The following is a 70,789-nucleotide window of genomic DNA, read 5'->3' as shown; positions in this document are numbered from 1 at the left end:
AGAGGCAGATTCCCCAGTCTCATCGACTCAATAACCTCCTGATCACATCACTCTCAGGGTGTGGGCAATGCCTTGGCCCAGACCCCATGCTTCTACCAGCAGAATAGAGGCTGGAGCCACTCCATGTCACAGTTTCACATCTTAACCATAGGGCTGCTGGGAGAAGTCACTCCCCACAAGCAAAGGAACACAAGAATTTTCCTTTAAAAGCTTCACTTTTGACAAAGCTGCAGTTTCCAAACAGGGGTGAGGGGAACAGCAGGGGAGAAATGGGTTGTCAAAAAATTCTTGTAGTGCTTTGTTTAAGTGCTTTGTTGGATCTGGATACAGGGATATTACAGAAAGGATAAAAACTGAGGACAACACCCTACAAAACATATTAGAATAATTTCAGTCCTTGGCAAAATTATTTTGGTTCCCGTTGCTTTTGATAATATATCATAAATTGTCAGAAAAAGCATTGCACTGTAGCCTGTGGAAGTACCATCTTCCTGCATAGAAAGATTTCATTACGGCTTTCTACTGAACCACATTAGAACAACCAGCTACAAGAAAAGGTGAACTGCCAGGAAGTTAAGTACATTAATTGGAATATAAGGAGGTGTTAGATTGCTCATTGGAGAGAAAGGTACTTTTGCTGAGCAAAGATGATTATTAAAATTCAAGTCATGTGGGTTTTCTCTGAATTCAACAGGCAAGAACTTTCCATAGTTACTGTAAGAACATTTTCCTAATATGAAGATGATACACAGTTAATTCATTTTAAGCCAATTATGCAGAACAAACAACAATATTTGGGTGGATGTAGGAAAGTAAATAATTCTTTTTCCAAAAAGAACTACATGGAACATTCATTGACTATTCTGCTAGGTAGCTCTCCAGTTAATCACTTTTTAGCAGAGAGTTGGCAGGAGCTAGCAATGAAGTAAAGCAGTCTGACTTGTGGCTAGGTCTCTGTTAAGCTGAATAACGGGAGAAGAAAAGGGCAATTCCAGAATAAAACCAGTACAAGAAAAAAAGAAAGGCAGAAGCCTTAGATTTTTGTATATGCTTCCACCTCAGATGGTCTCAATTGAAAGAGCAATGTTAACTCAGCCACATCACATATCCTGTTTGTTCTACAGTAATCGTTAATGGGTGTAAGCCCAGGAGAAGAGAAGGGAGGGACAGAGAGCATCTCGCATCCTTTAGACTCTGTGCCACCAAGACAACTCTGGATGCAAGTCTGAGATGCTCTGGAGAGGCTCCGATTTATAGCTGCCTCTCACAAAGACGTTTAACTCCATCTTCCTTAGAGAAAAACCTGTAGAGGTGGAGGTTGCACAGAGGATGGAAACACACATACAGCCTTGGTGAGCAGTGCCAGGGCTGCCCTGGGAAATAGCTGGTTCAGGGGCCCAGCAGCTCTGTCAGTGGCCACTCAGGGACACTCACAAGCAGAAATGGGTCCCTCCCAGCCAGCAGCTCATGGGTTCTGTGCCATGGTCACCAGCAGGACAACAAACAGGAGAAAAAATATTCAACTTAGCAAAGTAGATTGGCAGCTGGGGAACAGCTTTGACTTTGGCACACCTGATCTACCAATTACTCTTATTTCTCCCTGTTTCTTTCCCCTAAATTCCTAATCCTGTTCATGAAGTGCCAGAAGACAAAAAAAAAACCCTGACAGTAAGTGAACTGCACATTTTACAAAGCTCTGCTGAACTTGGCAGCAGACACTGGGCTTTCTCAGACCACTCAAAATTTAGGGCTTGAACCAATTCCCATTGGAGCATTTCCATTCATTCAACAGCAGAGGGATTGGGATGGTCAGTAAGAGGATGAGCAGGGGCAGCCAGAATACTCAGGTTCCTTTCCAATCCCTGTCCCCAAACTCACAGACCAACACGCCCCTGCACCTCCCCACAACAGTTTGCCCCTTTGCTTCATCTTTGAGGACAGAGTTTGGCCATTTTAGCTGCTGCAGCCCTGCGCAAAATTCATCCTTTTCAAAAGTTTCCCTCCTCCTGATCTACCAGCTTAGAGACCAGAGATGAAGCCTGGGAAAGTCCAGCCCAGAAGGGAAAATTTTGGATAGGGATGAATATGTAAGAGCAGGGTGTGGAGACCGCACAGGCTTTGCCAAAACCAGACTGCCCGGGTGCTAATAAAGTCTCATTCGACATCTCAGACTCCTGGAAAAATCTCTTCACTTCTCTGAGATACTTGAGCAGAGCGGGAAGGTGGGAGGCAGCTAAGCGTTAACAGCTTGTGCTATGGGATCAGGGCCTCCATCGAGGTCAAAGACACTCTTTATTCCTGGAACATCTCCAGTCACTGGCTGCCCTTGAAACCTGGGAATCTAGCCACCTTTGCCCCACCTTCCCTGGCTGTGCCAAGCTTAGGCTGGCCACCACCCAGATTTGGGGCCACCAATTCTCATTTTTAAGTAAAAAGGGAGAAAGGGGAGAGGAGAGAAACCAAGACATGGAAAGGTCAAGTGACTTTACCAAGGCTAAATGGTACATCAGTGGTGGAGCTGGCACTCAGGCACAGGAGTGCCTGTTTTCTACGCCAGTGCTAAAACATCCAGACCACCCTGCTGCCTCCAAGACCACACTGCCTCTGTGAAATGTGTGGAAATTCGCAGGCATTTTCCCTGATTTTTACAGGGATTTTTTTTGTTGTTGTTCCACACTTGGCTCACAGCTGTTTGCCAAAATCAAATTGCTGAGGTGTTTCTGTCTCTGAAATTCCATAAACAGACGCTTGGAGGAAAAACATCAGTGAATCGCAGCTGCATTGGGGGGGATTCGACTTAGCCACAGCAGGCTGAAAGCAAGAAACCTAAACAAAGATACAGTCCCATCCTTCTGCCATCCCAGGCAGGAGCTCACGGCCACATACAACCCCAGCGAAATCACCTGCAACTCTTTCACTTGGCATGAGAGGTGCTGATGTCTGGAGAATCAGACTGCTCTTTGATTCCTCCCAACAAATAAGACAGCATTTTCTACAATAACTATTTTACTTCTTACTTCCAAGGGAAAATCAATCAGAAAACACTTAGGTTTCCCCTTTTTCCAGTGCTACTGAGCTCTGCTGCAGCTCACCATCCAGGTTTCAGCAGGATGATGCCGATTTACTCAGGTAAGCATCTGCACTTTGCCCCCTCAGGCGGGGCCAGCTTGTCACTGTGCTGCTGTACTGAAGATATTCACAGCCCCAGCATCTTGAAAGCCATTAGGGACCCCCTTCTGCCCTTTCTCAGCACTCATCCCTGTCTGGGTGGTACACATGCTGCAGGTGAGACTTCCTTACCATCCACCACACCTGTCCTCGAGGTCCCTGCTGGTCCCCCTCGACCACAAATCTCCCTATGGAGCAAACCTGGGGCACATCAAGTGCATCAAAGTAATGGGGAAAGATATCCAAGGCTTACCAAGACAGAGGCAATGACACAAGCAAAGCACATGGAGATGATGTGACTATTTTTTCCTCCTTTAGAAAAAGAAAAATCAAAACACCACCACATCTGCTACTAAACCACATTCTGCAAGTTGCCACTGAGGTTTTGCACAGCAAACAAAAGGTTAAATAAACAAACCCCAAGCAATGTCTCAGGCTTGCCAGATGCAAAAAAAAGCCTACAGCCGGTGACATTTCTCCTTCCTTAGCTGTAGGTTCATATTTTTAATGTCAAATTGCAAAAATAATAAAAGGGGGAGGGGAGGGAGGAAAAAAAAAAGCAAACATTTAGCTCTCAACTGGATGGGAAATGAACTGGAAGCTCACATTTGTGTATATTTCTCCCTGGCGAAGAGAGGCCAGCTGGTATGCTCAAGGTCCTGAAAACCTGTCCTGACAGCAGCAGAAGTGTGACCAGCAATACCTCTCCCGTGCTGGCTCATGCGTTTTCTCCTATCTCACTTCATCTCTCACTAAGCTCAAGTGAGCCCGCACTAGTGCAGATTTATCGCCATCTGAAAAACATTAAATATCTCAGGGTTTCAAATATTTGCAGACAGCTGAAGAAGTGGCTGTGATGGAACTGTCTCTTTCTGGCACAAAGCTATCAATTTTCCATGAAAGTTGAGGCCTGGATTTTTTTGTGCGTGTATTTTATTTTTTTACCCCCGGTAAAACACTAACAAATGACTTATTCCCCTTTTAGCGAACGCAAGGCAAGCGGACAGACATTATTACCAAATGTGTGCACGCACAAGTAACTAAGGGAAAATAAATCCCATTTGAAGGTTAATTAACTAAGGCAGGGTCACAGCTTGACAATCTACCCTCAGCAGAGGAGAAACACAACGTCAGAGGGGCTACGAAGCAGAGCCGTAATGAATTGTGACTTGAGGCTTGTCTATGCAGGGAAATAACCACGCAGTAAGTTATGGGCTGGATTTATAGTGCTCACTCCACATTTATAGCATTAGACCCTTTGTGCAGACTAATTACTAACTGGTTTACCTCATTTACCTTCTGACAAATGCTTCTTTGCACAGAAGCCCACAAGAGCAAATTGAGCCGCATCAGCTCCTTGGCTTTGCCTACATCACTGGCTTTGTTCAGCAGCTAGCGAGCAGCTGGGGAGCAAGGAAGGGCTTGGAAGAAACACGTTTAGCCCCCAGCACAGGAGCAAGAGCTTGGGCTTGAGCTCAACAGCCTTAAGTACCTCCAGAAAGCCACCAGATTTGGATAGAAAAACTTGCAACAATTGTCAAATCCAGCCTTGAGAGAAGGGTGAGGGTGAAGTGACAGAGAAGCCGGTGTGTTTGTCATCCCAGCATCTTGCCCAATCCACTGTCCACCTTGTCTCTGGCTGTGGTGCCTCTTCCAGTCTCCCGTGCCCAATGGAGCAGGAAAAGCCAAGTGATGCAGCCCAGGAGGCTGCAGGGAGTCAGAGCAATGGTGGTGAAGAGAGTCATGCTTTCAGCACAAGGCACCAAGAAGCTTTAGGGGAGGGAAGCAAGGCTGAGCCCAACATCAATTTCTTCCAAGGAAATTTCTGAAGAGGACCAGCTGGCTCGCTTTCATTCTGCCTGGCTTCATGGCCAAGCTGGAGGGCACCAAGCCAACATCAGGCCACCTCAGTGCTGAATGAATACACCCACCACAGAGGTTTTGTGCAGGTCAGCTATTCTGCTTGCACTCCTTTGCTATAGAACAACCGCAAACGGAGTATGGGGTCAGCAGGGCCCATGGGCAGGCTATGCCAGACTCTACAAGAGCCAGAGGTGGCATGGGCAACACCAGGCTGGGGTCTGGCCAGTAAAGGGGACAATATCATGCTCCTATGTACTGACTGACATCCATCTAAAGCCACGATAGGGTTGCTTCACAGATGCAGAGGTCACATGTGCAAAACTGACCAATAGACCAAATGTGCTGAGGAAGGTAAAAAATGCCATAACTGGTTAAAAATAAGCACTTTTTTTTTTTTTTGCATTTTGGCCTTTTGAGGTGCCATCCAGGCAGGGATGTTAGCAGATGTCAGTGGGAGGAGAGGAGGAGTTGGGGAAGAGCTGTCAGATTGGGATCTGCTGTCAGCCCCTACAGGGACCTCAAAAAATCATTTAACTTCCCTGTACTTCTTTTCCTGCAATAACAGAAGGCAAGTGACCTCCTCAGGGGGAAAGGTTTTTGAGTCTTAGGAGGTGGCAAAGCTCTGATAAGAAGCAACTCAAGCCATGACTTCCTCGGTGAAGTTCGGCTTCTTTCACACTTCATTTGCCTGCATCGCAGAGAGGATGGCTGAGTTTCAGGGGGTAACTGCAAGGTGCAAAACATGTGTTCTGTCCAGCAGGGTCTCCACCACAGTGAAATGGGCCAGCCAATTGGGGACAGACCATATGGTGGGGTAAAAGCTCCCCCTTTTGGGGAGATCCCTTTGGAGACAGCTCCAGCACAGGGAGGAGGTGTCTGGCTGACACATTTCTGTGCTAAAACCAGAGACTGTCAATAGTTTCTGCTCTTATCTCTCATCTGTTGTGGAGCTAATGAAAGGGGTTCACTACTAACATTCAATCACACTCCTCCCGTTGGGGTCTGGAAGTCCACCGCCTCCTGAGGCAGCAGTTTTTCATTTGCCACTTTATCTCATTTTTCTTTTCCTCCTCCCAAACTATGAGTTTCACAAAGTTTCCAAGCCAGCTGCTTTACTGAGAAGGAAATGCTTAAAGCCAGCTCAACGGCAAGGATGAGCCCTGCTGAAGGCTCAAGTCAGCTGGTAAAAAGACTGTCTTTTCCCCAGTGGTCCAAAACCCAGAGGACATGGAGATAAAACCATCAGAGAAAACTGCTGAAACGAGAAACAGGCACACAGGCCACCGAAAGACAGAGCAGGCCCCAAGAGGCACCATCTAAGCAAAACCACATGGCAATCTCAGCTGAACCATCAAGGCACGTATTCCAATCTGACGCTTGCTAACATGCTTTCTGAGCACATCGTAGCAGTCCCTTTTTGAGCACAGAAGCATCCCACATGATCTGTCCAAACTGGTAACACCAAACAAGCCATTCAGCTAAGATCTCCCAAGTCCCCTACAAGTCCCTTTTCTTTTTCCTGTTCTCTGCCTTTCTTTTTCTTCCCGCCTCCACCTTTTTCTTTACTTCCCACACAGAACTATCCTTCTGTTACGCACTCCTAACTCATCATCTAAGACTCTTTAATTTCACCTACTCTTCTCCATCCAAGTACTAGAGAATCAAGCATCTCAAGCTTCCACAACATTGGCATCAAAGTACCAGCACCAGCCTGTGAAATCATTCACAAGACGATGTTCCGCCACGACCCATCAGATGAGCCCTTTCACAAAGAAGGACAAGAAATTTAGGAGAAGGGAAAACACTAGTGGGAAGGGAAAAATTCTGTGGGTTTTGTTTTATTTCCAGTGGTCTGTTTTAAAGCACATATTCCAATTCACCACTGGATATCGAGATTGCATCCCCACAAAAATGCAGATGGCCCCTTCTCTACAAAAACCAGCCTGGGGGATAAAATGGGTGTAAAGCTACATACTCTGCAGGCTAGTCTTATGATGTCACAGCCCACTGATGTGTGCATACTGTCATATATTTACCTACTAAGATATAAATAATATTTTATGTAGGAGTCCATTTACAAGGCGGTGTTTATGCAGAAATGGGAGGGCCTGTTCTACATGAGTAAGGGGGCGTTAAAAGAACTGTGTGGCTGCACTGATTTACAGGCTGCCCGATTTAATTAGGATTTGAATATGATTTGGGGGGAGGGGGAGGGGGCTGTGGGTGGTCATTCACAAAGGAGTGCCAGTGTCATCATTTGAAAGCTTTTCATTTATTTCATGGGCACATGTGATTGTACGAAACTGAAGTACTTGAAAGTGCCAAAAGAACAAAGCATCCTTTTTAGGTATATTCGCGTAGCGCCTTCACTCAAAATACCACAAGAAACAGGCAAGAACCTTTATCCCTCAACCTGTAAGGGCAAGACTGCAACATCCATTACATAGACACATGCTCTGGGGTATGAAGAGACTTAGCAGCTTCCTCTAGTACAAGGAGGAACGTGGCTTCCACTGATGCTGTCCTGACCACGAGGCTCCCACCCCTCACACCCCCACCCACCTCATTTCTATGCTGTATGTGCTCATACAGTCTCATTCTTTAATTTTAAGAACATTAATATATACATTTGAAAACCTAAACCATTAAGAAGTAGTTGGCTCAGACTTTTACTGGAACACGTGCACAAATATGTTGTTTGGATATTTTTACGGCCATTAACTTTTCCATATATAACCCAGACCTCCCATTAGGTGTTGTGAACTGGATCGCCTCCTTACTTGCCAAGTTATATTTCAATTAAATTAAAGTCACCTTTGGTCCTAATGAACCCCTGTTGTTTGCCTAATGCCATGATTAATTCCAGCTGCAAGAAATAGTATTAGCCTGGGTGGGTACATGCTTGAAGACGCTGATTCTCCTCCAAGATTTATGGGTGCTAGAGAAGGCTCCATAATTCATATTGCCAAGTATATTACTATCCAGGCAATAAACACAGGCCTCTGCCACAACAGGCCTCCACTAGCGCTTCAGAAACTGGGATTCACCATAAATTTGCTCCTCCAGTAGGAACCTGACACTTTTCTTTGGGCACAGATACCAAACTCCTTTCTTCCGTAGGTCAGCAGAAAGAGAGACACCCCAAAAGCCTTGAACTTGTTGGCAAGCACCCTACCTGGGGAACAGCACAGCCAGGTGGGACTGTGACCTGCACTCTCCATCCATGCTCTCCAGAGATACAGGGTTCCCTCAGAACATGTTACTCCACTAACAAAGCAAGCAAGGACAAGATTTTGTCCTGTGATATGAGAAGTGCTGAACCCTAGTTCTAGGGCTAATTACATATCTTGGATCCCAGAGTGACTACTCAACATGGAAAAGTAGCATTGGAAGTAGAAGCCAGAGGCCACCAAAACCCCAGGTGTCTCACATACATGTCTAGCCATTAACACGCTCAGGAGGAAGAGGACAGCTCTTAACACCCTTGGAAGGCTGTACTCAGTGGTGAGCTCCATGCCATTACAGTGATCTTGGAGAGACTTGAAGCACATCTGCTGGACCTTCAGGACATGTAGACACGAGAATCTTACCCATGACCCAAAACCCATCTTTGCCAAAAGGGTGCTGCCTCAGTGTTTTAGCAGGACCCAGACTTTAGGCACCCCAGCACCTAAGAACAAAGACCCATCCAAGTGCAAAATCTCTTTCTGAACAATTTCCTACGAGGCAAAGGTTTCCATGATCAACAGCCACTGACGAACTTGTCCTTTATGACTTTATCTAATCCTCTTTTTGTCCCACTTGCAATTATGGTCATTGTGGAATCAAACAGCAGAATCCTGCCACTTTATTACCTGTGGTGTAGCAAAGACAGGTTCCTGCCAGGGCACAGCATGATACTGGAGGGGTTGTGTCAGCCCTGGCCACAATATTTAAACTCTGATGGTACTCTGTGAGATCCAAAGAGAAGACCAGAGTGACCTCTTTGGGTTTTTTTTTTTGTTTCACAGATCAACAGGCCAGCCCCTTCTTCACTCCTTTTCCCCTCCTCCTCCTCTCCATATTATTGAGGCCATAAAAGTTGCTTCAGTATTCAAAAACACTGTTAGATTATCAGTCCTTTTCTTTTATTAGTGCCAGTGGCAATCTGATACCATGACACAGCCTGGCCACTTGCTTCACACCTTCCTAGCTAGCTTAAGCTGTCCTTAATCATAGCTGTAGATATTTCCAGAGAAGAGAGGGAACTCCCCAAATATGACACCACAAACTCAGAAAATAAAGCACAGTTCAGACTGTCCAGAGACAGAACAGGATAAGAACAGTTGGGATCTCTCAGCTATAAGAAAATTTCTGCCTTCTCCTCCTCAAAAAAATCATCATTACAGAGGAAAATTCTGTTCTGCTGCCAGAGATTTTCTTCAGGATTGTATCTATGGGAGATGATACCTGTTACTGACATCGAACGCAGTCCATCCCTGACAATCAGCCTGCAGGATCAATTCTTGGGAAAATTCTCCCACATTTAAACCCAAATAAATCAGGAATAACTCAAGATGGATGGATTTTAAAATAGCAATGAGAATAAGGTTTGTGATTTTACAGCAGCTGGACTAGCAGAAACAAATATCCATTAGTGCAAAGTTCAGAACTGTCTTTCTTCGTACAGCAGTTCAATACAAAGCACAGCCTAAGTACATTAAAAATAGTTGCACAATTATCATATTCTGTTCCCATTACTTCCCTGGCATCCATCTCACCTAGACCAAGACTGCACTTGAGCATGAGTGAAAAGGCAGAGCCAAACCATGTTACATGCAACTTTGCAAAGAAATACAGAGGTTCAGTAGGTTTCAGACAAACCCAAGAACAACCATTACACTGTGGAAAACATTTGCCATTAAAACATTTTTCATTATAAGTGGCATTTCTGAGATTTCTGTTCTGCTGAAAAGAAATATCAGCCTCACATCAGAAAGTTTAAGAAAAATTTCCATTGTCATAATTAACTTCTCTGTTGAGGTTGTATTGTTCCCCTTTCACACAAAATCTCAGAAAAATTTCCATGGCTTAAAAGCAGCCAAAAAGGTGTCCTGTTATATTTTTCAGGAGGACCTTGTGGTCACAAGGCATCTAGGAGAACTTTGAGCTATACGTAGGCTGCACAGCAAACAGCGTAAACATCTACCTCATTGAAACCAAAGGCGAGCCAAATGAAAGGTCCAACTTCAATGCTGGAGCAGCTACACACTACTATCTGTTGGCCAGCTGCCACAGGACCACAGAAGAACCAGAAATAATGCAAGAACAAGGTTTCTACAGCATATTCCTTCTCCCGATATACCTTTTTTCTTGCAAGCTTCATTACTGACTTGCAAACTAAAAATGTGAATAGCCTACAGAATGAACACAAAATCTTACATAATCTAAAAGGAGACTGAAAAAGCTCAAGCAAACTATAGTCTCACTGCAGCCAGCTTCTGACCTAGCTTGATTCTGTGACATTACTCCAGCAGGGAGAGACATTCATACATAAATTGGTATTGTTTCCCAGCAACTGCAAATTCACTTTCTCCAGATAGGTGCAGCCTTGAATGAGGCCCTGTTATTTACCTAATCTGCTTTTTGATTGCTAATACACAGATTATTAGACCAGCTATACAGGAACATGGCCCAAATGATGTTACTGTAAAGTCTTATGGGTCATGTGCTGCATGTGAAGAGGGAAGCAAGACCCTCCAAAGTAACACCTAGAACATGAATTGACCTAGTTACTCATCCATGGAACTTAGAAGCTTCCAGCTGCCAAGGACATCAAAAAGAATGTACATGCTGATTTTAAGACCAAAGATGAAGATTCCATCCTGTCTTTTTGCTGTTTGCTCCTCAGTATTTGGGGGAAAAAAAAAAAAAACAACTTTGCAATTTTACTTTGAATGTAGGTCTGGTATCCAGCTTTTGTTTTTCTCATCCCAAGAAGATTAATACATTTTATTCTGGTGACAGTAGTCCATATACTAGCAATCATATTGATTTCATCTTTAAGACTAAAACATTTAATTTTATTCTCCTATCCTTATGGTCTAACACTAAAGACAGTGATGCAATGATTCCTTTGATTTCTCCATTCCCCCTAAGAATGTTGAACCCATTCTCCTACTTTTTCTACTCCTTGATCAGTCTTTACGGAACTTAAAAACTAAAACTGCTGTGAATTAGGTGAGGAAGGGGCACAAAGGAAAAAAAAAAAAAAAAATAAAGAAAGCCTATTTTATGTCCCATAAGAAAAATGAACAATGTGGAAATACGGCCAGCTCAACACCACAAAAAGGTCAGAACCAGATGGATCTTATACATGTTGCTGCACAGAAAATCATTTGGAGATCAGAGAAATTAGAGAATATTTTGAACAAGAACATACAAAAAGTGAAGGTTGTGATGATGATTTGACTGGATTCATTAATCAGAAAAGCTTTATTTTCTTTTAAAGCAGAATTTTCTTACATTTTAGGAAGCGGGTCGGAAAAAGCATTGCCTTCCAAACTGTATATGTCCAGGATACAAGTCTGGTGCTCACAGGTCAAAGAGCTGGTCAGGAGTTTGTGAAACAGCAGAGGACATCCTGCCTGAATACAAGGCATCATCTCAGCTCTTCTGCTCCAAAGCAAAAGGCATCAGGTGCTCAGACCCTCCACAGCCCCCGTAACCCTAGATCTAATGCTGCCTTCCACATCAAAGCAAGCCAAACTTGAGTAGAGCCCATTTTTCTGGGGTCTGGCTTCCAGCATCCAGAACTAATGTTGCCAGAGACTGAGATTCTCTTTGTAAAAGCCATGTCCTGTTTTGCTACTGAATCTTGGCCCAGCAAAACAAACTTTGGCACATCTCCCCTCTCTCTACCACTTAAATATCACCAAGATGTGCAATTAACACCAGGTCAAACATACCACTCTAACATTTCAAAGAATCTGGTTTCAGCTGCTGTACTGTACCCATCTTTGATTGTGTCAAAGATTGGTAACAGACTCCAGGGCATAAAGCAGGGTCAAGAAATATCTCCAGAAAGTTTTTCGCCCAATCAGCCAGGATTTTAATCTGTATTTTAACTGATAACTAAAGGAAATGGAATTTGTTAGCATTACTGTCCCTGTAGTGATACAAAAACTGTTCACACACAAATAATAAATGCCTATTTTATGTATAGAACAAGGTATTACACAGACCTAACTGATCCAAAAGAAGATATAAAGATTGGACCTAAAGCTTAACAGACACCTATCTTGACTACTGCAGATAGTCAAGGAGACGTCACCCAGAAAAAAAGTCAATCCTATATTCCTTCCAGACTTGCTTGGGTTGCGCTGACACATACCCATTCCTTCTTAAATAAGATGCCCAATGCCTTATCCAGAGGCCTGGACAAATGACTGGGTGAGAACATGCCAGGAAATCTCAGCAGAACACGAAGTTAGCAAGCAGAGCAGATGCATTCCCCAACATTTAGTAGCTTCAGTTTGAAACTGATTTTCTTCCTGTGCCCTTAGGCACTGCTCAGCCTCAGGACTTTGTGCAAGAAGCAAGGATCACCCAGTGAAGCCTCTGGATGGAGCTGCATGGGCAGACACATCAGATGAGCACAGCTTCTGCTCTGCTTGTGGTTAAGCCCATCCAGAATAAGGAATTCCCAGAAATCCCAAGCTGCAAACACATCCAGACCTAAAAGACGTGGTTTGTTGAATTAGCATTTGATTACATCCCCAACTATACCTGATCTTCTTCACAGCTCATTCACCACCCCTGGGAAAGACCTGTAGTAAATCATCCCACTTGTCCCAAAACAACATAGCTGAATAAGAAAATCTACTATCTCACCAGCCTGTATTACTAAAAGGGACAATTAAGCAGACAACACAAATGCATCCAGTCCCTTGCCTTCAGAAAGCTTCCAAATGCTGTTTTTAAAGGTCCACACAATGGAATAAAACAGAACAACATTTCTTTCCAGAAAAAACATCCGCATTCCAATAAGATTTGCTTTTGAATACAAAACAAACATCAAAACAATTTTTTAACCTTCCCTCTGATGATAGAAATAAAAGCAACGGTCATCCATGTCAGATCTCAGCCATCAAACCCATAAGTATTTCATCAGACAGGTACAAAATTAGCCATAAGATGCATCAAAAAGAATTTCGCCAGAATGAATTTGTGAAATGCCACAGGAGAACTAGAAGCATATACGAACAGGGTAAGTATGTGATAAGCTCCACATGGGTACACAAAAGCAATAACAACAGACATGACAACAATCAGCTCCACATTTAGACTTATCGCTCCAAGAATGGTAAATATTTCTTACCAGTGAGCCCACGACATACGGAGACACACAAGGCCAGGAGAGCAGGCTGGCTGGCTTTCTGGCATAGCTGGTGGAACTTCTTCTCTTCCTTTGGAATGTAACAAAATGTCCTTACCTTGAAATCCCGGTCCAAATTTACAGCCAGGCACTGCTGTCCTGTTTGATCACTGATCCGAGGTGTCGACACCCCAAGGAACCTGGGGAGAAGATAAAGCAGAGACCCATCACAAGCTGCCCAAGGTATCCCCCTCCCCCAGGCCCCCAGTCATCCACTTCTGACAATTACTATCATCTTTCTAAACCAAGACCTTGTGGGTGTGCAGAACATGGACTGTCTGTGTAACAATAGTTTAAATCTTGGAGCCAAATGGGCAGAAGAACCCAGGGTAGGTTCTCCCTTTCTCTAATAAAATCCCAGGTGGAGCCTCCTTCTAGAGATGAAGGTGGACACTTCAGGCAGGTTTTCATTAGCTAACGTTTTTCACCTGGGAGACTCCTAACTAAGCTCAAAATGGATCTGCTGGCAATACTCACCCCTTGCCATCATATTGCTGGCACCTGGCCATACCCCGAGCAATAAAGCAGACAAAAGAACAGAGAAAACTACAAGATGAACTCTTGGAGCAGCAACAGGCTCATGCAAGAACTGCAGAACCTTCATTTGCAAATCAGTTCTGGCTGACACTACAGCAACTGGGCCACAAGAGTCATCTTTCTCCAATGGGAGAGATAAATTAGCCCAATTCCCAAGCTCATACTTAGCACTAGAAGCTTTATCCGGGCTATAGTTATTTCATCATTGACTTACAGCACAGGCAGGTTTGGAAGATCATCAGGAAAAAAGAAAGGTATGTCTCTTCAGCAACATCCCTCTGCTGTTCTGCCTAAAAAATAAACAGATGTCAGATTTTTCTCAAGGACTTCTGAGTGCACAGGATGAATGCAATTTAAGACACCCTAGTTAAACTACAGATATTTTGCCAAAGCTGGTTTTTAAAAGTGAAAAGTTCATTCCACTACACTACACATCTGTTTCCATCCCATATACTTCAAGGAGGGACAATGTTTACCCTCCAAAAACTGTTTCATAAATACTTTTATCAAAAATACTAGAGGAGAGAGGCCAATCTTTTTATATCACTTTTTCCTCATCTACATGGTCCTTTATCTCTCCCCTGCCAACATAGTATGGAAAAAGAGAAAATACCAGTTATACGCAAAAAAGTTCAGTTTAAGTTATTTTCTAATTCCATTAAAAATAGCTTCAGAAAGTGAATAAAACCCTTTTTCCTCCCACAAAACACTCTAGTTTTTCCAAAACAAAATTAGAAAAATCCCTCCAACCAGCTTCCCTTAGTATTAACCTGGCTTTCTCTACAATTCAAGCTCCACATCGAAAACCCTTCTAGCAAAGGCACAACAAACGAACACTAAGCTCGTTTATTGTTACTTGCTAGCTCAAAAAATTTCTGCTTTCCAGCTAAAACACCATTGTCCCTTCACAGCCTCAGAAGAGCTAGATCCAAGGTCAGGATCCCTAATCCCAAAGCCTCCTTTAATTTTACAATCAACAAATCCACCACTGGTGAACATCACAGAGATTATTTTCCAAGGAGCATAGTGAGATTGCTCGCCTAATTGGAGGATAAGCAGAAGAAAAACTTGCACAGGGTTTGCCAGTAAGCTGAATTTCCTGTTTTTTCCCCTCAGAGCAGGACACACACCTCCCTCCTCTCCCGATGCTCAGCACCTTATGATGCAGAGCAGAAGCAGCTGTAAACAGAGGGCTATTTATAGGAGAGGCGGGGCTCTCAGGTACGGGTGGGGCCAATTGCTACAGGGTGGGGGCTGTTTTGATGAAATGGGGCTAACACACACGCAGATGGTGGTGATCAAGCTGGGATAGATTGCCCTGGCTGCAGAGTAGCCCTGCTTTGCAGGACTTGGGTTCTTCAAATGATCTTCTTTAAGTGTATGGTCCAAAATGATGGCACCTACTGCCTTCTGCATAAAAGGCAAAGACAGGCTGAGTGCTGGAGTGATCTTCAGTGCTTCACAGCAATGCTTGGCTCAAATTATTGCCTCCGAGTTATGGAGGGCCTAGGCTGATTCCTTTTCAGGATGTTTTTGTCAATGGTGTTCAAGAAATCATAGAATCACCAGGTTGGAAAAGACCCACCGGATCATCGAGTCCAACCATTCCTATCAAATACTAAACCATGCCCCTCAGCACCTCGTCCACCCGTCCAGAAACAGAAGACTCCAAGCCAATTCTACAACAATTAAAGGCTGCTTCAGTCTACAACACCTCAGTTTTAGTTCATGAGTGCTGCAGATTTATCAGAAGAGACGGGAAGCATCGAGCATACCTTGATTGATGCTCCCTTCCACACTGAGCTCCATCACATGCTGAGTTTAAGCTAGGCTGGCCACAAGCCTTTTGGATATAAACATGGAAACCTCTCCATGGCAGCTGTAGCCTGGCCAGGGCTTTGGTATGCTCTGTGTGATATTCTGGGGCTTTCCAGACAGAAGAGATCATTAAAAGGCTTCTGCAGTAGGAAAAGGGAAATACAGCATCTCCCTGCTGCAGTATCTCACCTAATAATTTCACATTCCAAATAATAGGGTTCTGCCTCCTCTGTCCCCAAAAGCAATGGCCAGATATGAAGGAAGAAGGACCAAGGGGTCAGTGGGATTTCCTTCCACTCCACCCCCTCGAGGCTGTCTTGTATAACCCTGGGGGAAGAGAACCTGAACATTGTCTCCTTTTGGTGTCGGAGCACATGGCAGCTTAGGCACCAACAGGGTTTCCAAATTACTGCTGAATGCACCTGAGAGTGAAACTCCTCCAGCCTGCTTTGCCCCTAGAAATAGTCCAGCAAATCCATGCATGAATGATAGAGGTGTATGTGGGATGCTCGCAAATGAAGTGACGCCAACTGGTGCTATAGCTCAAGCTAAAATCTATTTTCTTTACAATAAGTTGAAATAAAAAGCTTTATCTACTAACAAAAGCAGGTATCTACTATGTGTCGATATGTGTGTGCATATATATCTATGTTGTCCCTTCCCTGGAGCAGTGGAAAAAGCCACTTGCTCCACAACTACCTTGTAAGAACTGCATCCCTCTGAAGACCATGTACAGACTAGGTCAGGGTCAATTATTTCTTTTCTGTGCAAATCAGGCTCTAACAAAGCTAAGAACAGCTCAGTGTTGTCATAGTCAGACAAGGAGTCCTGTTGGAACTTGCTCTCTGCATAATCTCATAGCTGTGAAGATGCCACAGAAGCCACCACCCAAGTGAGGTGGGAGAGAGAGGTCCAGGCAGCAGGGAGATGGGGTTAGGGCAGGTGAAAGGTACCAGGGGGTAAGCACAAGGTGTGTCCTCCAGCTGCCATCCCAGCACCTTTGCAAGAAGCTCTCTGACTTGTGAGCCCCCGTTTTACAGGCTTGAAGTCTTCGTGTTATTTCAGGTACCACTTGCTGAGGCACAGCTGAGATCCAAATAGCTGTGTTTACAACCAGATACAAATACACCAAGCCTCACCACAAAGAGACACTGCACACAGCTTTATTGGAGGGTGGTGGAAGGAGACCCAGGTCCCTTATTCACCCCGACATTTGCGTTGCTTGCTGTGGTGCATGTGCACAGCTGCAGTGTCCATATATCTTTCCCCAACTCAGCCAGTCATGGCTGTGGACACATAATGGCTCTGCTGGCTTCTAGTGGCTTTTGCAGGAGAAGATCAGAGTTCATTCAAGGACATCCAAACTATTCAAAACATACTACCCCGTTCCTTGATGCTACAGTGGCTTAGGAAATACTGCTGCCCTTTCCTTACACAGCACAGTAGATGCAGAGTCAGCAGCTTGAACACAGCTTTAAGCCATCACTGTAGATGCATCAGCTTTACTGGTTTTCCTCAGATCTCCACCTCATCGTGTCTCTCACAGCCCCTGATCAAAGCCAAGGGAAGGATAAATAACACAGACAGCCTGGAAATGCTGTATGTTCCTCCATTTTCTGCATGACTGCCATGGGCTTGTCTTCCTGGTTTTCATAGCTCTCCCCAGGCTTGACTGTTCGTTTCATTGCTCCATGCTTGGCCTCTCCTCCATCCTCCCCATGACTCCTCACAGTTGGGGGTCACTGGAGCTTGAGCTGCCAAGCCTCCCCAAGACCCTATCCCTCATTCCCAACCCATGAGTCACTTCCTCTCCTCAAACCTCACCTTTCAACTTCCATTTTTCATTTGCTTATGATTTTCTCCCTGTCTCTGTAGGTTTTTTTGCTCTACACCATTCAGTCGCACCCCTGTTGGTCCAAGCAGGAGTGCTGCTACTGGTTTCAGCAGGAAACGGAGGGGTGTGAGGACACCACATAAACACACGAGGCTAAATCTTCCCTTTGTGCAACACAGCGGCAGCCCCTGTGGAGATGGGCTGACTTGCATTGGCTTGAAATCGAAGTCAAGTTGCCGTGGTCACTCGGGGTTCCTTTTCTCTCACAAAAATATCGTTATTAGATGATCAAAAGTTGATTGGACATGGAAAAAAATCCATCTGGAAAAAGGAAAGAAAAAAATCAATTGGTTTGGAATTAGCACCATTTCCATGATTTTTCATCAGTACTTTTTTGTTGAAATTGTTATTTTTGGAGACCATGAGAAACATGGCTTTTAGTAAGAAAATGCAGTGACTGCCCAATAAAAGAATTACTATCAAGATTTCAAAGAACATGTTGAAAAATCATCTCTATTTTCCTTTGAAAATATGAAAATAAAATTAGTGCTAGTATAGTTTCATAAAGTTTCATTCTAAAGAGCTTTAAAAAAATCCTTTTGCTTAAGAAACACCATAAACTTTTAGCTTATCATTAAAACCACATAAGCTGTTGAGGGGGGGTTGACATTCTCAAGCCCTGTCAACCAGCAGCAAAGCAACTTCTAGATGATAGGGTCCATCTGGGCCTTCTGGCTCAACGTTCTTTGAAGGACACATCCCCTGTGGCTCTGTCTCGTATAAAGCATTGACTCTTGTGTGGTGTCTTTGTTAAAGCAGTCCTTATTCTTCTTTTGCTGTGTCAGGTGTGAATGGGAAAGTCCTCTGTGGAAGCAGTGAATGTTCAACCACAGAGAAGCATGCTGAAGCATGGGACTTTAGCATATATAATAATTCCTGCACATACACATAAGCTGGAGCACAGATGCTATTGTGGGCTTTTTCTAAATATCACTCCTGCTTCCAGCATCCTCCTGAGCTGTTCTTTCTTTGCACCCTCAGGTCACTAATGCTCAATGACAGTCACCTCCATTTCCCTAAGGACTCACCACATGAGTGCTCTCCACCCTGGAGATGAGGATCTTGTACAAATAATGTTCCTCTTCCTGAGGTCTCTTCTGAAGGTCCCAGCTTCCATCCAGACTTCTCCAGCCAGGCATCCCTTCCAAATGTCAACAGGGCAGAGACACCTGTAGGAACTCACACAGCAGGGGTTGTACAGCTGCAGGCACTTCAGGAGATATGATATAAGCATCTTTCTAATTTATTCCACCTACTGACAGTAAGCTCAGATCCTGCAAATGTTGCAAAAGGTCGTGGGTACAGGCTAGGAATTAGGGCATGTGCATGACCTGTGGTACAGATTCACGTGACCTGCAGTAGAGATTCACATGGCCACCAGCCCAGGGTCTTGACCAAGAAACACCAGGCCGTGGTGGGGTCTGGGATGGCTTGTTGATGGCTCATAGACACCTCTGTTTTCTCCTCCTGCTTATTACACCAACTCTTTCCAAATGCACTCTTACAGCACCTTCCCCAATGCAAGGTCCATCCTTCTACCATGGTTTGGTCTCTGACCATGCTTGGGGTCTCCCTCATCATTGCTGGTTTGAAGGACAGAGTCTGAGGAGTGAAGAGTGAGCCCTGCCAGGGACAGGGGACTGCCCTCCCATGGATGCTTCCCTCCATCCCTGTCAACCATGAGCCTGAGACAATGAGGGACCCAGGGAACAGGGGATAAATGAGGCTTGGGAGGGTTCTCTGGTGCCTGCATTCGCCCTGGGGGAGCAGCCCAGTAGCACAAGTGCATCTTCCCCATCCCCAGCACTGCAAGCTGGAGATGAATTACTGAGGACAGCTGAGACAGGAGGCAAATGGCAACACACTGAAGCTGAACAAGGCCTGTGACTGTGCACTGTGGGATCCTAAATATTTGGAGAGCAAAGGTCAGGAGAACAGGACACTCCTCAGCGATGATTTTCTTCCCACCCCCACAGTAGGGGCGTGGGGCTGCTATGCTTGGTATGACCCCAGGCATTGGCCAGAGCCCGTGCCCTGATGGGTCCTCAGGGTTCAGAGGTACCCAGAGGCAGGTCTTTGTTCTCCTCCAGGTTTTGGCTACCATTGGAGTCCAGCATGATGCCCTCCCTGTGGCCATTCAGTAATTAAGATCCACCTGATGTGCTGCAGCCTGAAGCCAAAAGAAAAGTGCCTGCCAGCCACGCCACATCCTCAACAGGGCACGGTGGGAGCTGCCACCACGCGGATAATCCTCCTCGCCACATCCCCCGGTGCCCGCTGGCCAGACCCCTGACTGTTGCCAAAATAAACACTCAGGCATGGCAACGCTGACATTTGCTTTCTGCAAACAGGCGCCGGGAGAAGGAGGCGGCCGTGTTATTTTTTGCAAGCTTGTCACGAGGCAGGAGACAACCTGCTCAGCGCGGGGCGTTGGTGATCGCATCTGTCCCCGTGACTTTGTTGCTGTCCCCAAGATGCCCTGGCTGACCCTCTCTGCATGGACCTCTTCACCATGTCCCAGGTCCTGGCAATGCTCCGAGGTGTCTCTGCAGGGTTAAACATCCCTTCCCATGCATTGCTGTTCCCACACTAGGGCCAGGGAGATTCCCAGGCAGCATCCCCACAAGTTAAAGGGTTGAGCAGGACACGGTAGCAGCAGGTATGGCCCCATCAGGCATCCCTCCACCAAAGGGGTCAGAGCTCTGCCTGGTGCTGGTGATGGCAGCAGCCCCCACACTTGGCAAGCAGCTATCACTGAGCTGGGATTTCACCTGCTGGTTCTCCTCATGCTGGGGGAGGTTAAAAAGGCATCTGGAGGGAGGTTAGCAGGGTGAAGAAGTGGAGCAAAGGGTGCTGCTGGAGAACTGGAAGGGTCAGCCCTTCAGATCAGCGTGGAAAGACTTTTTCTGCAGGTTTGCTGCTCGGTTGTCCCGTGGATGAGCAAGACCAGCTGGGAGGAGGAGAGGCAGCTCTGACACTTGTCGTATGTGCAGACCTCACCCTTGTGAGCTTCCAGCCTGGCTCCTTCCCTCCCCCAGAGACTGTAGTAGATGTGCACACACCCCAGCATACTTGCAGGAACGGGTGTCTGTCAGACCTCCGATGGAGAGGTGGGCATCAGAACACTTCCCGGGAAACAGGGAGAGGTTTCAGTAAGGACACTCAGCTTCAGGTGCCAGCTGATAATGCAGCCATTCTCATCTGTCTCTATTCCCCCTTCCTATCCCAGCCTGGGATCTGGGAATCAGGTAAAATCCACTGACGAATCATTGGTATTTCCCCTGGAGGCATGGCTGTGCACAGAGAGGAGTCCCCAGGAACATGGTGCCAGTCGATTTTATTCTGGGAGAGATGCCAAAGCTGAGCACAGCTGCCGAAACAGGGGGTTTCCTCACGAGCAGGCTGCTGTCCCGCTGCCCCTGCCCTCAGCTGAACACTGCAGGACAAGCGTGGAAAGATTGCACATCCCTCCTCTGCACCCCAAACCTCTCCACGTGGGGGAAAGCATCGAACTCCCCCACCACAACCACGATCCCAAACAGTCAGGGCTGTGGCTGTGTGAGCTTTGCTGTCACGCTTATTAATTACCCAGATAATTCAGCTCAGTGCGAAATGAAAGGGGTTATTTTTCCAGTAATTGCCCCAGCCAGGTTGAGACATCTAGAAACAACTCCTGCATTTTCAAGCTGAACTGAGTATAAAAAGACAAGTTGCAGAAGCGAAAGGTCAGATTGTTAAATCACATGTCTTTTCATCAATGTAAGTGCATTATGGGAATCGTCAGGAATCAGAAGGTTGAACGGGGAAACTGAGGCATGGAGCAGCAAAGCAGCATCCCCTAGGAGCAGATCACATCTCTACAGCCTTATCCTCAGCACCACCCTGATGTCCCCGGTGGTGGAAAGGCTAAACAATTCTCCTGCTGAGCCAGCCCTGGGTCCTGTCCCTTGAAGAGCAGCAGGCAAAGTAGATTTTGGGAGTATTGAGGGCATGCAGTGGCGTGGGTGAATTCCTTGAAGCCACTGGATGCTTCTCACAGCTGCAGAACAAATTCAATAACAATACTATGAGCAATGCCTTTTTAATAGGCACGAGGTGAAAAGAACCCAGCGAGTCAATATTTGTGGATGAAAACAAAATAAGCCAAGTTGTTAGCACAGAGGAATGCAAGGGAGGCCAGGAGGCAGCTGGGGTAATTATTATTTCATCTGCCACATAGCCACGGTCCTGCCTGCTGCCTCCTTCCCACCCTGTGCCGGAGGGAGAGCAGGGGAGAGGTGGAGATGGAGCAGAAAAGAGCAAATGTTTTGGCTGTGGCAGCATCGGGCTCGTGGCTGGGGCTGGCTCAGCGCTCTGTCCACCGGAGGGTGAGCGCTGCCCTGGCCCAAGTATTTAATGTCAGCGGCTGGAATGTGCTTAACACAACATTTTACAAGGGAACATTAGTCAAGCATCTGCACTGACAGAGCAGGTCAGCGATAAGGAGCTGGCGCATGGGAGACAGCTCTTGTTTCAGGGGAAGGAGGACAGGGCTTGCAGAGATGGTGCTGGCGCAGGCTAGGGGAGAATAAAATAGACCAAGAAGCCCCACTTTTGGTCTAGCTGTCCTGATGATCATCAGGCAGTGGTGAGAGTGCCACGTTGACAGTGCTTCCCATGCTCCCCCAGCTATTGCGTGTGCCTCCTGAGAGCCCTCCTCCAATTCCCCTTGCAAGGTGAGATTCAGGGAGAGTTGTCCAAAAGCTGTTTAGCCTGGAGAAGAGGAGGCTGAGGGGAGACCTCATTGCTCTCTACAACTACCTGAAAGGAGATTGTGGAGAGGAGGGCACTGGCCTCTTCTCCCAAGTGACAGGGGACAGGACAAGAGGGAATGGCCTCAAGCTCTGCCAGGGGAGGTTCAGGCTGGACATTAGGAAAAACTTTTCACGGAAAGGATAATTGCGCACTGGCAGAGGCTGCCCAGGGAGGTAGTTGAGTCACCTTCCCTGGAGGTGTTTAAAAGACGGGTGGATGGTGCTGAGGGTCATGGTTTAGTGGTTGATGGGAATGGTCAGACTCAGTGATCCAGTGGGTCTTTTCCAACCTGGTGATTTTTTGATTCTATGATTCTATTCCCTGCTGCATGCCCTCTAAGACCCTTGTTTGTAGGAGTATAGGTGTTTGGCTATCCACAGGTATTTGGTACAGGTGGGAATTTTATGCTGGCACAGCTCAGGCTTTGCTGCCTTGCAGCAGCGTCTCTCAGGACAGCCACTTCCACTTGGACCAGATGATCCAACCATGGCGATGAGCATCCATCCCTAAACGGCAGGAGGGAAATGTGCTAGAGCCTGGAAATCTCCCAGAAATTGAGCTGATGAGACGCTAGTCAGCTTTGCGTGCAACCTGAAAACAGCACCACCATTCATCTATTCCTAGAGCTATCCATGTTCATTAGCCTTCTTGGCCCCATAGGCTTAAAAAAATCCCCCAGTGTCATGACTCTTTAATAAGATGTCATATTCAGCCATGACAAACACGAGTGCTTGGTAAATAATAGCCCTGCCATGTAACGCCATGCCTCTCACATCTGTTGTAGCAATGACTGTGCCCTGCTCACCTGCCACCCCCTCCCAGCTGCCCTGCACGAGCAAGAGCTGAGCCAAGCCAGCGCTTCCCCGGGATTCAGTGCAGGCAGGGCAGGGCAGCCCTTCCGCAGGGCTGGGACACAGGCAGTGTGTGCGATACGTGGAAGAGGGGAGCACAGCCCTCCAGCACTTGTCACCCCAGGAGCTGCTGAGGGGCTTACTCACCTGCCTCTTCTCCCAAGTGACAGGGGACAGGACGAGAGGGAATGGCCTCAAGCTCTGCCAGGGGAGGTTCAGGCTGAACATTAGGAAAAAATTTTTCACGGAAAGTGTCATTGGGCACTGGAACAGGCTGCCCAGGGAGGTGGCTGAGTTGCCTTCCCTGAAGGGGTTCAAAAGACGGGTGGATGAGGTGCTGAGGGACATGGTTTAGTGATTGATGGGAATGGTTGGACTCCATGATCCAGTGGGTCTTTTCCAACCTAGTGATTCTATGATTCTACCCCTAGAGAGCATTAACCCCTTTGTGCCTCAGTTTACCCAAATCTGCATTAGTGACCCAGAGCAAACCTGTTGCCGTGGGGTGGGATTTTTACACTGTCTGACTGTGGACATTTAAATCTGTTCCCCAAAAATCCATGTTCCCTCTGAGCCATAGAGAGGAGACACCACCACAGAGCAGCTGTTGCTCATCACTGCTTAAATAGCTCCTATTTCCCTTCCCCCCCCCCCCGCCCCCATTTCCATCACATCTTTGGCTTGGTGCAGCCCCTCGAAGGGACTGGAGAGGCAGAGACATTGGGTTGGGTACAGAGATGACTGTTGATAGCAATTAAAAAAAAAATAGAAAAAAACCCAAAACAAATTAACAAAATTGCATCAAAGCTGTTTCTAGGGAATAATTTCAAGTGTATTATGTCCTCAGTCTGAAGAGAATGCAAACAGGCACTGCCATTACAAGATGCCTTTTTTCCCCCTCTCACTTTCCTCACTTTTCCAGGGTAACTTGTGTTACCCTGAGTGCATAAAGGATAGCAGGACATGGCAGTGCTGTTTGCCATGAAAACTAATAGGGCCATGCCTGCTTTCATCAGGAGTGTAATCAGAGCCACGGATAATGTTTTAAAAGGCACAGCAGCTTCAAGTGCAAGCAGGGATTTATTAGTGAAAACGAAACCGTGCTCAAGGCTTTGCAAGTCTTATTTTAAGAGTCTGAAGGAGAAAGGAGCAGCCTGGCTGGCTGGGGGGGCAGAGAGACGAGGTGGCCAAAGCTCTGCCACCAAGCAGCAGTGACGAGCAGGGTGATGAGGGCTCACAACACCCTTGGCTATGATTCTTGCTCCACCACAGGCTGTCTGCACAACCTTGGTCACATCACTTAGTTTCACTGTGCTTCAGCTCTTAGCTTGCTCAGAGGGACAAAAATCACTCTCTTGCAGCTCTGTAGAGAGATTATACTTCTGTATAAATAAGGATCATGCTCTAGGGGACACTTTCTTTGTGGCCTCAGCAGGACCAGAAGGAGCAGCCAAGGGGTCCCGCAGGATCCTGCAGATTCAGAGAGTGGCTTTGGGACCTTCTCTCACTCTGGCATTGCCACCTGACAGCACAGCCAGGTACAGTGGGTGCCTGGGACAGGAGGAGAAAGGGGAACAATGTCTCAGTATGTGGTTATAATGAACAAATAGATTCCCACTCTCCCGTAGTCCCTCGTTCTTCTACAGACCCAGAGCTCATCCATTATAAGAGGTCCGTAGTTTCTGCTGTGTAGAAATAAGGCAAAGCAGTGGCCTATTGCCAGTGCTGGAAGGCTGAATTCCAAGTTTTGGCTGGCTCTCAGCGTTCCTGATGCTACTCAGTAGACTCAAGTCTCTCCTCTATGCTGATGGACAGAGGATGTCTCAAAAATCTTCAACTAGGCTGGGCGAGGCAGCAAACAGTCAGCTCTTTGGGTTCAAGAGAAACCTGAGTATGACCTAAAAGTGCATTTGAAGGCTGAATTTGGCACTAGAAGGAGATGAGACAACATTCCTGAGAGCAAGGTGCGTGTTTAGGGTCTGTTTCTCCACCTGAGGACAGTGTGGCTGGTCAGCAGGGGTGAGCTGTGCAGAAAAGGTCCTATATCTGTTTATCTCTTTGAAAGAGACTAAAACCTGCAAAGTGAGCAGTTCTGCTTGGAAAAGCCTGTCGGAGAGTCTTTCTTGGCCTCAGATGCCCTTGCCATCTGCACACATAAGAAACCCTTCATAAGGTTCTCATTTCCTCTTTACCTTTTTTTTTATGTAGCCATAATAAGATCTCTAATTTTAATGGACTGTATGGATCTCACTAGCAGGAATGGCTCCGGCAGAGAGGCTTTAGCTCTGTATTTCAACAGGATCAGCAGTGGAGGGTTTGGTCCCTTGCTGGGCTCCTTCTTCTGTCACAACCTCCGCCAAAGCCCTCCCTACCTGCTGGAGATGCTTGGGTGTAGGTGCCCCATGTAGTGTCTGTGAGCACTCACCCCTCTCCCTCAAAGGTATATGAAGCAGTACAAGAAAAATTAGCACTACTTTGCCAAATCGGAAGATGTGGGTGGAGCTGAGCTTGTTCAGCCAGAGGGGAAGGCTAACAAGTGGTCATAGATAAAACAGAACCAGACTCTTCCTAGAGGTGCAGGAGAGGCAATGGACTCAAGGCACAGAAAGAGAAATTTTACCTATTATTAGGAAAATAATTCCAAGAGAGATTAGTGACAAGAGAGTTAGAAAAGCATGTGGAAGGATGGCTTCTCTGGACTAATTCTCTAGAGGAAAAAAAAGAGCCTGAAGATAGGACACAACTGCTCTCAGCAGGGCACTGCACCATATCTGAATTTGTGTTAAAACCCAGTTAATTGATTGAGTGAGAAGAAGGGAAGAGCATAACCCAGCTCAGAAGGTGTTACAGAGTCCTTTGCTTCAGGCACAGCTCAACTTGGATGTCAGCAGCCTGGCTGGAATCTTGGCTGGAGAAGGCAGCACACAGGAGCTGATGGAGCTGTTAGAGCAGATGGGGGAAAGCAAAGCTAGGCAGCAAGGATGCTCAGAGCACGTGTCAGAGAATCTGGCTGGTTCCTGACAGCTCCTTTCTCTCAGAGATCCTGGACAGGAGACAAAACGTGATTTCTTGCTCCTTCCACTCAAAGGCGGCTGTGAAAGTCTGATTTATGCTGAACACTCTGGGAAAGCTTGGCTGTGGAACCAAGTTCAGCTCCCAGCCAGGAAAACCTTGTATGGGATCAACAAGTTTTAACCATGCAAATCAAATCTAGGTCCAAACAGCAGAGCCCTGTTTCACAACGCCTGCCTCTCACTTCCCCACTGCACAGGGTCAGGCTACCTCCTCCCTGACGAAGCCCTCACATCCATTCCCAGTGTCAGAGACAAGCCAGGATGTTGTAGACAACTTCCTTTCCTTTCCTTTCCTTTCCTTTCCTTTCCTTTCCTTTCCTTTCCTTTCCTTTCCTTTCCTTTCCTTTCCTTTCCTTTCCTTTCCTTTCCTTTCCTTTCCTTTCCTTTCCTTTCTTTCCTTTCTTTCCTTTCCTTTCCTTTCCTTTCCTTTCCTTTCCTTTCCTTTCCTTTCCTTTCCTTTCCTTTCCTTTCCTTCCCTTCCCTTCCCTTCCCTTCCCTTCCTCCTTCCCTTCCTTCCCTTCCCTTCCTTCCTTCCCTTCCCTTCCCTTCCCTTCCCTTCCCTTCCTTCCCTTCCCTTCCCTTCCCTTCCCTTCCCTTCCCTTCCCTTCCCTTCCCTTCCCTTCCCTTCCCTTCCCTTCCCTTCCCTTCCCTTCCCTTCCCTTCCCTTCCCTTCCCTCCTTCCCTTCCCTTCCCTTCCCTTCCCTTCCTTCCCTTCCCTTCCCTTCCCTTCCCTTCCCTTCCCTTCCCTTCCCTTCCCTTCCCTTCCTTCCCTTCCCTTCCCTCCCTTCCTTCCTTCCTCTTATCAGACCAAGGTGCACAGTGATGGAAGGACAGGCAATGAACGCAAGCTGCAGAAGGGAAAGCCTTGATTCGATCAATATCAGGGGGAGGATCACCCTGAGAGTGGTTAAACAGCGGACCAGAGAGGTGGAGGAGTCCTCCATCCTTGGAGACATTCAAAACTTGGCTGGACAAAGACCTGGCAACCTGATCTAAGTTGGCTCTGCTTTGAGAGCTGTTAGATCAGAGACCTTCAGAGGTTTCTTCCAACCTGAATTATCTCCTGACCTACATTTACAGCACTACCCAAGATGCTCTTGCATCATCTAGAGTTCAATAAGCCCATATGGGCTTCTGCTTCTACATCGGCAGTATTCTAATTCTTCTATATGATTTAATCCCTTAATTCATTTGCCATAATACTGTAGTATATGGCTGGAGGAAAAGGAAACAACACAGCAAAGCAAACAGAGAAATGCGACCACTGCCCCTGAGAATAGTATATTACTCCTCTTCTTTCCTGTTTGCTTCCTGCCGTTCTGCTTCCATGAAAATTTGTGGGATTTCATCCAAAGCTCCAGTATCTCCTCTCCAGCAGTGGCTGGGAATGGATGCTTAGAAAGAAAATATCAGAAACAGTGAGCACAGAATGATCCTATCCCTGCTGCACCCTGCCAGCCTCTGGCAGCTGGAGCTTCTCAGGATGGAAAGCTACTAAGTGCTCAAGTTACTTGAGCACTTAGTAGTTACCATCTGAGAAGCTTCCAGCAGGGTGAGAGCCACAGCAGACTGAGTTTTACAGAGTGCCCCAGGGAAAGGTATTTCCTCTTCTTCATGTGAAACAGGCTGCCTGGTCACCTTCCCAGCCCTTGGGGTGGAAACTCAAAAGGGGTCAGCGTCCCTTCTAGATCTGGTTATGGCTGTGAGCATTTCATCCAACCCACAGACATAGAACCCAAGTGTTTAATTCACATTGTCCCTTACTTCTTCTTTCCTGTGCCCCTGATCCCAGAGCAGTCTCAGGAATTCATTAATAAGTGCTGTCTCAGGGGTAAAACCCAAGCTCCCTTTCCTGACAGGCAGCGGTGGGATGCTCCTCGGCAGCGCTGTGCCTCAGCCCCAGCCATGGTTCACCCAGACAAGCGCCGTGCGCCTTTGCTGTGTGTGTTCAGGTTGAAGAGCCCTTTGTAGACAATTTATTCACTGAGCCAGAACGGGAGCATTTTACACTTTGCTCTCGCATTACGCTGCCAGGGGACACCTCCCTACATGCACACACGTGCACACACACACCTGCACGCACATGCACCTGCACACGAGTGCATGCACAGAGCAGAGGAAGAGTGATCAGGGATGCTCCAGGGAGAGCATCCCTGGGATGGAGGGATGCTCCAGGGAGAGCATCCCTGGGATGGAGGGATGGAGGGATGCAGAACAGCCCAACCCCCTGTGCGTACCCACAGTTGAGTCACAGGCGTGTGTGCCAACAAGGCAAAGGCAGATTTTTACCCATCCTTTTTTCCTTCCTTCTCTGACCTCCTCACTTTCAGTAGCCCCTCTCTCCTCCTTCCTACCACACAGCACCAGTGCATTGGTGCTGCCTCAACAAAGGTCACCTGGAGCTGCATGTGTGTACACACCCTCTGTTTCCTCAGAGGAGTGAGTGAGCTGAAGTCCAGCTTCATGGAGGAAAATAAACTACATGCACGCTCACCGCGATTGCCCACTAATGAAAACATCGTGGTGGTAGGAATCTGTCTCCGTGGCATTTCTGGGAACTCAAAGTTCATGCAGGAGGCATCAGCTGCAAGAAGAGATTGAGAGGATGCCTCTCCTGCCCCCACGCTGACATGCAGGAATGGCTTAGAGAAGGTGTCAGTGGAGTTTGGAAAAGAAGCAGAAATATGTATTTCCCCAATAATCTGAAAACTTCAATAAATGTTTTCCCTCAGTAGGATGTAGCTGTGGAATCTAGGGACCGTTGCTGGAGCCAGCCGCTCTGAGAGGGGAAAGCAAAGAGCCAGTCCAAGACCAACAACTGCCAGAAAAATAAAGGGAACTGAAGAGGTTCAAGAGTGGGAGGGGTTTTTTTTTGTCTCTTCAGTGTTGTTTCTTGATTAATATTTACATGTCAGAATCAGCAAAGCATACCTCCAGATCACACATGGGATCTTTTTCTCTTGCTTGGGCAACAGAATATATAGGCAGGACAATTGAGCGAAGCAAGATGTGCGCTAAGCCCACTGCACCAAAGGGAAGAAACAAAAATACCAGTTATTTAAAACATATGTATTAACACTGGGACTCACCTCCCCCACGTCGTGATGGTGACATCACGGAGACAGATGAAAATCCTCGTAGGAGCATCAGGCTAGCTCCAGCCCCTGGGCTACAGAGGGGCTTTGCTCCACTGGCCTCTGGTCTCCCTGGGCCACTGATTGGCACCCACTGTCACCCACACTGTCGCCTGTGCCTCTTTGCCCTAGAAGAACACGGATGAAGGAGGTGCTGGTTGAAATTCCCGTCCCTTCCTTGCCAGGGAGTACAGCTTTGATTTGAATTGGGAGGCAAGGCAAGGTGAGTTTCCACGTCATGATACCTGATGTGGGAAGGCTTCTTGCATAGCTAAGCCGTCTCTGCACATGGTTTGCAGCATCTCCCAGGTACGGTGGTGGATGACAGCCACGAAAGGATAGGATCCAGCCAAACCAGCTTTGTGCCAGCAAGGCTCTTTCCCCTTCTCGTATCCCTCCTCTCATCTTCCTCTCTGCCTTCCCTCTCCTGTTCCCTCCCCCCCCAAAACCCATTTTTCAAATTAGATCAAAAGAGTTCAGCTCAAATGTTCCGAATTTGGGTGTGAATGCAGTGTTCCCAGCATTTGTGCTTTGTAAGGGAGATGGAGGGATGCAGAACAGCAAAGGGATGATGACACCCAGCCCCTTCCCACAGTCCAGCTTTGCACCAGGACGCCAGACCCCGAAGAAAGGTACCAGGTCCTGCCTGGGGCCCTACGTTCTGCAAGCAATTACTAGCAACACAATCTGGGTGCTTCAGTACATGGAGAGAAGGGGGATGCAGGAGCCTTGGGGAGACAATGGTAGCCAGGAGGTCTTATCAACCTATTGTAGGGCAGAGTCAAGCCCTCCCTTCAAACTAAAGCCCTTGAGGGAGCAAAGAGGATCTCCTTTCAAGTGCCAGGCATGTTTCAGCAGTTTATAGATACCAGTGTCCACCAAGCTTGGCATCGTAGCACTGCCATCCCAGCTGTGTCCTCAGCCCTGCACCCAGTCCTGGTAGAGCTGAGCACCTGAGCTTGACTTGGCCAAGAGAATGCAGGATCAGGCCTCAGGTATGTTTGAGTTTCCAGAGGCGCCTTCAGCTGCCATTGCTTGGTTCAGCCTTCTCCGGTTTGAGTTATACTTCTTTCCCTTCACAGGCTAAAGAAAAAATAAATCAAACTCACCTTTGCAGGAGCAGGACAAGACAATAATTTGGCTGGAAAGGGAGCAAGATCCAGCTCTTCCTCTCTCCCTTCCACCCCTCCACTCCTCCCAATTACCCTCCTGTACCCTGTTTCTCTCCTGCACATTCCACCGCTGAGAGCATCATCCTGCTGCAATGCCTCCCCAGGCACCCGGTGATGAGCTGAGCCATGAACTCTAATATTAGACAGGAGAGGGGACAACGGCATCAAACCCTAGGGCTGCTCTTCCAGCGCAGCCAGGAGATGCCCATCCCTCTGCTGTGGGACACTCAAACCTGCAGAAGATGGGAAGGGGGGCTGTACTGTCCCAGGGTAGCCAGTGAGCTCCACAGACTGAGGGGTGAGTTAGATCTGTTCTCACCTTTGCCAGGAACAGCAGGATATTAGCAGCAAACCACCTTCTGCCAGCTAGGCTCATGGTTCTACGTTTAGAAAGACACTAAACAGAAATCTCCTAGGGTTGCTTGTCACACAGGTTGGGTAAAGGGGGTGACTACAGGCATTTTTCTAAATAGCCCAGGTACCTCTGCCCTCCCCTTGGGTGTTTGCTGCTGGTTCGCAGCCCACAGCCAGTCTGCAATTGCTGGGCTTTGCTGGAAAGGGAGCTGAGCCCCCTGCCTTGCTCAGCACACCCAGCTCCTGCTACCTGTCAAGGACAAGGGGGTGAAGTGGGAGGAATTAAACCCAGCTGAGTTCTCGCAGCCCTGTCCCAGGCACTGGGGCCGCTGCTTTCGTATGGGGAACCACGTCTGGGTTCCTCTGGATCCACCTCGTGTTGAAAGTCAAGTGGGGACTGGCCAAAAAGGCACTCGAGGTTTTGGGTGTTGGTGGTTTTATTCCTCCAGTCCTGGGAACATCCCGAGATGGAGACTCGAGTCTGTGCAAGAGCAGTCAAATCCTCCAAACTTTGATGTGGGCTCAGCAGGGTCCCCCCAAAAACCGCACAGGGACTGGCTGGGCTCCCGGGAGAGGGGCCGGGGGGTGGCAAAGGGAAGAGGGTGAAACGAGGGGAATGAATTTGCCAGCGATGCCTCCCGGTGGACGCCGGCCAGCCCCCCCTCCACGCCGATTCCTGCCTCTGCCACCCCCTCGGTTCTTCCTAACGAGGTTTCCAGCTCGGCTGGAGCCCCGCGTTGCTTCCAGGACCGCAGCAGCCTGGGGCTGAGCTGGGCGGGGGGGGGGGGGGGGCAATCCCCACCTCCACCCCCCAATTTCTCCTCCCCAGCATCATCGAGGGGTCGGATTACACCAACCCAGCGCGAACGCGGGACAAAACCGGGGGCTAGAGGGGTTTTGCGTAAAATATTGTCAGCGATTGATGGAAAGATGGGGTGAGGGGGGTGATTTAAAGCCGTGTCCCTCTGAAAGGGGGGGCTGGGGGCTGCTTTTCGGCGGTGGCCCCCGCGCCCTGGGCAGGAGGAGTTGGTGATGGGAAGTCTGCAAAAGCCATTAGGACTTTTGTGCCGGGGCACTAGAAAAGCAACGCAGACACCACTCACTTTTCTAAATAAACATTAGTCTTAAAAAGTTTGCACTGCTGACCCCCGCAGCTCTGATTACTTGTAATTCTCCGAAACATATTTTAAGGCTTCCATCTACTTTTTTTTTTTTTTTTTGCGGGGATGGAGGTGGATTTTGTTTGTTCCTCCCTGACACAGATGTGCTCCGGGGGGGCCCCGCCTACCCCCCAGGCTGGTCCATATTCCCCAGCCCCTCCGCATGTTCAGCTTTGCCCCGGTGAAACATTTTCTTCCTTTCTTCTTCTTTGAAGGGGTTGAGACCACATTTACGATCCCGGTGCAGAGATGCTGGTCCCCTCTTCGTGCTCCCCGGGAGGACAGAGGCGTGCGGGCATCCCCATCCCCACCAGGCTGTGCCCCCAAACAGCCCTGGGACCCCCCCCATAAACCCCTCCAAGAGCCGCATCTTCACAGCGCGGCGGCGGCAGCTGCTCCGAGGTATCATCAGTATAATTGGAAGGGTCACATGTTAAACCCTCGCTGTTGTTCGCGGTAATGTAGCTGTGTCCCTCGGTTGCACATTTACCGATTTCTCTCAAACCAACCATTGTCGCAAGGTTCACTCCAGGAGGAGTGATCCAATGGGTTGCCACGGCAACTATAATGACATTAAAACAGAGGCAGCAGCCGTCCCCCCCAACCCATCCTCCCTCAAGCACAGCCCTCTCTGCCTCTCCCTCCTTAAAATCCAGCCCGGCAAAACTCCGCACCTTTCCCGCAGGGAAATAACACCAGTAGCCGGATTTAAAGAAAAAAAAAAAAAAAAAAAGTGGGGTGATAGTGATTTATTTAAACCTTTCCGGGAAAGCGGCAGAGGGTAAACAACTGGAGCTCGGTGGGGCAGCGCGGAGCCGCCCTCCGCACCCGCGGAAGGGAGAATTGCCCCATCCCGGTGAGCTTCCAGCAGGAGAAGCGCTGGGAAGTGCTCCTACCCGCGGGTGTGGGAGCCCGAAGCTGCAAGAGTCGATCCCTGCCCCGAGAGCTCGCAGGGAGCGCGGAAAATGCTACAAACCTGGGGGTTACGAAGCTCCCCCCAGGAGGCATCTGCGGGTTGGGCGCTGAGACCCTTCCCCTCGGCCTGGAAATTCACTTCTCATCACTTGGTTTTCAAGAAAACGTTCGTTACCGATTGATTCCCCTTTTATTGTTGCTTCGGCGCTGTTTCCTGCGCTGCTTTCCCGCATTTTAATTTTTCCCCTCGATGTTGAGGGCGAGAAAAGATGTTTCGAAAAGGACCCGTGTTTCCTCATTATCACAAAACACTCTTCCCTTTCGATGAATGTTTCCCATTTATTCTGTCCGGGGCACATAAAAAAATAGCGTCCAAAGACTAATGTGAATAAGCAAAAAAAAAATTGTGGGAATATCGACTATGATATCAACTGGATCTGGTAGGGGGCTCCAATATCTGTATTTTCCACGTGGGAAAATGCACTGCTCATCTTTCATCCCTGGTAGCCGATAGCACTGCCTAAAATCGGGCTCCTCGGGATTCCAGCGACGCTTTCCCAATTATCTTCCCCAGTCTCTGAGCGGGGCCGGTTAACGAGCCGTTTCTATCAATTTCTTGCTAATTTTTTTTTTTTCCCCACACACAGGAGCCCGTGGGCAGGAATTTATCGGTCAAGAACAGAGGGGAAAGACCAGATGGCTCCACTCAGAGCCATATAGTTTCATTTCCTCCACCAAAATGTGCCCGACACCTGCCTGCTGGTGGGGTAAAAACCTCAATGCGGGGCAGAATGCGGAGCGTGCCCACGGGGAAAAAAAAAAAAAAAAAAAAAAAACAAAAAACCAAAAAAAAACACAAACAAAAAAAAACAGGGAAAAAAAGAGAAAGAAAAAAGAAAAAGAAAAAAAAAGACGAAAGAAAAGAAAAAGAGGGGAGGAATTCGGTGCAACCCGAAGCGGAGCGGCCCGCAGCCGGTTCACACGCGGTTAGCGGCTCCCTCCAGGCAGCCCCGACGGCGGAGCGAGAGGCAGCGGCTCCGGGCATCCTCGCCGAGCATCCCGGGACAACCCGGGGGTTCTGCGGGCACGGAGTGGGTCGAGGAGCACCGAGCCGGGGACTCGGGGTCCCGATGCTCGGGTGATGCGGAGACTGAGAGGCACCGCTTGGCCCCGGCGTCCCCGAGGGGCTGCGCGACCCTCCCCGTCTGCCTCCCTCGCACTTAACCTCCGCAACGGCGGCGCTGGGAACACCCTGATCCTAACGCCCCCCACCTCTCAGCGCAGATGGGGACGGGGGTGGGGGGCACGAGGATCCCCCTACAGCCTTAGCCACGCGTTCCCCAGCTGGAAAACGCACTTGGGCTGGTGGAGGGACGCAGCCGGAGGGGGAGGAATGAGGATGCGGTGTCCCCCCAGGAGCTGCGGGGAAGGAAAGCGGTCGGGGTTGGGGGAAAGGACTTTTGGGGAGCCGCGGCAGAGCCGGTGTGGGGTCCGGTGCCGCTGGACTAACGGGGGGTCCCGTCCCGCAGCCACAACTTCAACTCCTCGGGGCAAAGCGCAGGGGGGGGCAGGGGGGCTGCCAGGGGGGTGCCGGGGGTGCAACCGGAGCTCAGCTCGCGGCAGCTCCCGGGAGGCCAGAAATGCCTTTTTCGATGAGCTCCCGAGCTCTAAAACCATCAGAAACGTCCCTCTGAAGCGACCCCCTAGGCAGGGGGTTTATTGTAAGAGATGCGTGGCCGAGGGGAGGTGGAAGCGTTGTGGGGCAAGGGAGAAACTGAACTGAAAACCGAAGAGGGAAGCGAAAGGTGGGAAAACGAAATTATCTTCCTTGTGAAACGGGTCGGGCTTCTCCCGAGCAACTGCAGAAGGGAGGCCTTTCCACCAGGGTGGATAAATTTACTCGTGTCCCACATGACCGAAGGTGGGGGACCCAGGGAGGGGGGGGGTGAAGAGAAAGGTCATGGGACTGGGATTTGGGTTGTAAGTCACAGAGGAGACGTGGATTTCAGCGCCGGGATCCGCGTTAGGTGGCAACGGCATCGGGTTTTGCGAGAAAACTAATTAAATAGGGAAAAAAAAAATATTTTAAAAAGGGAAAAAAATATGGAGAAAAAGAGGAAAGGGCGTCTCAGAAGTAGCCGCAGTAAAATCGCCCCAGTAAAATTAGCGGTGGGAAGGTGCATCTGGGGGACGCGGATCCAGGGAAAGGGTTTGTACCCCCATCCTGCTCTGCTCCCCGCTCCAACTCGGAGGGGGATATCCCTCCCGGCCACAACCCTCGGCCGAGTCCTTCTTGTTCCTTTTGTTGCCAGCATTTCGCGGCCACGTCTCTCTCCTGGGAAGAGGAGATCCCAGGAGTGGGGGGGGGACCACACAGCACTGCCCCAGCCAGCATCCCAGCATCCTCCCCCCGCCCCCCTCGCCCCATCGCAGGGACCGCCTGGGGCTGATGAGAGCGGGGTCCATCTGGCTGGACCCTGGAAGGTTTTGGCTCCATCCCTGGACTGGGGAACTTTTTTCTTCTCCATTTACTTTCTTAAATTTTAAAGAGACAGCGGTCCTCGCCTTGTCCTGTGTCCCCCCTCTCCTTCTTACCTAGGATGCTCCCCCAGCCACCGGCCCCGGGCAGCAGCCCGGGGCTGGTGGCTGGGGGAGCATCCTAGGTAAGCTCGTCTAGGTAGAGGTGGAATTCCCGAAGATTTTGCAGGGAATCTAGCTGGAATTAAAGCGACCGTGTGCTCCGCAGCCGGCTCTCACTGCTGAGTGATTCGGAGCGGGGGCTCATTCAGGTTACTCGGATTTCCCAACGACTCTCCGCTCGCCTCCCTCTGCGGGGAAAAGTGGAATACGTGGGAATTTTTGCGAAGGGGAAAGGAATCGCCGGGTGTGGGTTTAACCCTTTTCAAAACCGCGGTGCTAACGAAAGAGCAATGTAATTCCACTTAAAAGGCGAGTTAAAGAGGGTAAATCGAAATCTTATCGAAACAAGCAAGGGGTGCCCTAAAAAACCTGCTCTGTGCCACCTTGAGATTTGGATCCCGACCCTCCACAGGCAGATAGGATGGAGGGTGAGAGAAGGTAATTAGAAGGACCTTGATGCACCAACACGAATCCTCCCCTGCAGGAAACGAGGCACAAACTCATCACACCCCTTCGACCTCTCAACGGGGAGATCATGCCCATTGCAGGTTTTTATTCGGGTTTACGAGACCTGCTTCGGCACACGGAGAGATGAACGATTACAATTCACTCTACATCCATCTATTTAATTTATCCGGATCCCAGGGGAAGGGATGCGGGCAGCCAGAGCGGTTAAGGAGGGAAACATCGCGGCTGGGAAAGGCCACCGGGCTCCGAGTGGCACCAAAAAAAAAAAGCCGGTAAATAAACTCGCCAAGAGTCGTTTTGGCGTTTTAGAAAGAAAACATCCTTTACCAGGCCTGGGTAACGCGGATCAGGGGCTTGCTCGATGCCGGCTGCCCAGACGGGACGGGAGGGTAAGAGCATCCCGGGACCGGGTGAGCGCATCCCGGGACCCTCCATCCACGGAGATCATTTGCATTTCGATGATGAAAAAGGGTTGGAAACGCGCACTCAGACCCTGCTGCGAGTGTTTTTCCTCCCGTCCCGGCTGGCAGCGTCACCTGTTGCTGCCAAGGGCTCGGGGAGCCAGGTTGCACTTTATTTAATAAAATGGAAAATGCGAACGGGTCTCGAATGCGCCCGAGGGAGCGGGGACCCGCCCCTCCGACCCCGCCGCCTCCCGCACGGACCCCCCCGGTTCAAAGGAGGGGACACCCCCCTCTCTACGATGGGGAGAGCGATCCCTGGGGCTGGGCAGGGTGGGAAACCTGCTGGAGAGAGCCGGAGAGCGGCCCTCGAGGGACAGTGAGACAGACAGTGGGAGAAAGAAGGAGGAAAACGAAGAAAACGGGAAAGAGGGAGAAAGAGAGAAAAAGATAAGAAGAGAGAAAAAGAAATATGGAAGGAGAAAGAGAGGGGAGAAAGAGAGGGGAGAAAGAGAGGGGAGAAAGAGAGGGGAGAAAGAGAGGGGAGAAAGAGAGGGGAGAAAGAGAGGGGAGAAAGAGAGGGGAGAAAGAGAGGGGAGAAAGAGAGGGGAGAAAGAGAGGGGAGAAAGAGAGGGGAGAAAGAGAGGGGAGAAAGAGAGGGGAGAAAGAGAGGGGAGAAAGAGAGGGGAGAAAGAGAGGGGAGAAAGAGAGGGGAGAAAGAGAGAGAGGGAGAAGCAAAAGAGAAAAGGAAAGAGGGAGAGAGAAAGAAAAAACAAAGAGAAAGAAAGGGAGAAAGAAACAGGTATATAGAAGAATGGAAAATAGAAAGAGAAAACGCGGGGGAAAAAAGGAAAGAGAGAAGGGACGAGGGAAAGACGAAAGAAAGAGGAGGAAGAGAGTGAGAAAAGAGAAGGGGGGAAGGAAAAAAAAAAACCGAGTGCGAGAAAGAGAGAAGGCGAGGAGGAGAAGGAGGAAGGACAGACGAGCCGTAGTCCTGGGGGCGAGGGGAGAGGGTGGGTTCGGCCCCTCTCCTCGCCGGACAGACAAACGGAGGGGCCCTGACCTACCGCGAACATCTCGAAAACGATTTCGAAAGCACCAACTTAATTTCCAAGACATTTTTTTCCTGCGACTGAGTCGGCTGCGACAGCTCCTGCCCCCCTCCCCAGGCAGGAAAACGTGGGGGTTTCTCGTTTCTCTACTTTCTGGGCCGGGAAAAGAAATAAACGAAAGGGAAATGAGGAGGGAAAGAGGATGCTGGAGGGCAGTTATTTTCCAAAGTTACGAGGCAGGAAAGTGTTTTCAGGTCGGGCACTGGGGCACAGGGAGACTTGGCGTAATTATTAAATCCTAAATTCACCGTGAAAACGGGAGTTTCTGCGCAGAGACAGGGAAGGGCCAGGGCAGGCCCGGAGGAAGGGTCGAGCTACTGGAAAAGATGCTCTTGATGTTTCAAGGTGGTTTCTATAATCCAAGCTGATTTATTTTTGTTCGGGGGCTGCGAGGAACTCGAAAGAGAAACCCAAAAAGCGCTACCGGGGACAGAATAAAATCTTGACCTTTCCTAATTCTCCAAATCGGCACTAATGGAAAGCAGAAGGGGCGAGGGGGGGAGGCGGGGGGCGAGCAAGCGGTGCTGCGGGGCCACCTCGTCCCGCATCCCGGTTGGAGAGGGAAGGGTCCCTCGCTCCTTTCCTCGGGACCCGCTTTGCCTAAAGCACGAAAGCGGAGAAAGAAATTGTGTCCGTCTTCCCCAGCTCCGATCCCGGCGGATATTCCGAGGCAGGATCGTTTTATCCGATCAACGCGAGGAGAAAGCTCCGTTTTCTGCCTCCAACACGCGGAAAACAGCCGCGGAATAAATAATCGGAGAGGTTTCGCGGTTTTATTACAGCCCCCTCGATCTGACTTATAGAAAGGAGTGGGGTACGCTAGAAAAATCAGCTCCGCAAGATGTTTGAGCTAAAGCGAGACGGGGAAATCCGCATCCCTGAAACCGGCGCCATAGGGAGAAGGGAAAATCTCCCCAAAACATGCGGCAAAGGATCAGCCCCCCGGCAGGAGCTGGGTCGCCCCCGGCTCGGCTCTGCCTGGGGTTTAAGGCTGGCAAAACAACCCCCCAGAGGTCACCCCGAGATCCGAGTTTATTCGCCTGCGGACGAGAGGGAAAAGAGACGCCGCGTCGCCTTTCTGGCCGGGGACTCCCAAGCAGCGACTGCAAAAGCTAATTATTTTCCTTTCAGCGCTCGCTTATTGCCGGTGTCCTCCCCACCTCCCCCCCCCCCATAAATAAATAAAACCCTCCTTTAGGCAGCGAGGCGTGAAAAATGATCCTCGCTGAACGCTTAAAAATAATGTCCCGTGAAGATCGAGGCTGCGGAGCCCGCCGGCCCCGTAATTAGCAGCCCTGATCCTTCCGAGGAGGGATTCCGCCTTAACCTCCAGAGCTGAGCACCCCCCAGGGGTCCCCGACCCCAGAGGACCCCCTCCTCCCGGCTCCTTCCCCGCTGCCCCCGCGCAGGGGGGTCCGGGACCCCTCCGATTCCCATCCCGGCTCCCTAAAAGGCGCAGGGATGCAGGGATTTGCGGACGGCGTGAGTTTGAGCGAGGCATGGAGAGAGGAAAATCTAAAGGATGGGAAAAATCTGGAGTTAGTGCCGCTTGGGGGTCTTCACCCACCAAAAAAAAAAAAAATTAAAAAAAAAAAAGCAAAGCAAAGGCACCGGCGCTCGCAGCTCCCCCCCCGCACGTCCGGGAGAACCGAGCCCCTTCCTGCGGGTATCGTGGCTAAGAGGGGAAAATCCCACCGCTCCCAAATCAGCTTCAACCCCAGCCGGCGGCTTAAAATCCCGCAATGACTCCGCAAGACAAAAAAAAAAAAAAAAGGGGAATGGAGCAGGGGAAAGGTGTCCCAGCCCCATAACCCCCCCGGTCCCACTCTCTAGAGCGTGTGGGGGAAGGGGTTTCTCCGGGGAAATACCGCTTCCCTGCAGAGAAGAGCCTCCTCTATCCCTCCAAACGCTGAGACCACCAACTTGGAGAACCCCCTGCACCCAACGGGGGCTGCAGAGGCGAAACGGACTCGCTCGTCCCCACCGGCTGCCGTTTCTTATCCGCTCCCGGCACCCTCGGTTCGTTTTCCTCCCGCGCTTCTCAAAGAAACAAGCGGAAAAAAAAATTTAAAAAATTAAAAATCGCTATTTTATATTAAAATAAACGGCCCCCCTCCTATCCCAGCCACACAACCACCCTCCAGGCTCGCTGCACATCGCTTTCTTCCCTCGGATCCCGTCTCCTCAAAGCAGGCTCGGGTATTAAAGGAGCCTGAACAAAGATAGCCCCGAGAGCAGCTATCAGCGCATTTTAACTTCATCAAAGGCTTCGGGGGAGAGGGAGAGGAGGGGTCTGGCACCTTCTAGTAATGAGCTTGTCAGGAACACCCCTGCCAGAGCAATTGAACAATTTGCACACAAGCAAAAGAAAAGGAGCGGGGAGGGAGGGAGGAAGGGGAAACGCTACAAAAGCCCCTTCAATTTCCAACCATGTGCTTGGCAATCTGGAAAATAGATTCATTGGCCTCCTCTTTTCTCCCATGTCGAGCCTTGTAGCCCCTTTTGTAGGGGCTGGACATGAAAGGGAGACAACCAAGTGCCGGACACGACGATCGCTTTTCAAAAGCAAATGCGTGTGAAGGCGAGATGTGAGACCGCTCGCTGCGGGGAGGCGGCACGTTCAGGAACAACATCAACAAACCGCGCGGAGGTTCGAGGTGGCACAGACAGGGGCAGGGGAGGAGGGGGGAGAAGAAAAAAAGCAGGGGGGGAAGAGAAAAGAAAGGCTGATCCCCCCCCCTCCTCTCCCCGGCGCACACCGCTCGGCTCCTGCCGGCGCCCCGCACAAAGCTCCATCCCTCGCTCCCTGCTCGTACATCTCAGATTTTTCCTTTTTTTCCTCTTTTTCCCCTTCTCCTTCATCTGGCTGCAAGGGCAGAAAGGCCTCGATTCTTTAAAATCAGGGTCCCTGCCAACAAACAAACCAAAGAGCCACGTTTGGTCCCTGAGAAATAAATAAATTGGGGGGGGGGGGAGGTTGGAGGAGAAGGGAACGTTGAAAGATGTTTATTTACTTTGTAAGTTGTTGCAAAATTTAGGCGGAGATCAAGTTTCCTTCGGTCATTCAAACCCTGCAGGCCCGAAGGGAACGCGTGTGCGGGGGGGAAACCCTCCAACTTATTTTCTCATGTGTCAACTTTTCCAAACAAAATAAAAGGGAGGCGGAGGGGGGAGAGAAGGGAGAATCTTTCTCCCAGCCCCTGCCTCCCTCTCCTGAGAAGCAGGAAGGGTTTTTTGGGGGGAGGAGGGGACACACACATACAAAAAAAACCCCCAAAACCCCCCAAAAAACAACAAAGAAATAAAAAAAATCTACAATTAACAACAAAAAAATAATCCGAAGGGTACTTTCCCTTGCTGGGCAGGGGACCCAAAGTGGGGAGGCCCCCCCAGCAAGGGGAGGCAGCATCAGCGCGGCAGCGGTGGGACGGGGGGAGGCGCGGAGCAGCCCCGCGCAAACTGCGCGCCCGGGCGCGGAGGGGAGGGCTCAGCCCCAAGGTGGGAGCCTCTCGCTTCCCCGAGGCCCGAGGGGGGCTCTCGGTGTGACAAAGGACATGGCAAAGAACGATTTGGATGATTAGAATTATTATTTTAACCAGGTCACAAACATTTATTAATTTACACCGACGGTGGACAAAATTCTGTTGCCTTTTCCACATCAAATTATTCACAGATTCTCTCAATAAAATAGATATGACGGATGCACAACCAGTGAAGAGTTAACTGGACTCCGCTCATTAGCTCCCGAATAATCTATATACAAATAATTACCAATACACCAAAAAACCCACGCACGGAGGGGGAGGGATTAAAAAAAAAAATAGTATGGGAATTCTCCAAACTTCCTGATGGAGCGGATTTTCTGTTAAACGTGCATTTGAATGTCTCATTGGGGAAAAAAAAAAAAAAAGAAAAAGAAGAAAAAAATAAACCGCAGTCCTGAGTTTCACCGACTTTTCTTCTTCTTAAAAATAAAGAAACCCTAAACAGTGCCTTTTCAAACCAAACCAGAAGCTTCAAAGAAACTAAAAATAAGATCGAGCCATTAAAAGGTTTTCTTTGAGAGCCGGGGAGGAACAGGCACACATGGCAGAGACTCGCAGGAACGAAAAGGGGTTCTCTGCGTGCGGGGACCCCTGCAGCCCCCCTGGCCGCTGCCCCAGGAGATTTGGGGGACCCCCGCACCTCTCAAAGGAAACATTTCCGACCCTAAGACCCTTTCTTAACATCCCCCCCACCTCGACCTCCCGCAAGACGTTCCACCAGCCCCGGTCCCAGCTTATGTTACGGCCACTTTATAAATACGCTTTGGCGCTTGCGGGACCGCATCGTGTTTTTCTTTCCTCCCTCCCGATTTATTTGATTTTTTTTTTTTTTTTTCCCTTCCGAGCAAAGAGGCACAAACAGATCTGGATGCGACTGGAAATGAAGTAAAAAAAAAAAAAAGAAAGAAAGAAAAAAAATATTTCCTACCTTAAAACACAACGGGAGGAGATGGGGGGGAAGGGATGGGGAGAGGGAAAAGAAGTTTGGGAGGAGGGGGAGAGCTGGGAAGGGGCCGTTCGCTTCGCGACTCTCCCCCCCCCCGCGCACACACGCTCCTTCCCCAGCAGGTTTAGAAGTGACAGCTGCCCAGGGCTGCGATTTTAGTGAAGTTCTGCGGCGGCTGGAGCAGCGGCTCGTGCGCCAGGCCGAGCTGGGGCTGCGCGGGGGCCAGGGCGGGGCTGAGCAGCGCCAGGACCTGCGCGGGGGGCGCCGCCTGCCCGGCCGGGAACGGGGCTGCGGGCGCGGCGCCGGGGTCGGTGCTGGGCGGCGGGGGCGCGGCGCCCCCGATGATGTTGTCTATGGAGAAGGAGGGGCGGGGAGCCGCGCTGGTGCCGCCGGCGGGCGCGGGGTCCGGCTTGAGGGTCTGGAGGAGGGCGGCGGGGCTGAGCTGCGCCGGGTAGAAGGGTTTCCTGCAGTTCAGCTCGCCGCCCAGGAAGGAGGGCAGCCCCGACGCGGCCGAGAACACGGAGGAGGCGGCGGCGGGAGGCGGCGGAGCCGGTAACGGGCAGTGCGGCGCCGGGAAGGGGAAGGCGCCCGCGCCGCCGCCGCCGCCGCCGCCGCCGGGGTGATGATGGGGGTGATGGGGGTGCGGGGGGTAGCCCTGGAGCTGCAGCCCGTAGTTGTAGCCGTAGGGTCCGTAGGCGAAGCCGGGCAGGAAGGCGGCGGGGTCGGCGGCCCCGGCCCGCAGCAGCAGCTCGGGGTGCGGCGGGTGCAGCTGCTGCTGCCGCTTGAAGCGCTTCCTCCGGCGCAGGAAGCTCCCGTTGTCGAACATGTCGGCGGACTCGGGGTCCAGCGTCCAGTAGTTGCCCTTGCCCGGGTTGCCGGGCTCCCGGGGGATCTTGACGAAGCAGTCGTTGAGGGAGAGGTTGTGGCGGATGCTGTTCTGCCAGGCGGGGAACTTCTCCCGGTAGTAGGGGAAGCGCCCGCTGATGAACTCGCAGATCTCGCTCAGCGTCAGCCGCTTCTTGGGGCTCTGCAGGATGGCCATGGTGATGAGGGCGATGTACGAGTAGGGCGGTTTCACCAGCGGGTTCTTTCCCCCCGCGCCGCCGCCGCCGCCGCCGCCCGCGGGCCCCTTCTCTCCGGGCGCGGCGCCGCGGGGCTCGGAGCCGCCGGCGGGCGAGAGCCGCTCCGGGGACCCCCCCGCGCCAGCCCCGGCCGCCCCGCTCCGCGCCAGGGCGAGCCCCAGCGGGTCGCCGCCGTCCTCCTCGTCGTCGTCCTCCTCGTCCTCGTCGTCGTCGTCTTCCTCCTCCTCCTCCTCGTCCTCGCTGTACTTGCCCCCGTCCTGGGGCGGTCCCACCACGTCGATATCCGCGTCCTCCACCTCGGAGAGCGGCTCTTCCTCCGGGGGGGAGCGCTCGGACATGATCCCGCAGCCGCCGCCGCCGCTGCTGCCCAAAGTCATTGTTGTGCGGCCGGGGCGGCCGCGGGGCCGGGCTCCCCCCCCCCACCTAGCGGCGGCTCCCGGGATGGGCCCCGGGGCCGGGCCGGAGGGGCTGCGGCCGCCGCTGGGACTCGGCGCTCCGGCTCCGCTCGGCTCCGCTCGGCTCCGCGGGGCCGCTGGCCGCTCCGCCGCTGGCCGCGGGGTGGTGGCTGCGGAGGGAGGGGCGGGGGCGGGGGGACGGGGCGCCCGGGGGGGCTGGGCGGGGAGCTCGGGAGCCGCGATAATAAATAATAGTAATAACGATAATCGAAGAACGGATGGGGGGAGAGGGGGTGCGGCGGCTCCTTGGCAAAGCTGGGGGGAGGGAGGGAGGGAGGGATGGAGGGAGGGGCGGGGGAAGAGGGATGGGGGGAGGGCAGAAGTTGGGAAGGCGGCTCCCCCCTCCCCACCCCTCCCGAGCCGGGACCCGCTGGAGACGCTCCCGCACTGCGCCTCCTGCCAGCGCTCCCCAGGCCTTTATACGGCCGCCCCGGCATCACGTGCCGCCCGCAGCCCCCGCGGGGCAGGGGCGAGGGGCTGCCCGGCCCCGGTCCCCGACGGGGACGCTTTCGAGGAAAGGCTCTACCGGCTCGCCCGGCGCTCGGATGCCCGCGGCTGCGCCGGAGCCGGCTCCTGCCGGGCGGGGGTCGGCGCTGGATAACCCCACCCCTCCCTCGCCGCCGGCACTGGAAGCTCGCAGGGCCCGTTCCCGCAGGATGTGACGCCGTTATCCCCCGCCCGGGGGTCGCCGAGGGTCCCTTAGCCCCCCGAGCGCTGCCCGACCCCGGAGCCGGGGGATGAGCCGCCGCCTTGCAGCAGCTTCGTCTGCTGGGACCCCTCAGCCCCGCCAGGGCCGAGCCCTCGGCCTCTTTGAGGGATCGTGTGGATTTGGGGACCCCTGCGCTCCCCTTCTGCACGTGCTCGCGTCATCGAGACGTCACCGAGCCCGGAGTGCCCGGCCTGGAAGCCCGCCCCCCCCCCCCGCAGGGCTCCCGCAGATCCGCGCCCGCGGAGGGGATGCTGCTGCCCGGCAGGTGCGGGCCGGGAGGCGAGGAGAAACGCTGAGCTGAGCCTCCCCCACCCCTCGAGAAATAACCAAAGCGAAGGCTGCGGGGGGCTGCGACGGCACCCAAGTCCCGCATCCCTGCTCGACGGGGCTGGCCGGGGCGGGTACCACTCTCCGAAGTGGCAGCCCGGCCAGGCCCCAGGTCCCCTGCGGGACGGAGAAGCTCCTCCGGCCTCGGCAGCTCCTCTCCGCCGCTCTCCCGCTGTCGCTGCCCAGGGCGCAGCATCCCCCGACGGCAGCGGACACGCTGGGGTTTTATTCCCCTCCCTTTAGAGGCTCCGCAAACGCTCAGTCACTATCCGGGGTGGGAGGATGCCTGAGAAGGGAATAAGGGGATATTTTCCTCCAAAGCGGGGTGCCAAGGGGAGATCTGCCCCCCTCCAAGGGCCGCGTTCAGCACTGTGAGAATCCGCGGTGATGAATTGCCAGGCGCTGCCGTTAACAGGTGCGAGCATTTGGTGATAAAATCTCCAGCACTAATACCGGGGAGCCGGGCCAAACAGCTGCGCGGCCCCGCTCCCAAATGCCGCTCACAATTCCTCAAGCCCTAACGACTCGGTGCAACAGGCTCGCCGGGCTCGGGAGGACCCCGGGAAGCGAGCAGGAACCGGGGCATCTCCGGTTGCAGCAGCGATCACGGAGCCCGAGCCTCTGCTGGGATCCGGGAGCATCCTCCTCCCGCGCTCCGATCGGGGAGGATTTCTCCACCGACGGGGAAAATAAATGGATAACTGTGCTGACACTTTCTCAGGAAGGTGGCAAGTCTGTCCCTGGGGGAGCTTTCTTGAGCTTTTTCACTTTTGTATTCCTCCCATGCGTTTGCGACACATCCATCTCCCATTCCTATGTGTGTATATTCAGCTATATATATTTATATTCATTTTTCTTATATATTTTTTTCTTGTATCTATGTATAGTTAGTTATGATAGGGAGAAATTCTTCGGAGACGCCGCATCTTTCCTACCGACTTTTGTTTAAACTCCCCTTTCATCAGCCCTGCGGAAAGGCGATGGGAAGAACAAATGGAAGAGAGCGGGGAAAGGAAAAGACCGGAGCCGCTTTCCATTTTTTTTTTTTTTATTAAGTAAAATAATAGTTATGCCTCCCCTACATAAACCAAAGTGTCATAAAAAATTCCGAAGCAGCTGCCAGAGATTTCGACCACACACACAACGGGGCGATTGAATTTCCACTTGGTGCGTTTCAGGGCAGCGAGGAACCTCCAGGAGCTGCTCCTTGTGCCTCTGCGGGGCTGGGGGAGCGGGCACAGCCCCAGGAATGCTCCGCTCCCCCCGGGACCCCGAGGAGCCCGAAGCCGAGCGGCGAGAGGCGAGAAGGGTCGGTGTGGATGGGATGCGGTGCCTCGTCCCGCTCCCTCCGGGACCTCCTCCTCGAGCATCGCGCATCCGCGATGATGCCGTGATCAGCCACCATCGATTCCAGCCTGTTCCAAGGCTAAACGTCGTCCCCGTTAAAGCCGGGAACGACTGGAAAGGAAATAACAGTGAGAAAGTCCGAGTCTCTCCATCTGCGAGCGGCTCCTGTTGCCCGAGTCCGTGTTCGCCTCGGCTTTGCCACGCAGAAAAGCCTCAAAACGAGAAAAAGTATCTAAACTGCACCCATCCCGAAAAGATTTAGGAAAAGGAAACTCGGGAGTGAAGCAAACCAGATGGTGGGATCCCAGACACGTACACACACACACACACACACACACACGCTCCTGGCCGGGCATCCCCAGACGGAGCGAGGGGTGCGTTTCAATCACGGGTTCGCACGGTGGAGTGAGAAATGATGCGAAATCCCCTGAAAAAAAAAAAAAAGAAACCCTATCGATCTGCCCGAAAATATTGTCTTGTCATCGTGCCACTGTTCTCAGGCGTGGAAAGCATTTTTCCTTGGGCAGATTTTAAATTTTTCTGTTCTCCTCGCTGAAGTATTTAATTACAGACAGCCTCCATCTCCCGTTTTAACTCGACTCTTCTTTCCATTTCACAGTAAACTGTGGTATCAAATGCGCGTGGGGCTGAGAGCTGGTGAGGTGGGCAGGGTGTGCGAAAGTCTCAACAGTGAGAAAGAAAGAAAAAGAGGAAAAGAGGAAAGAAAGAAGGAAGAAAGAAGGAAAGAAGGAAGAAAGAAGGAAAGAAGGAAGAAAGAAGGAAAGAAGGAAAGAAGGAAGAAAGAAGGAAAGGAAAAGAGGAAGAGAAGAGAAAAGAGAAGAGAAGAGAAGAGAAGAGAAGAGAAGAGAAGAGAAGAGAAGAGAAGAGAAGAGAAGAGAAGAGAAGAGAAGAGAAGAGAAGAGAAGAGAAGAGAAGAGAAGAGAAGAGAAGAGAAGAGAAGAGAAGAGAAGAGAGCGACCCATCAGCCGATCCGGATTTTTTTTTTTTTTTCCTCTCCTTTAAATTAACTTTCACTGTCTGATCTGAGGCGTTTCACTGTCTCACTGAGGCGTTGGACCGGCGTTTTGGTACCCTGCAGCCTCTTTAGCAGGTGGATGCCCCGGTCGAGGTCCCCCCACCCCGGGCTCCCGGTGTCCCCGCTGCATGGGAACCAGTCGGAGCTTTTGCAAGCTGCAAAATGGCAACAACGACCAAGCAAACGGGAAAAGCCCGTTCCCTGGCTGCCCCTGACAGCGCTCTTTGCCAGGGAGTGGTGTGGGGAGGGCAGGGAGAAAAACCCTGGAGCACCGCGGGCTACGGTCGCTGCTCCTGCCCCGGCACTGGCCGTGCCCCTGTCTAAGGGAGCTGGTCCTGGTCGAAGCATCCCTCGAGGGGCTTCCCAGGGGAGAAAAACCCTTATCCTGAGCCGCTGCCCTGCATCGGGCCCTGCAGCATTTTACTGCCTTGATTTAGCTCCAGCCCAGGTCCTTCCAGATGATCTGCAGGTTTTGCGATACATAATCGTTTTTGTTTCCTCTGCCGAGCAGCATCTAAATTCGTTTATGCTGATGAGAACCTCATCTACAAGTCCCCCAAGGCTCAGTGATGGATTTTTCTGTATTACCTCGTTATCAGGCTTGGCTGACCTCTAACTTCTCTGAAAACATGAACAAGAGAGACTTGCTGCTGCCTGGGCTGCCCCAGGGGGCTCTTTTTCCACTTATGTGATTTCCTTTGATATTATTTCTGTTCTTTCCATATTCAAGGCTCAGACCTTCAGTGCTCCCTGCAGTTCAACCTTTTTTCCAGCCTTGTCCTGCCAGCTCTGAGCTTCAAAGATCAGTTTGCAGTCTGCACACCAAGAGCTCCCAGCACAGGGAGGTTAGTGGGAATCGTGGTGCTGGATAGTGTGAGATGCAAGAAATTCCCAGTCCAGAAACAACAGAAGCCAAGTGCTTATATCCATTCCTGCAGCACTCAGATGTCAGATATCTCAATTCTGTTGACCTGCTTTTGCAAATGCAGGCGTCCCAAAATCCACACCAAAAAGGTCCTGGATTTCAAGGGAGGCTTTTCCCCAGACACCCCATTTGCAGGTCTGAACCCCTATGAACCTCTAGAGAACAAGCCTCCCTGTCTTTCCTGCTCTTCAGACAAGTAGGAAACTCCTCTCTCCACACATATATGCACTTATTTAGGTGCTGTGATCTGAATTTTGAATGTTGTTTTTGGTCTTGCAGTTCAAAAGCTTTGCCTGCTGCTCTCTGTTCATAACTGATCCTATCCCACATGGACTTGGAAGCCCACCAGTTAAAAATGCAGTTTAACACTCAAGTCATTAACTCTGGCTTGGTATAAGGTTTTTTTCATACTGTTCTTCAGCAATCTTACATGAAAAGAGATGTGCGCGCGCGCACACACACACACACATTTACATAACTCAAATACAGTGATTTCAAGCCATAAACCACCAGGTGCACTTTTAGGACTCACCAAATCCAGCTCTCCTGGTTGCCATAAAAAACACATTAGCCAAAGGCCGATGCATATGGAAGGCAATTATGCTGTGGCACATGGCAGTGTGTATAGAGGAACCTGGTAACTGTGCCTACCACACAAGGAAAAATATCCCTATGAAAACAAGCCTGTTAAACCACTTCATTCTCCCCTGAATCCACTAAAAATAAAAGCGGAATTTTTTTTTTTTTTTGAGGGGGGTGGGTGGGAGGGAGAATATGTGTGGGGTGGAATCAGAGTTTCCAAAAGTGGTTGCACCAGTGCTACAACCTAAATAAATAGCCAGATTCACAAGGATGCAGAAACCCAGGATTAGAAATATAGAAACCTCTGATCAGGTTTCTGAGTCCAGGTTATCCGTGTTAGCATCTTATCATGCCAAACGTGCCCAATAAATCTCTGATGCTGAGTTCTCTGCATTCAGCAGTTCAGCAGCCTGAGTGTCCACCTCACCTGCTGAGTTTGCAGAAATCTATTACTACCAGAAACACCAGTTGAGGACCCTCAACTTGGGAGTCAGGAGCGATATAGAGATAGGTTCTTCAAAGGAGAAAACTACAGAGAAAGTGGAAAATTACTGGAGTATAGAGTGATAGGGGCAAAAAAAGTTTTACTCCATTTTAGGTTTATTCCAGCATGTAGTAAATAGCTGGGGAGAGGGTTCTTTGCACCTGGAAGTATCCCACCATGTCCACCTGGAGATCAGGTTGGGGTGAATCTGCTGTAACCATGTAAGAAATCAGCCCTGCACACATATTCTTATCTCCTTCACTAACTGCAGGTGTGTAGATCTATTTTCTCTCTTGACCTCAAATTAAGACTGGGCTTCAGACAGCTGCAGGCTGTGATGTTGCTGCTGCACAGGAATATAGCGCAGGGCTCCTTCCCTCTGGTCCCACCTTGGGAAGGAGCTGAATAAAAAAAGAGAAAAAGTTGGCAACCAAAAGTATAAGGAGGGAGGTGAAATATCTCACCCATGCAGAGAAGTAGAGGCAGAGCCAAACACCTTAATCCCATCCCCTTATTCAGCAAAGGAGAGGCAGGTGGAAAACAGGAAGGGTAGGTAGTGGACATTTCATCTGGATCAGATAACAACAAGCACAAATATGAAACCAAGCACCACTGTAACAGTTTGGGGCTGAAGCTGCATAGAAGGGTGAATCCCTGCCGTGTTGCCCCTTTCCACAAGGCTGCTGATGCCAGTTCCTCCACTGCATCTCCAGCAGGTCACAGCTTCACTCCACAGCCCAGCTCCGGCACTTCCACACCCCAGTAGCTCTCTCCCGTGGGCTAGGACCCAAAGCTAGTCCCTGCTTTGTGCACTGGGACACGCAGCCTGGTGCATCCCAGGCTAACTTCGTGGTAGCATTGATATGACTGCGAGAGACACTTCTCCATTCCTAGAAAAGAGGTGCTCTGCAGTGCACAGTAGGTAAAAGGAACACACAGGAATCCCATTCTCAGCATCTCCAGGCCAGTGTGATCTTCTCCTGCCCCCTTCTTCAAAGTTCCATAAGAAATTACTGCCCTGAGCTGCACAGAGGCAAGAGAGGGAAAGCATGTCAACGCACTGCTTAAAATTAATCCAGCCACTCTGGGGGTGTTGAAGGTTCACATATACATACACACCCCTTCTTTCACCTACCACAAGTGAGCCTCTGCTCATTCTTGCTGCGAAGAGGGAGCTGCATCACTCGGACAGAAAGAATGATGCTGAAGGAAAGGCTGATGTTTCACATCTGGCTTTACATTACCCTGAAAGACTTGATTTCTACAGGACGGATACTCAGCATCGCTCAGCTGACCAGATCCCACCAATGCTCATTACAAAATGCCTTTTTCCTATTACGATTTTCATGGCTTTTGTGTACTCTAGATGTTGAATATTAAAATTGTGTTGTAAGAGAGCATGAGACATGGGGATAAGTTATCTGCTTCTTGGAAGTACCTCGCTGGGGTCCTGTGGAGCCCGCAGGCTGGTGGGGCTTCCCTCCCAGCACAGAGATAAGCGTGCCATCTAGAGGAAATCCCCCTTACTGCCAGGACTGGCAGCTGAAAATTATCCAATAAAGCATAATTAACCTCTGGCTTCAGAGAAAATCCTCCATCCGTGCCCTGCTGCTGCAGGCTGCTGCACAGGCTTGGTGGGCTGGCGATGTGCCGAGGCATCAGGGTGGCTGGCGAAGGTCCCGACTGTTTGAGGACCATCACGGTCCATGCTGGCGCACGCTGGCCTGTCCCTTTCCCATAGGAGATGTCAGCTGTCAGGCCCCTCTGGTACGTGCGTTTGGATGTAAAGGAGGAGAAGGGAACGTGGGACTTTCTGTAGCACATGCTCTCTGCACAGGTCACAGGGTAAGGCTGTGTGAATCGTATAATGCCCTCCAGTGGCTGCTAGCAGCAGTCCCGGACCTGTAGGTGCCAATGCCTGAGCTGTAGGTGAGGTCCCAGGTGCACTAACAGACGTGGTGGCAGGAGGAGCCCAGCTCCCCCCTCTCCACAACCTCCTTCCAGGTAGTTGTAGAGAGCAATGAGGTCTCCCCTCAGCCTCCTCTTCTCCAGGCTAAACACCCCCAGCTCTCTCAGCCGTTCCTCATAAGGCCTGTTCTCCAGCCCCTTCATCAGCTTCGTTGCTCTTCTCTGGACTCGCTCCAGAGCCTCAACATCCTTCTTGTGGTGAGGGGCCCAGAACTGAACACAGGATTCGAGGTGCAGTCTCACCAGTGCCGAGTACAGAGGGAAAAAAAGTACGGATGGGATTCTGGCCTCCTATGGGGCAGGTGCACTTGTCCACCCATTTTTCTTGCGGAAAAGTCTCCTTCATGGCTAACTTCCAAAGCCAAATTGCTCTCACACTGCTGCTGCCATGGGCACCTTCACTTTCAGGCATCTGTAGGTTTGGGATATGTGATGTGGGGCAGCGGGTACCACAGATCTCATACCTTCCTGTGGTCATAGTTAGCTCATTGAAGCCTACAGCATCCATATCCCACATTTTCCACTTTTTCTACCACTCCAACAGTGAAGAGGACACCTGCAACCATCAGCACAAGGCTCTTGTGCCGCTAATAAAAACAAATCCTTCGAGCCCTAAAGATAATTGAAAAACAGTTCTAGGTCCAAGCAGAGGGACAAGTGCTTCCGCCCAGCAGGTAGCTGTCTTGTAAACATGGGAAGCCTTGCCAAAAAGAAAAACAACCCTTCAGAGTTGGAGAAAGGGAAAGGAAGATCTCACATGAGAGAAACCTCATTCTGCAGAAAAAGTAGGTTCATGGTTAAGTGGAGAACGTTCGGAGAGGAGCTTTTATTGCATTGATTTGCCCACATTCTGCAAGATTTTTTAATATTTTTGTAACTTTCTTTTCCTTTTTTTTTAAAGAAATGAAGATTATTCCTGCATTTTCACCACCACCTCAGCAGGTCCTCTAGATGCTGCTTTCTGGTGCCTCCAAGCAAGGTTGAACTCTAGCAAAATCTGCAGCACCTTTTTGTTTCTAACAGCAAGCCCGTTTCCATTTTGCACCCCCCTCACCTTCTTCTCTCCCACACCTGTAGGCTCTCTGTCTCCCCTGACTCCTGTCCCATGTCCTGGAGATGCAGATCCATGGCAGGGAGGGAAGGCATCTACGTCCCCATGGCTCATCACAGATGCTCACCACTCACCTGGAGCGAAGGGCTTCGTGGCATCACCCTAGGAGCTTGTGAGATTTATAGGTCTCTTATTTCCTGTCATTACCAAGAAGATTCTAGTTGTAATAAAAATCTGGGCTCCGATCCTACAAACACTTATGCCTGAGCTTAACTCTAAGCCCATGAGCCGTCAAAGGGGGCTATTCATGTGCTTAAAATTTAAGCATGTGCTTAAGCGTCTGTAGGCCTGGAGTCTGTCAGTGCAGGGATTTGTGCCTTAAGCCCATATTCTGGGTCATTATCCTTTTCATGTCTTCTCTGGCATCTCAGAAGATGCTTCAAAGGGGAATTTTCAAGTTCTTCAATAAACTTTGCCTTCCCGAGCAGCCTGGATTCTTGCCTATTCTATGGGGCAACTCTCTGTTGCCTCCCCTCCCCCTGTTAGCGATAATCCTGTGCTATTTCATGCTTGGCCAGACAATTAAGCCCTCTTGCTGCTTGGCTCTGTCTTTGTTATGTATAATTGTTCCAAATAATTAGCCACTATTGCATGCTATTCTGAAACTACTTTGTATTGCAATTATACTTAGAGGGTGAGCATCAGCTCGGGGAGAATCCAAGCAGCAGACAGCCTGGAAAGAAAGGGCTTCGAGCTGGGGGAAGATGGATAGGCGCTTAAACCAACACTGCGGAAAACTGAACAATAAGTAACCGGTGAGGAGTAAATATTGCTTGGAGAGGGGCTGCAGCTGGTGGGGTCTGGTCAGGAGAGCTGAGGGTGGGCTGCAGGGTCCTGGCCAGGCTGTCACCTGGCTGCCACCTCCTGGGTGCTGGCTGTGGTGCAGGAGGCAAAACCATATCGCACTTCTATCACTTCCACGGTGACATCTTGGCCAAGTGGCCAGTTTTGCCATCTCCATACAATATAGGGAATACACGGCTGTGGTGGGATGCACTTGAGGTCTGGCAGGAAAATGTTCCTTAATAATGTCTTTGAGTTGGCAACACTGTTGATTTCTTGAGGGTAGAGACTCCAAACAATGAGATTGTTGCAGCAGTCTCCTGTTTTCCCACTGGTAAATACATCTCTGTTGTGGACAAGCTCTGGATGAGATTCTCAAAGAAGTTCCAGCTCCACGTGAAGCAGCTTTTTGAAACTGAAAATAATGTGGTACAGCAGAGTCCCCTTAGCATTACTCAGTCTTTTGTCTTTGAAGCAGGGAACATCCAAAAATGTCATTTCCAAGACCTGGGTTGGCCTTACCTGAAGTGAATTACTTCCTCTACTGAAACGTATTGCCTGCTCTGAGCAAAGAGCTTGGACAGCCAAGTGACCATGTGCTTGGACAGTTTTGTGCTTTCTGAGATCCATATTCTCCAGTTAGGTTAGACCATTTGAAACCTTCTGAAAATGGATCTACAGGCTGGGTTTGGCTTCCAACACCTGGTTAGCAGAAGGAGTTCCAAAAATGAGCAGAGGTTTCTGTGGTAGGGAAAGCACCTAAAATACCCGAAACAGTTGGATCCGTCCTCTGCAGATGTCATACACTGCTTCCTCTGGCCCAGCAGAGCCGGCAAATGGAAAATGAACTTTTTTCAGGTGCATACATAACTGGCTTAGGTACATCCTTCCTTCACGTAGCACCCCAGGGTGCAACAAGCCAGGGCTCTTTGTTGGTGCACTCAATTCAATGCACTCATAAAACCATCTGTTGCAGCATAACCACCCCAGCAGTCCCAGTACAAAGACCTTGAACGTTGGACATGGCCCCAAGAGCTTGTAGGTGTTATACTGCCAATGCTCAGGCTCTGCCACTTTGCCTCCTAACCACAGCCTTGCTTTTTGGGTGCTGTAGAAGTCAGGCCGGTCCCAGCTCTGCCACTCACATACACCACACAGCACATTTCAGACACAAAGTCAGGCACATGGGGCTGGCTGCTGCAGACAAGGGCTCCTACATCACTGCCCCCCCCTCCCCCCCCCCCGGCTTTGATCAACGGCTCAGATTCTCACCCTGCTTCCACTTGTTTCCCTATTTTCACCCTAGGGTGAAGGGCTGCAGGGGGACAGCCAGTGCCATCCAGTCCTGTGTCCCATCCCCAGCGATCACAAGCAGCAGGTGCTTAGGAAAGGGGTGAAAGAGGGTATCGCCAGAGAAATCCTTTTTCTCCGAAGCACGCCCAGGGTCAGTAATTGGCGTTTTAGGGATTTCCAGCCTGGAGATGCATCCATCCCACTGTGTTTAATAACGACCCTCACCCCCTTCTCATCCTGACCGCACCCCAAACCTCCACGATGTCCTCCTGCCCTTCCCCACGGAGCCGTCAACAGCCCCCAAAGGCCGGGATGCTCCGGGACATGCTGAGTCTCCCCCACCGCCAGGTCCCTGGGACCATGGCAGAGGCCGGGAGCGGATTCCCAGGCCTTTCCACTGGAGGTCAGTGTTGGCCTGAGCACGGCAGCTGGCACCCCGGGCCACGTCCCCCCGGAGGGTAAAGCGGCGGAGGGTGCTCTTGCTCCGTCCCTGTTCAAAGACAGTGGCTGCATCACCAGCTCCTGCATCACCCGCTCCTGCATCACCCATTGCTGCATCATCAGCTCCTGCATCACCAGCTCCTGCATCACCCATTGCTGCATCATCAGCTCCTGCATCATCAGCTTCTGCATCATCAGCTCCTGCATCACCAGCTCCTGCATCACCCATTCCTGCATCATCAGCTCCTGCATCACCCACTCCTGCATCACCCGCTCCTGCATCACCTGCTCCTGCCTGAAGAAGAAGGACCCAAAGGACCCCAATACAAGTTAGCAGAGGGGTTGACGGAGCCCCAGTACCCTGAGGTGCAGCTCAGAGCTTGGGCAGTGCTGGCTTCCAAGCACCAATTTGTTAAAAACTCATTATCAGCTGGCAAAGTCATTCTCAGCCAGTCCCACTGTACCCAGGGCCCACACTGGCTAACTTTACTGACTCAAACTTGACCTCAGCCACCACTGACTGTATTCAAGCTGTGTACTTGCAAAGGGCATATCACTGCATAGAATAAAAGCTAGTTATGGTATAAAATTTCTAACACCGGGACTGTCAGTGGACAGCTGGAAGCATCCAGACAAAATCTAACACTACCAGAGGGACTGACAAGTTCTCCAGGAAATGTGCTTCGACTAAAATTTCAGCTAATGCTATGTTTGTTTGCAGCAGGATGGAAACCACTATTTATAGCTTGGGAATATCAGCTGGAAAGATTTCTTATTCCTTGGTTTAACCTGTGGGGAAGCTGTCAAAAAGTGGTACGAGCATGAAACGTGTAGAATGCTGTTGTTCACCAACAGACGTGGCAGCTCGGTTGGTCCTTCATGTGTAGCCAATGTTTTCCAGAGGAAAACGGGAATAATTTTCAAAGAGGCAGCTCATTTTGGTTGGTTGTTTCTGAATACGCAGTCTGAGAGATCTGAATTCAGCCTAGTTTGCAAAGCGGCATTCCCTGAGAAGTCAGACTGCCTTGGCGATAGCCCAGATCACCAGCCAAAACTATTTAGTGCTCAGGATCAACTCCAAGCCCCCTTCTGCAAATTATGGGCTTGAGATAGGGCTCTCTCCACACAGAGGACCTCTCACTGTCACCATGAAGGATGACGTTCATTCCACAATTTTGGAGAGCGAAGGAAGTTTTACCTCTGTTTTTTGTGCAAGCAAGATTGAGATAGTTGACTGTCATTACTTAATATCCCATAAACTCCCTAAATAAAGAGGGGAAGGCCTCAGAGGAGACTTGGTTTCACAACTGAAGTCTGGGTGATAATTGCTCCTATTTCATTCAAGTCCCTCTTATTCACTGAGCAGGGACATCGAAAAGGCACTAAAACAGATGAAGGGCTCACATATAAACTTTACAAAGCTTAAAACTACTCTATCCCAGCAAGGCTCATTCTTTACATAACACTTTAATCCTACTCATTTGCTAGATTCACTCTAAATGTAAACAAAGCTTTGAAATGAAAGCTTAAAAGACTGGTTGGGATACATTAAGTTAACCAAGAAGACACTCTTAAGGCATTAGCTTAATGACAATCACAATACTAGTTGCCAGAGGTTTGTGCATGTAAGGATTAATATCTACAGGAAAAAGAAGAAAAGGGATTTGTTCCTCATGCTTTCCAGCTTGTTTGGCAGCGTAAGGCCCACAGCAAGGGTGGTTTATTGTTGTTTGCAGGCGGCTCTGGGCTGGGGCTGTCTGGCAGATGGGGAGAAACAGGACTCCAGGAATGTGTGCAACCCAACGCTGCACACCAGGGTTTGCCCTGACACACAGGATTGGGGCTGTCTGCTCTCTCCAAGCCAGGTTTTTGGGGATCAGAGCTCACTTGGCTGAAGACACGCACTTGCACAGGCACAGAGGCGGGATGGGTCTCCTTGTAGACTCTAGCCCTAGATCTGGAGCTGGATGCTGCTTTCCAGAGATCCTTGTGGCAGGAAAGTGCAGGTGGCTGAAGGACAAGCCACAGCCAGCCCTTCAAGAACCCTGAGCCCTCCCTGGCTCCACTAGTATTTCAGTTAAGACCCAGAGCGGCCAGGAACTTGGAAAGCCCTTTTTGGCACTGGCTTCCTGCTCCTGTGGGGCGCCAGAGTGGCTGAGGATGAGCAGACTTAGCCCAGTCTGAGATATCCTCTTCCCAAGGCATCCCACCCAGGCAGAATCACAGTACCTCCTGCTCACCTCTTCCATCCAACATTATTTTCCTTTCATGCCATTACTTGGTTCTCCTCTACCTCAGCAACCTTCCCATTTGCAGCGCAAACCCAGCAGAGTCCGAGCCTGGTGTGTGGTGATGCTGGAGGGAAGACCCAGTGCTTTGGGCTCATTTAGGCTCTGACCCCCTGGATATTTAGGCAAAACTCAAAAGTGCTTTTGCTTGAAAAAAATTGCAGGATCAGGCCCTGGAAATGAATGTGAGCTTTGACAAGCATCCTTTCTACTGGCTGTGCTTGCAAGTAATTATTTCAGCAGCCCCCTCGGGTCGATCTATACAGACAGTGTATTAGGTACTCGGCAGACTTTGATTAGGTAGAAGACCTGTGTCTGTAGACATCTTCTGTAGAGACATGAAGTATTCTAAGGAGTTAGTTTTTTCACAAGTTCGTTTTCAAGCAGAGCTATCGCTAAGGGAAAAGCACAGAAGCTGCTGCTGGGACCAGTATGAAAGCTGAGAAGGTGAAGCTGAAGCGACCAGATCACAGACCCAGAGCCCAGCACCTTGGCTGCAGGCAGCAGACAAGAGCTAGGCCAATTTTTAGAGGCAGATGAAGCCCCAATTTTAAGGAAGCCAAGAGGAAAAAAGCATTTTCTTCCTTCCCCTGTCACACTAACTCCACCCTCAGTTTCTACGGAGCACATGGGATAGAAGAAGGAAAAGCCACAAGCTCCCAAGCTGTGGGTAAAAGCTGACTCCTTGGGTGCCTGCCCATGCACTCAGTTTTCAGTCATGACCAGCAGCTGGGGAATAACAAGATGCTCGGTTTTGTATCAAAGCTTAACTGACATCCAACTCCTCCTTCAGCAGGACGACTACAAGAACCTGCTTCAGAAGACACCCTTGAAAAACAAGAGAGAAATCCCAGCTTGTCACTTTTACGTGGAGGATGTTTTGATTAAAAAAGCTAAATCCAGGGATGAGGAATTCTTCCTTCAATTCTGGTGTGAAAGTCTGGCTGGCAGTCCTGTAAATAAGAAGCAGCAGCCTGGCCAGTGAACAGGTTGGAATTTTAATTTATTTTGTTGTTAGGAAGGAAAGCTACGATCTCCTAATTTAATGTGCTAAATCTGAATTTCACCTGCAAGAGATCCCTCGGAGTGAAGACACGCTGCCTGCTACGCAAATGGAAACCATCGATCCAGTAAGAGCTGCGAGGGCAAACCTTGCAGGTGATGAAGAGCTTATCGCAGCCTTCGCAGGGCTCAGCAGTGGTCAGTTACCGATCACTTTTGAAAAGATCATAACAAAATAGCCTGCTTTACAAAATGTCACTAAAAATGTAAGACGTGGCCATGTCGAAACAGCAGCATGAAACTGTCTCCCACCAGTTGCAAGATAATTTCCTCTCATCAGGGTCCGGCCAGAGCCAGAGGAACGGCAGCATGGGACATGTTGGAAGGAAAAGCTTTATTTTAAAAAAGTCCTAACAATAAAAGTTATTTTTAAAATAGTAAAAAGTAGTCATGGTGAGTTTTGTTTTCCTACAAGAGAAGGAAATGATAACCATCTTAAATATTCATTTAAAATCCAGTTAATTTGTTTTGTGTGTTTGTTTGGTTTTGTGTTTTAATAACTTTCATGTCAGTTACACAGGAGGCACCCAGGGAAGCGAGGAGAAAGCCCATTTGTGAAAGAGTTCCTGCACATTACGCCACACACCCACCTCCTGGGAGAGCTCCTCCTCGCTCTTGGGGTGCAGCGGGGTGCCTCGAGGTGCCCTGCCAGCATCCCTGGGGTCAGGCTGTGCGGAGGAGACACCTCCCAGATGCGGGGAGCCCTGCCTGTCAGATGCAGCCAGAGAGCACCTTTTCCAGGAGGGGATGGGGCAGAGAAGCAGACCTCACCTCCAGTTAAACATAAGCTGAGAAAGAGAGGAGTTAGGTCACCACATGGGTGTGTGTCCGCACACTGCCAGAGGCTTGGGACCCCAACCCCGCGCCACCTGCTTTCCACAGCGGGGAGAAGTCCACATGTCCAGAGATGCTGGTGAGAGCCTGGGGAAGTCCAGCCAAGCCTCCCCTGTCTCCATCACATGTACCGCTCCAAGCCGGCGGGGAAGTTGGGCTGCCTCATGTAGGTGTTGCTGGAGCCGAACTGGCCAAGAGGCGATGTGGAGAGGCCCAGGAGCTGCTCACCGTGCTCGGCGCAGGCCGGGGGCCGCATGGGCGGTAGGGCCAGTCTGTTGGGAGCCCCATAGAGCTGCGGGCTGCCAGGTGAGTAGCTGCCCTGAGCCACGGGCAGGTGGGGTGGTGAGGCTGCGTAGGGGTAAGCCAGGGTATTGGGGCCAGCCCGGCCCAACATGCCCGGGCTGACGGGCTGCGCCTGGAAGCAGGGAGGCTCGGAGCTGGCGGCAGAGCAGGTGGGAGCCAGCTCAGCCCCAGGCAAGCCCAGCGATGGGTGGCCCAGCTCTGCAGGCGGCGAGGGCTGCAGGGCCTGCTGCCCGCTGATGAGGCTGTCGATGCTGAACATCCTGGGATGCTGCGCTGGCGGTGCCGCCCCAGTGGCATAGGGGTGGAAGACGGTGCCGGAGAGTTGGGCGCCGTAGCCGGGCGAGCACAGGGCGTTGGGATAGGGCGTCGTCTGCGCCGTGGGGCGGCCGGCGGGCGGAGGCGTGAAGGCGCTGGAGTTCTGCATGTAGCCAGGGTAGGTGGTGATGTCGGTGCGCTTGAAGCGCTTCCTCCGGCGCAAGAAGCTCCCGTTGTCGAACATGTCCTCGGCGGCCGGGTCCAGCGTCCAGTAGTTGCCCTTGCCAGGGTGTCCCGGCTCCCGGGGGATCTTGACGAAGCAGTCGTTGAGGGTGAGGTTGTGTCGGATGCTGTTCTGCCACTTCTTGGGGTTCTCCCGGTAGAAGGGGAAGCGCTCGGTGATGAACTTGTAGATGCCCCCCAAGGTGAGCTTCCTCTCGGCGGCGTTGGCGATGGCCATGGCGATGAGGGCGATGTACGAGTAGGGGGGTTTGCCCCGCTGCACCGGCCGCTTCCTCCGGCGGCCCCCGGAGTTGGGGGGCGGCTCCTCGGGGGGCGGCGGGGCCGGAGCGGGGCTGCCCCCCGAGCCCCGCGGCTCCGGCTTCACCTGCCCGGCGGGGGGGGACCCCCGGGTGGGTCCGGGGGAGCCGGGGGTGGCCGTGGGGCTGGCTGCCGGCAGCGTGCACATGCCTCGCAGGCAGGGGAAGCCGGCCGCGTTCATATACAGCCCTCGCCTTCCTCCTCCTCCTTCTCCTCGGATGGAGAGTGGAGGAGGGGGGGGAAAGAAGGGGGGGTCGGGAGAACCAGCCCCCCCTCGAGGGGTGGGGAAGGGGGGAGAAGGGAGGGGAGAGGGAGGGAGGGCAGGAGCCGCGGCTGCTCCCGGCGATGGGGAGGTCGGTCCGAGCCGCTGGGCAATATATAGGGCGGGCGCCCCCCCGGAGGGGTGTGCGGTGCCCGGCCCCTCTGCCCCGGCGGGAGGGCTCCTGTCTCCCAGCTAAATCCCACAGACTCCCCCCCCCGGGGCTTCATTTCACCGCCATCCCCCCCCTCCAGGGGTCCCTCCCCCAGGGGTCCCGGCTCCGCTCCCGGCCGTCCTGCTTTGCGCTTCGCTTGCATTAAAACTGATGTTTCCTTCTCAGGAGGGAAAAAAACTACACAGAAGGAGTCCCGAGGAGCGGCTCAGGGCGAGTTTGGTGCCGCCGCCAGCCCGCAGCAGCAAAGCAGGTAACCTGCCGCCGGGACCCCCGCTCCGCTTGGATTTCGTTGTCTTTTTCCCTGGGAAAAAGCGCTCAGACGCGGCCCCGGGACGCAGCAGCCGCCGCAGCCGGAGGGTTTTCTGCCCCAACCCCCCGTCGGGTGACTTTGCAGCCTGGTGAGACCATGAAATCCTGGGAGAAGTTTTTATTCTTTTTCCCCTAGGAGAAAGGGAACTGATCCGCAGAGCTCGGGGCTGCCCGCGGGTACCTCCTGCCAGGTGGGCAAAGGATGCAGGGCAGGGATGGCATTTTGGGGTAGATGAGGGAAGCGGGGATCTCTCTATTGCTGCAGAGAGGCTGAGCCCACAGTCAAAGCTGAAGGAAGACACCAGAACGAGAAAGCCCTGCTGAGTCTCACAGAAAACCTCTCCAAGTCTCATCCTACACTCCAGAGCCAACTAGGCAGAACCATGGTATTTGCCAATATCAAAGCTTGGGGGCTGCTGGCTGCTTTTTAGGCACCAGAAAAGCTGTGGGGTTTCACCTGTCCTTACTCATTGCTGCTGAGGATCATCTCTAAGCCAGATACCTGTCCATGGAAAGCCCAGCCTGGAGCAGGTAAGGGAGACACTGCATCAGGATGGGCTGGACAAGCTGGGAGGACTCTTACAGACAGGTTGCAGCTTTATATGTAGCAAAATGTCTATGTCCAGAGAAAACAGGTGGAAATGTCTACAGCATTAACACAATGGTAGATTCCCTTTAATTTACTGCGGTGGAGTAAAAAATTGCAGCCTTCAACTCTGTAACTTGGTTGAAAGTGTTTCTGGTAATAGAGCAGAATAAAAGCCTTTTGCCACAGAGGCAGGAAGGTGATCTCGACCAGGTCATATCATCATCCTCCTTACTTTTTTTTTTTTAACTTAGAAACCGCTCAGCCTTTTGGAAAAGATTCTTCAGCCCTTTCGCTTAAGCATTTCCTTGCGGTTTTGTTCTCCGGTTCAAGCAAAAATTCACTGGCCAGGTTACTTCCCACCAGCACTCATTTCCCTGTTTGTGTCTGTATGTATTTTTATTCTCACTTTATTTTTCCTGCAGACATTTATGGCTCCTCTTCTGCTCCCTCCAGAAATCAGGAGGGGAAGCGTAGGTCTAATAGAATTGTGTCAGGTCTAGCCCTGACCTGCCACAGACAAGCTGGTGTTGGAAACACCTCAGTTTCCTTCTGCTGAATGTGGGTAACAACAGGTACAGGACGACACTGAGCAAATGAGAAATTGTAAAATGCAGCTTTAGAAAAAGGTGCCTTTATCCACAGGAGTCACAGATCTTCAGGGAGGAAAGCAAACCAAGGGCATTCACCTTGGGAGAAGTGGGGGAAAAGGATGGAAGATTCATGTTTCTCCTGGAGCGTGCATTTAAATCAAGCAGGTATCTGAATGTGGCCGGTTTGTTTCAGTCAGAGGCTTTGACTTTTCCAGTTACTGGAGACGACGGCAAGACAGATGCCTAAGAAGGGATTCACTAATTATCACTCCAGGATGCACAAAGAAAATTACCCCTCTGGAGAGACGGAAACCTTCAGGTGAGCAGTCATTAGCTGATGAGATTTTTGCATTGATGCAAGGAATTTAATGTATTTTGATCTAGCAAGACTGGGTTTGAGAGGGAAAAGAGTTATGGGTTGCGAAGGAAGAACAGCATTTCTCATTCAATTACATCAAACAGCCCCTGCTTACCACTCACTTTGTCCTTTTTTTTATTGGTCTAAATACCAGAAAAGGAATTGGAAATGAAAACCCAACAGTCTGGCTGGGTCTGGAGCTGGCTGCACCTGAGATCTAGCAGAGGAAGAGAGATCTCATCAGGACAACAGGGTATGAATACTCAACTGTGTGAAGTGTTTATAGTCCAAGGCTCTGATCTCCTATCATTTTACACACGGTGGGAGAGCCCTTGGCCCCGTCTTGGGCTGCAGGCTGGCTGAGACTCCAGCTGGTGAGTAGTTACTTTAAGGCTGACAGGACCATTCAAACTGCTCTCAACCTCACTGGGTTAGGACCCAGAAGTCAAACCAGTTTTGACAGATGGATATTATAGTGGGATGGGGGCAGGCAGGAGCACACAGGCAGGAAACAAACTGTGTTTGACCATCAAAAATGGAAAGACAAAACAGACACATGCTGATTCCCACATACGCTTTATCACTCAGGGTGCTCTTCCTGCCCCAGATCTTTTATAAAAAGCCACAAGGTTGTAATAAAGATGGATAGCTCTTTAAAATGAGACAACGAGGAGGGAATAAATCACATTTGCTAAGTACACGTAAGTTTTGCCAGCGTCTACTGCCTCCTGCATCAGCTTATCCTAATTGAGTATGCAATTTTAACTGCTCTTTTACTCCAGTCCCTGAACAGTTTTGCACTAGAGCTGCAGCCTCCTTTAGAAATGTTGCACGCACAAATCATTTCACAGCATGGATGAACTTGCTTCCCACAGATGAACAGGGCTGCTGTTGCACCTCAGAGAGCTGCTGTTTCAAGCACCTCATGCACCTGGAAAGGCATTTCATCAGTGGTACCCACGCTTCTCTTTGCAAGCACGTGGATCAAAACCCCATGCATTTGCTTACCCCAAAACAAAGCAGTCTCCTGCTAAACTGCATGCAGTATGGGGATAACAGTGTGGGATGTTCACTTTCTTTAATGTGGCTGAGAGATCAGCGGTTTTTCCCTGTCTAGAGTAAAACAACAGCCTAGAGATCTGCGCTGGGGAGATTTGCATTTGGAGCAGCCCCATTTGCAGAGCCATCTGTATCTCAGCCATCCCTGGAATGCACAAGAAAGAAGCATGGATGGGGTCCCTGGGAGTGAAGTGCTTCTCCCAGGGGCTGCCTCGGTGAGCAGACCAAAGCATCCCCCAGGCTCAGAGCCAGCAATGGCTTGTGGGGGATGCTTCAATGATACATGACGTGCTGATAATGTTTCACATGGTCCTGAAGTACTCGTATTACTTACCTACAACTAAATATCCAGCTACTTCCCTGGCTAAAAGCTGCATGAGTACCATCACCTTGAAATAGCAGCAATTGGACCCATTCCCACCCTCGGCACAGCCCCACCTGAATCCATCCATGCTCCAAACTCCCAGGCAGAGATCTTCAGAGAAAGCTTGACAAACCTTCCCACTACAACTGCTCTGGGAGATGGGAAGGCTTTGACACCAGAAGGTGAATTACATCACTCACACAAGATCTCAGTATGGTAGGACGAGGCAAGCACAGCTACGAGAGGCTGCAGGCAGGGATTGAGGGAGTGGGTGAAATCCTTTACTCCTGAGATTCCTCCCAAAGGACACAACCTCTCAGAGGAGGAGTGTGTGATGAAGAACAGCAATGAGGGCAAAACAGGAGACCCTGAGCCACTGCTCTGTGCCTTGTAACCACAACTATCACATGAGTAGGAGTCGAGGCACCACGCTGCTCAGCTACAAGGTCAGCAGCCATGCAGAAAGCAGCCCAAGACACCAAGTAATGACAACCTGAGGTCAACGGAGCCAGAATTAAACACCCTACCTGGGCTATTCCGTTTCTTCAGGATGCAGGGAATGGATAACCAAAGCAAATACATTCTTCCCAAGAACTAACTCTTTGAGTCACTAATGTATTTGCAGGTAATCATGCAGCAAGACGCGGGCAAAATAATTTCTTCACAAAAATTATAGGTAAAGCCTTTACCAAACTGGGGAACATCAGGGGAAAAAATCCAAAAGAAACAAACTTGCAAGCTATTTTTCATCTTTGTAGGGAAGGTTTTTTTCACTACAATCAGTTGAGATTTTCACCCTCAAATTAATTTCAAAATAAAAATTGTGAAGTTTTCTTTTATTCCTATGGAAATAAAGGGAACGGGAGAAAAAGCCCTTTCTACCTTGTTGCCTGTTTATCAAAAACAATATTCTTAATGAAAGCATCTATGTATTTAAACTTGAAAGAAAACAAAAAAGATTCTAAGGGACTTGAGTTATTGAAAGCCATGATTCAGGGGCAATATCTGGGCTGGAGTTTTGCAGACTTGGCTTTATATACTATGGTGCTTTTTTCCATTCAGGAAAAAATTTCCATATTTAGGATGAATAAATATTTATTTTTCACTTTCCCTGGACACCGCCCCCCCCCCAAAAAAAAAAAAGAATTCCTGCCGCAGTATCAAACATCACGGCGAAAACTCAAGCCTAAGAAAATGCCAAGAACAATGACCAGGCTGAGCTGGTCCCTTCTCCCTACTAGTTTCAACACACTGCAAAGAGCAAAGCGTGGGTCGGGCATAGGGTTAGTAATGAACATCTGAATATTTGGTTTTATATATTACATATTCTAGAAACCTAAAGGGGCTGTTCCAATCATTGTAATGGAATCACAGCACGGGGGTGCCCTACCTGACCTACCAATGCGCTGCTCTGAGCAGGAAATAGCTTTGACTGTCCTCTAACCATCCTTCCATCCTGGAAGGATTCAGGCTATGCAGGACCCACGGGTAGTAGGAGAAACTGTCACACAAAATTACTGAGGACTGAACTGCAGCAACAGGCTTTCACGAGAAACCCGAGCCTCCTGCTTTCCAGCTAGCTCCAATTCTTCTCCTTACAAATTGTCCCTTCCCAAGAAAATGCTGATATGCACTGACCAAGTTTCCTTGGTTTTGTTCAGAAGGTGTGAGGTAAGGGTTTAAAGCTCAGCACCCTCCAGTGTCATTCTACAAGATTCATTCATGGACCTCCCCAAGACATTTTGATGCTTTCATCATATAAGCAGGCAGCCAGGTCCATGGAACGAGACAGGAGCAGGCAGCAAATCTCAGCCTGGACACAGCACTGAAGCAGAAGTGTTTCTTGCACCACCCACACTATTTCCCACTCCCTGACTCCACACATTAGCCCAAGCCTTCCCACGCCAGCAAGCTCTGCCTCTGCCCCAGTGCTTGCCAGCTGCCCTGTGAGAGGCATTTCTACTCCACAGACCCTGCCTACTCCGCAGCCCCATCTTGTTCTCCAAACCTGCCAAGGCTTGTGTTTTTCAATGATATCAAGGAATTGATGCCCACGTGCCCCAGATGCTGCACACTGGGGCTCCCAGGCAAAGACTTCACTGCAAGGTTTTTTCTTGTCCATTTGTTACCCTCTTACAGCTACCAGACTGATTCGCTGCAAGCCCAGGCACATGGTTAAAATCCCACCTTGCTAGCTTACTACCTGCTCTCTTTTCCCTCTGTTTAGTGCTCCTGCCAGCAGTGATTCCATTCACTCCAACTGTAATAGCCTTTTCACTCCCTATAGGCAAGGAGTACACCTCCGTCATGGAAAATTTCCCTCTGCCATGCACCTTCAGCCCAATCTGCCTGCAGCCAGGTTGTTTTTTTCTCACTGCTTAAAATGTTTTCGAAACAAAGGCTCTTTAATCCCTCCAGCCCAGCCAGGCACCTCTGTCAATCCCCTCCTGGTACTGCAGGCAGGGCACAAACCCCAGCCAGAGGTACAGGGTGCCCCATGAGCTGGTGGGACCAGGTAGATGGAGGTCAGGTAGGACATTGTGGCTCCTGACACGTCGGGAATGAGCAGGGCTAGGAGTGGGGGGAGCATCCCAGTCAGGGCACAGTGGTAAAGCCATGAGATGATGATGGTGATTTGCTGGGGTGGAAGAACAAAGTTCCTCACATCCAGCTCACATGCTCACTTACTAGCCTGGAGAAGGGTCTTCAAGGCCCACTTCGCTGATGGGGAGCCAGGGGTTGGTGGCCAAGCACAACACCTCTGCTGACCATCCTAAATCCTGTCAAGAGAAGAGGAAAGTCCAGGAGCATGACACATACCTTCAAGTTCCCCAGGCTCAGAAGGGGTGACCTGGCCACTGCCCAGCCCTTCTGCCCAGAACATGGATGTCTCACCACGTGTCTGTGTTGGTGGAGCAGCAGGTTGCCTGGAGGGTAGACAACCTAGCTAAGGGTGTGAAGACCATCTGTCTTCGACATCATTCAACAAATGACCAATATCTGAAATTCCATGCAAGGTCTTCAAAGTGCATATGGTGCAGGAAAACGGTCTTCAGCCATAACAGGCCGGATCATCGCATCATTTCCTCATGAAATTGAGACAGATGATTCAGACTCAAATCAGACTGGACAAGTATGAATAACAGTGTTTGTCTCGCATTCCTCTTAGTCAAAATCATCCCTGTCTGGTGCTACTTGGGGCTGGGAGAATCAACCCAGATGTTTCTTTATTTGTAGGATCCCCATAGATCCAGTTAATTCATTTCCACCTGCCACTTCTGAAGTGCCGTGGACACTGGGGTCCTCCAGCTGAGATAGTAATCTATGTATCACAGCAGCGTTTGATGAAGGTAGGCAGGTGACACCAGCATCCAACACCTAGGTGGCTTTTGTTGGAGCTGAGGGTTCATCTAATAGGTTGATAAAGGCAACTCCATCTGGTAGACAGTGCCACCTTGAGTATAAACAATGAGGAAGATGGATATGGACTTGCAACCTGCCTTGGATCCTGGTTACCCAACAGGAGAGGTGCAAACCAGGACATTGATCTCCCTAACAGTTGACCATGGAAGAAAGCTCAGCCTGCACTTCATCTCAGCCTCAAGGAGGGCCTGCAAGCACAAACTGGTGACCACATGATGTCAACCTCAAGCACCCTTCTTCAATAATCTCCAATTCAATATGTCATTTGAGAAAGGTCAGAAATTATTTTGCCTATTTCTAAATGAATATTGGCAAGTAGAGCATAAAGGACCAACTCGCCTGGAGTAAAGCAACAAGCCAGGACCATAGTCTGAATACTCTCTGCTAGAACCAAGAATCTTGCTCATGTTGACTTTACAGACACATCTAATTAGCATCTCTGGAAGCTTTTCTCACATATGTCATGCTGTTTGAGTTACGCTGCATGCATTGCATGCATTTAAGTTTTGTTTGCATTAAATGCAATTTTACCATGACTTTGTAGGATGGAATTGATGCCTCAACCGTATAGGCTATGTTTCCTCTGAACCTTAATGATTTAGCTTTTAAATAGGAAAGAGTGAATAACGGACTCTGTGGTGGAGTTTCATAAATGGAAATCCTGTGGTAAAAGAGCACAAGATCCTTCTTTTTCCACTGCAGCCAGAATTTCAGTATTTGTCTCACCTTATCTTCCACCTGCACCGTCTGATGAGCTTGAGAAGAGAAGGGTCAGCAGTGGGAGGCCACCTGCAGAGCATTGCAGGCCAGCTGAAACTTAAGATCCTGAGGTGCCAGGGGAAGGGACGGATTTCTCTCCTAGGGATGACCAAGAGGATGTTTTGTTCTTACAGAGGTAATGTGGAACAAAATACTTCAGCAGAGCTTTGTGCTGGGATCCAGCCTGCAAAGAAGATGCATCCCTTAGTGCTGTGGGAAGAAAAATCTTCAAAATGGCAAGAAATCACCAACTAGAAGACAGCAGTTGAAGGTCTCCATGAGCTAACAGGGGCAGGCCTGATGGATTTCTGCAGGTCTAGGAAAAGTCAGGAGACAAAACCGAGCACCAACTGCTCCCTATCCCTTTCTTGGTCACTTTGATCTACTCCATACTACTCAGAGCTCAGATCATAGAATCATAGAATAACCAGGTTGGAAGAGACCCACCGGATCATGAGTCCAACCATTCCTATCAAACACTAAACCATGTCCCTCAGCACCTCGTCCACCCGTGCCTTAAACACCTCCAGGGAAGGTGACTCAACCACCTCCCTGGGCAGCCTGTTCCAGTGCCCAATGAGATGTTTGAATATTACCCATTTCCTTTTCACCAAACTTGGAGTGCACAAACTGTGCACAAAGTTTGCACAATTTTTCCTGCCTTGTGTCTCTCTCAGTAAGCACAGCTTCTCTTCAAAGACCTGAAAGATCAAAAATGGCCAGCCTCCACACAGGGAGGGAAACTGAGGCAGAGGGAGACACACAGGAAACCTGCAGCAAGCCCAGGAGTAGGTCAAAAAAGAAAGAATTCAGGATCTGGTCATCATTTCTCCATCAGGAAAAGCCTGGGAGAGGTTTGCAAGAGCAATTTAGGAACAAAACTCTCATCCAAAACAGTGAGAACTGACTACTTCCATCCTGCCATATAGTTTTTAAAGAAAAAGTAAATCAGCGGCAACGAAAAGCACTTCCAAGAGATACAAACATGTCCAGGCAGACTGGAAGACAGGAGAACTCTCTCAAGTCCAGATGAACAGCACATTGACATTGAGCCTGAGGGCAGAGAAGTCCTGGTGAGCAGCGGCAGCACAACAGCACCCACCAGAGAGTTCAGCAGCTTCCACCACAGAGTCAGCTGGTTGCAAACAGGTCCTAAATGGCTTTGACTTGTAAAGCCACAAAATCCAGAGGCTGGTAGCTGTCCTAGGTTTTTTCTCCCACTGCTTATTCTCCCTCTGAGGAAAAGGGGGCCAACACAGCCTCCTGCAGTCAATAAAATCCCACAGGATAAAAGGTGAGCAAAGGAGGATGGAAGAGCTTTTTGACAGTCGGGTGTCCTTGCTGTAAGCATCCCAGGGGACCAAGGTTGGCCTCCTTCCCAGGGCTGCCAACCCTTGTGTTTTCATCACATTTGTAGGAGTGGGAAGGCTTTGTTCACATTTAATTGTGCTTTTTCCTTACACCACAGCTGAGGAGTCCCAATTGCAAAGGACAACGTGAAAACCGTGATCTTTCACTTACATCTCCAGAGGGCAAAGAAAGATGCAGTGTTGTTGACGGGGGAGAATGTAGCTTTTCTTTTTAATTCAGCCTCAAGAATTTGTCTGGCCTAAGCACCAAGTCAGAGGTGCCTCAGGTCCCCCTTCAGCAGCTGCCACGAACACATTCCAGTGCTGACCCGACCTCAGTGAGGGGATATCAGCACCAGCTGGGCAATGTTCCTCGGCCTCTGGAAATAGGTAGGCACTTCTCCACTAAAGCCAAGACCGAGTGAGAACCTCCCCGGGGAGCGCATCACAACACATGCCCTCCATCAGCAGGAGCCATTGCCAACTGCTCTCATGGGGCCACCAGCCAAGAGCTGGGGTTGCAGTAATTGTATCAAAATTGATTAACCTAATTATTGTGTTCCCAGATGGGTGGAGACGGACTTCATTAAGCCGAATAAAGATGCCACAATAGTAGGCAGTACCTCTGCATGGCCAGTGCCAGGACTTGCAAGGAGGCTCAGCCGTTTTCTTTGTTATTTTCCCTACAAACATTCAAATTACAAACTGGGCAACCCCATTCTCAGCAACTACCTCATTCTGCAAATAGGCTCAATACCCCAGAAGGTCTTGCAGGCCCAATTCAGGCTGATGCTTGTCAAGAAACTCCTTCATTCCTACCTATTCTGGGGAAAAACAGTGTTGGCCGCAGGCTAACCTTGGCGTGGGACGCTCGATGTAGGATCCAGACCAGAGCCCTGCACACCACACATGCCACAGGGGCAAGAGCAGAGCAGCCTTGTGCAGCCTGGTGCCCCTGGCCACCTTCAGAGCACCCTAGAAAGGGGAAGCTAACAGTGATTTCCCACCTCTCACAGCTGCCTTTTCTGGATGCCTTCACAGCAACCAGGGTGATTCCCATGGGCCTGCTGAAAGCACACTACATCCCACCTCTTTATCTGACCCAGACCAAATACCTTCCAGATACCTTCCACAGAGCAACCAAAAGTCTGAGAACTAAAACAGGACACTCTAGGAGGACCCTACACAGTTTAAAGTATGTGGTGAAGGTGAAAATGGTTAGTTTTGTCTTTCTGTTTGGGCTAGGGGGAGATTTCAGGTGGATTTAACAATTCTCAACAGCACTTTGACTTGAACAAGCAGAATCATACTAGTGCTTAGGATGTCCAGCACCTTTGTTTCCAGGGTAAGACCCAACCAGGACACAAAGTCATCACTCCTCTTACGTATCTGGGCAGCTTCCCCATAAACCGTTTGTGAGGCAGGACAGAAAAGATTCTTGGGATGTAGGAAATCAATGGAGAATAAT

The 70,789-nt window shown here is 50.3% G+C and overlaps 2 protein-coding genes and 1 long non-coding RNA gene across 3 annotated transcripts; all 3 read right to left on the bottom strand.

Annotated features, from left to right (window-relative positions):
• Positions 1 to 24,402: 24,402 nt before the first annotated feature.
• On the bottom strand, positions 24,403 to 29,610 carry LOC138723121 (uncharacterized). Its single transcript, XR_011337814.1, has 2 exons — positions 29,505 to 29,610; positions 24,403 to 24,892 (listed from the first exon to the last, which is right to left on the bottom strand). It is a non-coding gene; the product is annotated as an uncharacterized lncRNA (long non-coding RNA).
• Positions 29,611 to 41,339: 11,729 nt separating this feature from the next.
• Positions 41,340 to 43,836, bottom strand: FOXD2 (forkhead box D2). The gene is given in 3 exon segments (XM_069862173.1): positions 41,340 to 42,860; positions 42,862 to 42,914; positions 42,917 to 43,836. Coding segments are annotated over 3 exon segments (1,332 nt in total). The 5' UTR covers positions 43,722 to 43,836; the 3' UTR covers positions 41,340 to 42,386.
• Positions 43,837 to 59,110: 15,274 nt separating this feature from the next.
• Positions 59,111 to 60,268, bottom strand: FOXE3 (forkhead box E3). Its single transcript, XM_069862481.1, has one exon. The coding sequence runs from the start codon at positions 60,266 to 60,268 to the stop codon at positions 59,111 to 59,113; it is 1,158 nt and encodes a 385-aa protein (XP_069718582.1).
• Positions 60,269 to 70,789: the final 10,521 nt, after the last annotated feature.

Source organism: Phaenicophaeus curvirostris, chromosome 8 (genome assembly GCF_032191515.1).
Source record: "Phaenicophaeus curvirostris isolate KB17595 chromosome 8, BPBGC_Pcur_1.0, whole genome shotgun sequence".
Classification (NCBI taxonomy): Eukaryota; Metazoa; Chordata; class Aves; order Cuculiformes; family Cuculidae; genus Phaenicophaeus; species Phaenicophaeus curvirostris.
The sequence above is the reverse complement of the archived record's forward strand: the minus strand, read 5'-3'. Positions and strand labels throughout refer to the sequence as shown.

Coding starts and splice junctions, on each gene's coding strand:
- FOXE3 (XM_069862481.1), bottom strand. CDS start 60,268: ATGAACGCGGCCGGCTTCCCCTGCCTGCGAGGCATGTGCACGCTGCCG.